At 40.6% G+C, this 72,089-nt stretch overlaps 1 protein-coding gene across 2 annotated transcripts; it reads left to right on the plus strand.

The window, feature by feature from the left end:
* Positions 1-11,063: 11,063 nt before the first annotated feature.
* THRB (thyroid hormone receptor beta) lies at positions 11,064-45,016 on the plus strand. Of its 2 annotated transcripts, none has more exons than XM_074150319.1 (7): positions 11,064-11,511; positions 28,954-29,054; positions 32,987-33,134; positions 34,915-35,120; positions 38,339-38,485; positions 43,026-43,284; positions 44,775-45,016. In XM_074150319.1, the coding sequence occupies exons 1-7, from the start codon at positions 11,064-11,066 to the stop codon at positions 45,014-45,016; spliced, it is 1,551 nt and encodes a 516-aa protein (XP_074006420.1). The 2 variants fall into 2 exon arrangements, with proteins under 2 accessions (XP_074006420.1, XP_074006422.1); XM_074150321.1 differs by lacking the exon at positions 11,064-11,511 and adding an exon at positions 18,370-18,697.
* Positions 45,017-72,089: the final 27,073 nt, after the last annotated feature.

Consider the following 72,089-nt stretch of genomic DNA (forward strand, 5'->3'; position numbering starts at 1 on the left):
TTGAAAGAAGTGGGCAGAACAAGTATGTGCAAAGAAAATAATCGCCAGGTGAAAAATAAGGTTCATTGCAGAAGATGACTGTTGGTACAGCTGTAGATGACCAGCATGTTTCATTATAAGCAGTTTCTATTTTCTGTTTCTCATTATAGGAATGAAATTCCCTACATGAGTGTGAATGTGAAAAGAAGCATGGATGAAATAAAAATCTTTCAAACTCTATAAAAACTGCATAATTACCACCATCCAGAGCCAGACAGGGCTCCTTTCCTAACGAATGAGAATGAAAGCTTAGATTCTGTTACTGAGTCACTGGAATATGAGAGCAGAGTCTAATCCAAAATCAAACTAGTTGCCTAAAATAATAGGCTGCATTATTCTGATTTTTTGATAGATAATTTCTCTGCCCATATGTTACGTTTTTACTGCAGCAAGAATTTTCCTTTTGTAGGCACTGCCCAAGAGCCTCCAGTTTCTAGTGCAATCCAGAGAAGTTCTTCTGACAGAAGATTGTAGAATTTGGCCTCTGGCAGTAAAGCAAGGCTTTACTACATTTTGCAGTTGCCATAGGAAAAAATATTTTTAATATTTTGACATCTCAGCTTTAAAAAAACGTATTGGTATGATTATTTTATGACACACGTCTGTAATTGTATGTGTATGTTATACATATATATATATAGCTTTTAATAAAGAGAGAGTTCAAGTTTTCCAAAATAATCTTGGGAACTTCAGAGGTATGGGTAGCATGGAAGGATTTCCAAAGTGTAGAAGCCCTTATTTAAAAGTGAATAAAGTGAAAAATAAAAAGCAAAATGCATGCAAAAAGATAAACTGAAAGGCAAATGTTGAGTTAATAAAGTCCAAACTACTCTTTGTTTTTCTTAGAATGCGGTCAAAATAGAGTTCACTCAGCAATACGGATGGAGTTAATGAACACCTAGCTCTGGGTACTTGATGACATTAGAAGCTGACAAGTGAAAAACTGGACCTACAGATGTTGTAAACACTGTGCTTGTCAGTATACTCTTCAACTGTGCCAGTTCTAAGTGTCAAAACTTGCCTAACCAGTTTTATGTACACATATCTTAGAGGATGACCAAACATTGAGATAAAGGGATGCTTCTGGAGAGGGGGAGCTGGACATAATACGTCTTGCAGTTGAGTACTAAGTCTGAGACAGACGTGTTCTGTTCTCATAAACTGAAGCTTGATACATCCCTAAAATGAATAGTTTTCAGATGAGTGATCACACACATAAATGTAACAAAGCAAATCTGGAAGTTTAACTTTCCTGTTTTGAAACCTGATTTTTTAAAATGTTCACTGTGTTTTATGATGAATGCTGCAGGAGATCTAATGCTTTTAAAGAACAACGTCAAAAATGCATTTAGGGAAAGTATGTTTGAGGTTTTTTAAAAATAGAAATAAGTGGAAAATGACTCACTGGACGCTCCTCCCATAGTTCATCATCACCTTTACAGTTGGCACCAGCAATTACTGTCCATGGAGTAATAACTGAAAAAAAAATTGGAAGCATTTTTAAAATTAGTGCTATTTTAGCAGTAGCTTTAAGTCTTTCTGCCATAGGTTTGCACAATAGACTAGAACAATTAACAGGTTAGAAAGTAGTATTTTTTTCATTGAGAAGATAGTACTTTCAAATAAATATGTATGTAACATAGTTCATTAAAAAAATTCTTGTTTTTTAAATACTCTAGTGAAGCTTCTGGCTTTAGCATCACTTTTCACTGGCAATAGTCATTATTCATTGGCAATAATTTATCACTGAAAGCTTCATTCTATACATTTTCTCCCAAAATGCAGGACAAGCCTCAGACAGATCTTCATCTTACTTCATTTACTGGAGTGAGAAATGAAGAAGGAATTCAAGAATTCAAAACCAAAAAATAGTATTTGTAGAATAAAGTAAATCTCATTAATTTCATCTTCTTGGGAGATGAAGATAGAACGTAAAGAGTGTAATAGTGGTGTCAGTGAAGTCTAGAGCAGCCCTTTCACTGACTTCAGTAAGGCCAGGATTTTACTCTGCTTTTACTTGGAGTTTCATAATTGACTCTGACATTGTGCTTCTAGTATCAAATATTCACGCTGTTCTATTTGGTAATGACTTTAAAGTTAGATCAAGATAGGAATTATAATAAAATTAAGTGCTTAGATTAGGGAATATAATTTAAATGTCATAAATGCATATTTTCAGTAAGTAGAATTTAATATGCAGGATTTCTTGTAACAGGTCACTCATTTGAAGAAGAAAATTAATCAGCTTTTGTGCAACAAATCCATTTGAAAACCAGTGTCTCCAAGTGTGTTGCATGTAGTTTCCAAGAACTGGGAAAAGTAATAGGGTAGGAAAGGTACCACCTTTTCTTCGTGAATCTTTTCACTGTAATGCTCATTAACCTGTACACTTGCCATTAATTCAGATGGAGAGTAGTTTATTGTGTAGTATGAGTTGAGAAATTATTTCTCCTGATTTACTATGATGATTTTCCTAGGATGATTTAATTAGATGTACATCATTGTCTGACACTTCTTGTCCTCCAGACCATGATAAAATCCGACTAACTCAAGTGTATTATTTAAGTAATGGACTTTTTAGTAGGACAGTAAATACTTTAGTATAAGGTTTTGTTATGCCAGGATTCAGCAGCTTTGTAATGAGCTTTTGGGGATTTTCAAAAGGTTAACAAGATTTATATTGTGGGATGTTTTTGCATGAAGCTATGAATCACTCCATGATGGCTCCTATTACTTAGAAGTGTATTTTTGAATATGCAGTTAAAAATATCACACTTGTTAACTTCTAGGTTACAGACATTCTGGTTTAATTTTAACTTTTTTGTTTTAAACTTTAATGTTTTTAAAAGTGCTTTCAAAAAGAGCTATATAAATACAAAAGTTTCAAAAAGCAAGTAGTCTGTATAAAATTTTGTGATGTTTCAATTTTTTATGCAATTCTTTAATAATGTGTTGAGGTTTTCTTTCCCATCACGGGGGTAAAAGAGGTGCTCTAAAAAGTGTTTTTCTTTAAAAGAAATATGAAGATCTTATGTCTTTGTGTTTCTAAAGGTGTTTAAGTTTGGTGTTTACAACTCATGGATTTTCCAGATAAGATACACAGATTTTTTTTTAAAAAATTGGATCTGGTTAGATTTCACAAAGAACAGAGAAAACAAACATATTTTTTTAGCTTTGCAACATCTGCTAGCCATTTTCTTAAGTATGTTTCTTAGTGCTGATATTTTTTTCCTTTTCTATTTTTTTTCAATAATCCATCAGTATACTTAGTTCCCTTCTGTAATCAATTTATTTAAACCAGAGGCGCTTCTTTTTGTTAACTTATCTTTCTGAAATTTATTTCTGATGGGAGCAGACTGCTGTTTTTGAGATTTTGAGTATCATTCTTAGCCTGTGTAACGCTGTGTTTCTGCTACCGTCAGTTAGAAGGAGTACATAGTGTTGTCAATATAAAAGATACTTGTTAATTTTGCAGGCAAAACCCTTTTAAAATAGTCCATTAAAATGACCCAAAACGTCCCTGTCATTTTTTCCAAGTCTTCTGCACTAGCCTATAAAATAAGACACTGTGCTTGCCACAGGAGCTGCAGCCTGCCATTTTATGGTCTTCATAAGCCTAACCAGAGACTGCTGCTTAGTTCTTCTGATGAGTGTGTGTCAGCGCAGTGAACTTACACCACTTGTCCTTGATACACAGTTCTATCTGTAGAGAGCACTGTAATTTTGTTTTGTGCCAAATGTAAAGCTGTTGACAAACTATAGGAAAGCTACTATCCAATCAGGCATTTTCCAGTTATTTCCATATAAACAAAGTATCTTTTACATTCCCTAAATGCGTTTCTGATGATGTTCTTTAAAAGCATCAGATTTGTTACAGTGTTTATCATAAAAGAAGACAAATATTTAAGGAAATGTTTAAAGCTTGCAGAACATAAAGGCCAGACTTTCAGATGTGCTTTGTTACTTATGTGACCACGTGTCTGAAAACTATTTAGACTCATACCAAGTTTCAGATTATTTCAAGTTTTGAAGCATTCTCTCTTCACATCCCAGTTTGTGTGTTTTTCTGAAGAAGCCTTTGACTGCATTATTTGGGCAAACCTTATTTTTTATTTGTTGGGTTTTGTTTTTCATAAATTATATATTTGTCAAGTCTGCTAGTTTAAGTACTCTTTTGTGTTTTTGTCTGGCCATTGCTCAAACCTTGGTCCTTGATCAGGAGGTGTTACTTGAAGATACAGGGCCCCTCTGTAAGCAATTTTAGAACTAAAATAGCTTGAACTGTTTCATCATCTTGAAAAAACTAAGAGCTTCAATTATGTGCATGTATCCCCAGGATTTGCTATTAGAGTAAACAGTGGCCAAAATATACTGTCCATTCCTCAGTGGGTAGGGGTCGAAGGTCCAATGTGGGATTAAGGAAAAAACATGTGAATTGATTTGAAAGCTCATGGCGAAAGCAATGCTCAGAATCAAGATTTTACAAAATAGTGGTAGTGATTTGAAGTGATTTGTGGAAGTGATTTTAAGTGGTTTCCCAAATAGTTTTGCTGTAACTTACACATTTTTAAAGATCTATTTTATGGTATTTTGAGCCATAATCTGGAAATGGTGTTTGGGCTTCTCACTTTTATTATAGTAGGTTCCCGGCATTAAAAGAATTACCTAACATAATATGAAGAGAGTAAAAATCCATTAACATTCCTATGTTCACCCAAGCAGTGGTCTGCAAAATGAGTGCTGGAGAGGTGACTTGCTGGCTGTTGGGCATTGAATTAACCTTGTTTTAAAACAGAGGGAGGTGGTTCTGCACATAAAAGAGAGACAAATACTGGAACTCCCTGCCAAAGGGTGTTGTGAATGCAAGAAGTGTGCAAAAGGAGGCTGGGCTGTGCTTCAAAGAGAGATCCCTTGGCTATTACTGCAGTTTAGCTAGGCTACAGGGGCTCAGGACATCCCTTTGGCTGACAGGAGTTGGGGACTGGAAGACTTGTTGGGAGCTTTCATGTCTCCTTGCTTACTCTTTCTTGGGTATCCGCTCATGGCTGCTGTTGGAGAACAGTAGCCAGGCAAGCCCTGTGCTTTGAACAGAGCCACCATGGTCAAGTACACCATGTTCTCAGAAAAACTCCCTCTCCATGTGTTGTACAGAACTCTGAGAGGGTCGAATGCCTTTAGCATCTATGTGACTGTATTGGTTAGCATCACCTTTCTAGTCCCTGTATCTTACTGCTTTTTCCCATATAGCTTTGGTCATTCCTTTCTTTCAGTATTTTTATTGTATCTGTCACAAGATTCCATATTGGGGTTCGTTTCTCTAAGGAGAGGGTTTGAGATAGCTCTTTACATACCAAAACCCTGAACCATTTGCTTCTCTGTGCTCAAAACCTGCCTCTGGTTAACTTACAGAGGAGTTGTCACATTCTGGATATTCTTTTCCTCTGACTAATTTTTTCTTATGTTTAGATATTTGAGCATAATGTCACGCCCAGGTTCTTGATGAGATAAGTATATGTTTAGTATTACTTTAATAATTGATAGAAATTCAGCATGGTTTTTAAAAGCGATTACACTAGTTCACACTGAAGAACTCATTAAGGTACCTGTCAGTAAGAACAAGGATAAAGCTATTACACTGTATATTGCAAGTTTCTTAATGTTACCTTTTCTTACACATTAAAAACTCTTTACACAGTTTATTGTAATATCTACACACTCTTCTTTCATGTTGATGTAATCTTTGTCTGAAAGATTGTTTGAAAATATTGAAATTTAATTTATACTGGAAGGCATATTCTAAAATGTAGTATTTAAATATTTTATAATATTGCCACTGTTAAAGCAAGTTACAGTACAACAGTCCTGGGTTAAATAATCCTGGCACTGTTTGCTTCCGTAAGCATACACATACGCAGACGTTTTGAAAATACTGGAAACCACCTCGTGGTTTCAGTAGACATCACTAGTTCCACCTGCTGATTGCGGTCCCTTTCTTTTGTTGTACACTTTTTTGTTACAGTCACTGTCATTTTTACATTTAGGAAAGAAATCACATGTTCTCAAAGATTTTATTTAGCACATTATAAGAAAGGATGGCTTTCATATTTATAAAGAATCTGGCTAGTCTGTATTAGCTGTGCTCCATCCTGCTTATTCAAGGATCACACAAACCTAGTTTAAAAGTTGAGAAGCTCCATTTTGAAGTGTTTCCATGTTTGATAAGGAAGAATAGGAAGAAAATGCTATGGCGTTATTTGGGAGAAAAGGGAAGGAAGGGAAAGATGAAAGGAGAGTAGAAGAGCAGAGGAGAAGGAAGATAAAGAAAATGAAATGCTGTGAACTGACTGCAACATTAATGAGGGGAAAAAATGAAACCTTAGCCTTGTCTGGCACAAATAGTTTTATCATTCAAAGCACAAACACACATGAAAGTTTTATATGGTTTTACTTATAGTTACTTTTTGTGTTTTAAAGTGCTTGTACAAAACATGAGTCGGGTTTTAATTTTTCTAGGGTGATGTCCTTTAATTGTAATTTGCTTGCTTTTTTTTTTCTTAAGCCATTCAGTAAAAATCATCTAGTGTTATTAGACTGGGTCCATACAAAGTTACGCTGCTTGATCAACCTACTGTGCACCCCTACGTTCTAATCCTGATTACATTTGCCTTAGTTGATCTCTCTGAAGCCAACCCACTTCAATGTCCTTACATGCTTGCATACTTCAGTGTTTAAAAAAAAACAGGAATTGCTGTTGCCTTTGCTGCTCTGTTTTCAGTAAACTTTAAATATGAGAAGGGGCAAAACTTTATAGAAGAATCAACTTTTGTCAATCTTTTCTTTTGCAATCAAGTAAGTTAATGACAATTCAGAGACTGCTAATATATTCACCTGCTGCTATAAGTTGAAATTCTTACAGGCTGTGAGCTGGTTTTGGAAAGTAAAATAACTTTTTGTTGTGAGAGGAAGTGTCTTTGTAAAAATAGCAATCCTCTGACATCCCAGAACTGTTGATTTACCTTTTGCCTTGAAACTGATAGCCTGTTGGTGCAGGTGAAAAAGAAATGTTTGTACTCCCTAAAAAAGTGTGAACAATGTAGTCTCTCAGGGGCAGGGACTGTGGTCACACAGCAGCTTTCATCACCAATGGATCTAGCTGTCAGCTGCAGCTACTGCGGTATAAAGCAGTGATGTTAATAACGGTAATACAAATGCCAGCCTTGGGTGTAACAGGGCAGATCCTGAGCTGGGAAAAATGAGTGTATCTCTCAGGGCACAGCAGGGAGGATTTAATGCCATGCCTCTAGGGTGGTTGTGGTGAGCACAGGGAACAGGCGCTCCACAGTGTGCTTTTTGGACCTGTGCTGTGCACCCTGAGTCTTTGTCAGGGTCAAAGTTCAGGATAGGTACGCAGCTCATTCCAGCGAGAAACACTGTCCTCCTGGCTGACAGGCTACCACATCCTGTCTTTCTGGAAGAAGCAAGTTATGACTCCCTTCCCTTGAAACGTAGTAAAGAAGGGAGATGCCTTTTTTATCTCTTCCTTTACCACTGTTGGCAGATACTAGTAGAGAAGTAGGAAAAAAGGCATATAACTATTTGAGGCAAAAACAAATTAATTGTTCCATTGTTTTTATAGTCCTTTATATACTCCATGCAGATAATACTTGCGTACCTGAGAGCAGTCCAACCTTTGCATTCACCCATTAGGAGTCTTTGTCTTGGCCTGTAATAAACAATTTCTGAGGGATTCTCCTTGCCTGTCCTTTTAGTTTAGCCTGATGGGCCCTCCATCTACTAAAACTTTAGTGCTTCTATAAGACAAATTCACCTTTAAAGACACTCTGATGGGAACTTGAGAAAGTCTTTTGAACTGTTGATGGCTCAGATGCCAGTGATTGCTACGATATGCTGCTTTTATATCCCTGAAATTACTTGATAATTCCTTTACTTATGTTGACAAGAAGAGCTGTAGGTCCCTCTTTACTCTGAATTAGGGCCTGTGGTTTTAGTCGTGATTCATCCCAGTGGGCTGTACTGCTTTCTGCCTTGATTATAGCCGTTTTAACAGTAGCTGGAGGGAGGGAGAGATGCTTCTCTTACAATTAGGGAGCTCAGGGAAAACTGCATTATCATCCTTTATCAAGGGCTTTGGTTTGACAAAACTAAGAGCAGATGCAGGAAATTTAAACTGCATTCTCCTTTGAAAAAAAAATAGAAAAAAAAAGAAAAAGGAAAAAGGGAAAATCTTTTGACAGATTCAAGTAAGATATGTTAAAACAAAAGTAATAGAATAAATAATGTAGTCCTGTAGTGAAATTGTAATTTAACATTTTTATAACCTGAATGGTAATTTAGCACATATGTATCTGCTGCACCACAGTCTAGGAAGTCTAGGAAGAGGAGACAAAATATGAGACCCCTCAGTGGTAGTTCCTTACTACTTAATCCTTGTTTGGCAAAATTTGAATTCAGAATGTCCCCGGTGACTGAAGAGAATTTGTGAAATAAAAAGGAAGCTTGTAAAATTAAATAAACTAGCTAGCGTAAGAGTCAAAATAGATACATTTCAGAGGGAACTACAGGAAAAGAAAGGATGAAGTTGCTTGATGTTAGGTTAGCCTTTGTAAACTGCCTGGGAAAACTCCAAATGATGGAAGCTGTAATGGAATCAGTTTATTCTTATAGTTCAAATGCATCTAGAATCATATTTAAAAATCCTAACTATGCTTTGCAAACACAGAAGTTGGAAAATATGTCTTAATTTTATCCTTTAAATTAAGGACGACTTTAGAGTTCCTTGCTCAACTTAAAAATCTGTGAGCCTTGTGTGACATTCTCTCTGAATCCTTGCAGAACAAAAGTTTTACCATTGCAGTGAACGTGTGTTTTTTAATTAAAATCAAAACTAAAGCAGATCCTTATAAGCTAAAGGACAGCAAAGATGGCATTTAATATCAAAGATAAAGTTGGGGAAAAGATGTGGACGTTTTTGCCTAACAAGAACAAAGAGCCTGGTTATGCTCACTGATCTCATTTCCAGGACTAATAGCAAGAACTGAGTAACTGAGTTTACAACTGACTTTTTTAAAGACAGTGGAGAATTATGTGGGGTCAGTGGTCTTCTTAAGAAATTGATAAAGCATAGAAATATCTACTTATGAGTTAATTATAGAAATGCCTTTGTTTTATTTCTTTATATATATATATACACACACATATATATATCTATCTCACATGTCTGACTCTCGCATACCTATAAAGATGCAATATTATCCATGCAGGGAGATAACTAGAACATGAAGGAAGACAAGGAAGAGGAGAGTAGCCTTGTACTGAAGGGCACGTTATCTGAGGTTACACAAAGCCTGGTGGAAGGGTGGGTTATAGTACACGGTTCCTCTCCGTACCGAAAAGAATTCAGAGCCAGGTTCTGTTCAGATCTTACAGGGAACTTCCATGCAGCTTCCACAGACTCTTACCAGAAGAATCCAGTCCCTCCCTCTGAACTTAAATTTATTATGAAGTCTAGAAGATAGAAAAGCATTCAAATTATGAAAAAAAGTTTTGTGTTCTGTTCTTTTATATTTTTTAAATTGCCTAATATCTTCTGGGTTACTTTCACTATTCTATTTTAAATCTGATTATCCTCCTACAAGTGATACTCTCTTGCCATATTACCTGCATTTAGAGTTAATTTTTAATTTTACTAAGAAAACCAAGTCTGAACTAAGAGCAGATCTATAAAGCCGGAGGTAAGTAAGTGAGTGCAAATTCTGTAGTTAACTCACCTGCCTTATGCATTGAAGTATGTGACGCCAGGGAATTTCTTATACAAATTCGTGTTACTGATGTCCAGCTGAGATACAGTGAGTAGAAAGAATGGACTTTTAACTTCAAATATCAGGTGAGCTAACACTCCCAGCAAAAAAAACCAGTATGCATTTACATTTAAAATTAGATAAGGTATTGAGGAAAGCTGTATATAATATGAGGATAACAGTATTTAATACTAACCATAATTAAGTCTCCTGATTATGTGTTATATTAGCAATGTTCCACTTAACAGAAGACTTAAGACAAAACTTTCAGAAACAGCAATAGTATGATAGATCTGGTAACTGAAATCCAAAGTTATCTTTAAACATTTTATCAGGAAATTACTGACTTAGTATGCACTTATTTACTAATATGCATCTGAATTATTTTCCTGAGTGAAATATGTGTAAAATTAACTCTTAGGTGCATTTAGATAGCAGAATCTGACTATGATTAAAACCACAATGGATATCAGCCATTGAATCTCTGGAATTTGCTGTTATCTATATACAAATTAGAAATCTATTTTGTTTTTGAATTTTGTTATATATAATATACAATAAATTTTTTTTTTTAATGTGGAATATCAACTCAGATGCGTTATTTCTATAGCATTTAGTTTTGCTACCCAGAAATAGAAAATGGGCTATATTTAGTTTTACAGATTTATCAACTAGCTGTATCTCAGTCTCTTCTATATCAAAGAATAAATAAATTTGCCTAATTATTATGACTAACTAGATCAAATCATGCAGCTTTAGTGTTGTTCATTATCTACACTGGACCCAAATGTCCGAACTCCTGTGATAAAATTTCTGTCTCTGATACTCCACTGTGACCACAGCTAGAGAAAGGCAGTAGGTAGCAACAGCGGAACTGCTAAGCATGCCCACATAAGAATGTCACACTTAGGTAACAGAGTGTCCCTCAGGTCAGCCTACGATAAGAGCAAAGTCAAACAAGGCTGAATCCTTGATGTTTTGTGTTTTAAGTATCTGAAAATTGTTCACGACCAGCCTCGACCTACAAGACCTCAAATGATCATATGAGCAAGGCAATAAATTGGTGGTAACTTGCCCCGAGGCCCATGTTGTAGTTGTGATGTTGTGAAAGTTACATCTAGTGTTAGCCTGTCCACGTAGATCTACCTACTTCTTCAGGCTTCACAGGCGGGAAAATTTTACATTTACTTGTACCGAAGGGGAACTATGGTGGCTGACTGGGCATGGCTGAAAGGCTCTGCATCGTATCAGTGCGGTCAGGTGGAGATGCACGGGAATACCACCGCATCAGGAGAGCTGGGGAACCACTTGCTTTCCAAAACTCCACACCTGAGCAAGATTTTGGCAATGCCAACAGTTTGTAGACCTGCAGTATTTGCCAAACATCCAGGACGTGGCCTCCTGTCATGGGACAGACTGATTCACCTTACTGACAGAAATCAGAAATGGAATGTAGTGGGCATAGCAGAAAACCGTTTGTGTAGGAAAAGACACTCCAAAAATCATGATTTCCAGAGGAATGGACAGCAGCTTTCGCAATATCGATGTGCTTCAACTTGGACTAGCACAGTTTTACAGCCAGGCCATACAAGAGCAAAATTTCAAGTACTGTCAAGTGCCCAGGAATACCAAAAAGAAGAAAAAAAGTTTAAAGGTAACTGACATTATTATGCAGAGTACAGCAGATGCTGTATTTAAAAAAAAAACCACCAAAACAAAACAAAACTAGGTTGTTGTATCTGTATTATGGTCAGGAATTTGGCCATTGGTAAAAGCATTACTATGAGGGGGTTGTTTTCTTGTTACCTTTTTTTTTAAATTTTTTTTTCAGCAGGCATAGTTGTGATTTTTAATATTCCTTTTTATTCAATTTAATAGCTTGGTGAAGAGCTCTGATGAAAACGCTATGAGTACTTACTGGGGTTTTCTGTGTGATACGTAATATAATATCTATTCCTTTAGCCCTTTAAAAATGTATTTGTCTCTCTCGTTATGGTCTTGATTAGCTGATCAAAAATATTTTCTGAACTTGGCCTTTTTAAATAAAGCATATCCTTGAGACATTAAAAATACAAAGGCAAACAAAAGCATTTTTTTACTACTTTCAGGGTGTTCATCTCTCACCTGTGACTGTGTTGTTTGCCATTTCTTCTTTCTTAACCATCCCCAAAGCTTCAGTAAGTGCACATACAGAGCTCAAATAAATAGAACTTCCATTTATGAATATTCTTTGCCTCAGTAGCCAGAAAAATTAAACAATTTCTTTCAGGTAGCTTTTTTTATTCACATCAGCGCAGCATTGAAGGAATTCCTTTTAAGAATCACAGTTGCTTAGGTATTAGCACAAATTTAGTGCTTAAGTTATTTTTGTTCCTTTTTAAACTGGGATAAATAGGTCTTCATTGTTCTTTGTCTAAAAAATAATTACTGGATATTGGGAGGGAGGGACCACAAGTTGTTTTCTTTTACTTAAGTCTTGCATCACTCCAGGAAGAAAGATTACAGTGTCAGGCAGGATATCACCTCATGAAAAAGTTAAACTGGTCTAAGTACCTGATTTCTTTAGATTTAGTTGCTCTTTACCTCAGAATGCCTCTTTGCTAACAGATGTCAGGTGTTGATCGCTTTAACGTCTTACTAAAGGCTGTCAGGAGGCTGCCAAACCCAGACAGTCCCACCGCAGAGTCTCTTAATTATGTTGTGTCAAGCTACATTAGCTGACTTTCTGCTCAGTTTTGTTTTTGAACTTTTTACCTTGAAGTTTTCATGCGGAGTTGGGGTAGGGAGTAACTCAGAAAAGGTACATGTTCTAAGTATTGGCAGTTACTTTCTCAAGAGATTAGGTGTGTAATTAACTGATGTCTGCTAACAGGGTCTTCAATTATGAGATACAGGGAGACTTAACAAATTGGGTTGTCTGGGTCACAGGTCTATAATTACTCTTAGCAATATTTGCTCGGAGACCATCTTAAAGTTTGTCAAACACTATTCAGTAATTTTGTTAGCCAGTTTGTTGGCAAACCACTCAAAGAGCAAATGCTTTCTGACAGTACTGTGGGCTACCCATGTGTGTTGCCGATCACGCAAGGAACTCGTGCAAGAAAACAAGCACAAACCCTGGAAGAGTCTTGATCGTGAGAGAGCAAACTCCATTCTCTTTTAACCAAATTTATTCAAGGTGTCAAATATTTTCAGGGAGAACTGGATTTGTAGTGAATCTGAACATTTAAATATAAACTATGACATTCTTTGTTATCCAAACAGACTAATGAGTCTGAAATGTTTCAATAAAAGGCACATCACACTGGCATTTTATGAGTCACGTACAAATCTAGTGACATGTCATAATCGAGGTACAGCAGGTTTTGTGAGAGAAGCAGTTTTAGAGAAAGAGCTAACTTAATACATGTTGAGAGAAAAGGTGTGCTATTGTGTAAGATTTTCCTCAGGTTGAAACCAGGGGCAGCTAGTTGGAAGCTGCTTGTGTCTGTTGCAAACCCCAAAACATGATTTTATGCCAGAAAGCTTTAGCTCTTTTTCCCTCAACTGTGTCACTTGCTGTAGTACATATAGTGTAGACAAAATGACAATTTTTAATGTCTTTGATTCCACTGAGACACACTTCAGCAACTGTCAAATGCTATTGTATCTTTACAGCACTAGAATTCTATAATTCTACATACTTTATGATTTATTCACAAGTAGTTTTCAAAATAAGATAAGTACTATGCAGAGTTAATTTTCTGTTCTTGTGAGTGCTCAGTGTTATTTTGGATTTTGATGTTTGAGGTTTTCTTATAATTTAATCTATAACACTAAGACCCATGGGGGTCAGAACTGATGTGATAAGCTGATACTAAGATTCCGCAGACAATAAGTTTGTACAGTCATATTTTTGAGGGCCCATTTTGAGTCTCTTATCATAGAACTTAATGTGAATGAGTAAGGTAGTGCAAATATATACATTAAGGAGAGGTGGTAACTCATCATGTGTGCACAGAGAAAGCTGTATTTGACAAATGATGTGTGTTGCAAAAGCCACATCAGTACTTCTGCTCGAAAACTTTTATAGTTTTCAGTGTATTTTCTTTATGGTACAAAAAGCTAGGGACTGGCTGGGATGTGTCCCATGTTACATGGTGCGAGTGCTAAAAGTGCAGATTTGTCTTCTCCTTGAAGAGCAGTGATCTAGGTTTTTTTTTCCCCATAACCTTCATCAGAGGTGGCTGAGAGAATGGAGTCAACAAGAAAATCTATAAATACGACACATAACAGTTATTTTGTAACATGTAAAAATAAGTAGGAGCTGATAATACAGGTGTACATTACTCTTACGAGTTTAGAAAGGTATGTTTAGTCCTTGCAACTACATGTTCAGCTGTGCAAACCTTTTTGAACAAATGCTGGATTTTTATTCATTTGTGTGCATAAAGTGTGAACACAACGAGCGTAAGATCCTTGTCTACTTTGAAGGCTCTGCAGTACTTCCCACGTACTGACACTGCTGAATCTTTTACAAGTGGCGGGCAGGGGCCCTGCCTGCAACACTGAGATAGCCAGGACTCTAGACCAAGGGTGCACAGTTTGGACACAGTTAGGAAAATATGAGTTTTGCAGGTAATTCACCTGCACATTCCCCCAGGTCGCAGAGGTAGGCAACAGGAGTGGATTGCGCTGAACAGCACTTCTTTTTAGCGTGTGAGGGATCTCGGTTGGTTGGGGTGTTCCGGAGGGAGGATCATCCACAGGAATACTGTCTTGCCTTAAAATTTCTGTGGGTTCATTTTGGTGATTTTTGTGACTGAGTTAAGTCACAAGAGAAGCGCAGCTTAGTGGGGCATTTGATTCTTCGTAATTGAAAGTTTTAATCAGAGTTTTTAAAACAGGAGTCGATATAGAGCTGCAGGGTCTAGTGTAGAGCAATCTTTCCTGCAGACACCTCCTTTCAGGCATTCTCGGCCTGACTTCTGCCCACCCAGTGTAACATCACTGACTGCACTACGCTTTCTTCTGCTTTACACCAGGGTGAGTATTTCAAAGCCTTTGGGGCATTCAAGACTCATGTTCTGCAAGTAATTTCTACCTTTTTTAATACAATGATCTGACGCCTCAGACTGTGAAGGGTTCAAAATTCAGCTCCTCTTCAGCCACAGTATCAAAGTTTCTGTTTTATTACTGGCCTCTTTGCTCGTACCAGAGGTTTTATTCTGCTAGTGATTAATTTCCATGCGTTCGCATAATCAGACCCGTGTGAACTAATAAAATTCCAAGTGTGGTACTACATTGCTGAAGGCAATGAAAGCTCAACATGATGTGATTTAAAGACTCTAATATTCAAGTCAGAATACAAGACAAAGTTGTTACTATTTTCTATTCTCAGATTTTTGATAAAGACCCCATCTGACTGTCTTTTATTTAACGGTGATTTAATTCAAAGTGATACATGAAAGAGACCTGCAGGAGTGGACCCTAAGAGATTAAAATGAAAATATTTTAGGAATATTTCATTTTTAATAGGGATGTTAAATCTTTGCGGTGTTTTTTGAACTGATTTGTTTCCAAGGGAACAACAATCTGCAGTGCTATAAACCTCTTTAATGTTAGCGCGTTACAGGTAAGGAGTCCCCATTCCCTGGCAGTGTTTATAATTTTATTTTTTTTTTTTCAGAAAAGGCTCTCATCCATTTTTCTTCTCATTCTTCACAGTTTCATGTAATTTAATTTCCTGGCATTATTACAGTAGTTCTGACAAAGTAGTATACGTGACACATTTCTAAGCATTACTGAATTATTGACATAGCGGTAGAAAATAAAAAATATTGGAGGGATTGGAAGAGAAAGTAAGTCACAGAACTGTGCCACGTCGAGATACCGTATCCTTGGGTGCCATCCTGGCTGGGACGGCTCTGCCTATACGCGGTCTCAATTCTGTTTACTTTTTCAGTAACAAACCTAAATCAAATCGGGGGGTGGGGCAGTGGGGGGGGAGAGAAGAACAACAGATGAGAAAATTTGTAAGAATTTTTTCCCATTTATCAAAACAAATCCACGTAGGGAGAAATTCCCACTAAAAATATAAAGCTTAGTTCTTCAAAGCTTTTCTGGGTAGTGTGAAAATATCTAGGTATTCTGCTCTGTTCACCAGTAAGATACAGCCTGCCCTCTGTGCAAGCTCTCGCATAAATTCCTGTTAGCTGTACAGGAGATCACTTTGTGGTAAATGATCAACCCACGTATTGCACTTGTGGAATGTTTTCTTTCTGGGGAGCGCGGGCAAGTAAGCTCAGCAGGTTGTGCATGTTACATTTGTATGTACTACGGTATTACCAACCGATCACATAAATGGGTATGGTTTGGGGTTTTCTGTGTAAACAGCTATTGTAGAGTTTCTCGGGAAACACGGGCATGTTTTTATGAAGTGCTGAACATCCATTCTTGAAAAATCAGATCTTGCCTAAGACATGCTTTTTGTCACGGACAAAATCACTGCTTGTAAAAACTAGATCATGGGCCTCAGCTAAAATGAAAATTAACTTTCATTGTGTGCTTTTTCACATTGTATTTCCCAATGCTAGTTGTTGAGTTAGATCTTTGGTAAAAACAACATGGAGAACGAGGGTTCATTTGTGTTTTACTTCTGGGATTTCAGTAACTATTTGTGCTCTAAATGAGGTAAGATGTTAAATTGCCAGAGTTTTATCAGACGAGGTTCGTTTCGGAAGCAACTCCATTGACTTCAGTAGAATTGATAGAGTTTATTTTGACTTACGAAATGTATTACTATTTTCTGAGCAGGTTAATAAGAAATGTGTTAAAGATGTTAAAGTGTTAAAGATGCTTCTTTTATAGTTGGAGGGAAAAAAATTAAAAATCCAAGCATGAATTTTAACTTCTCTGTTTCTCAGAAGCACTGATCCTAAATTCTGTTAGCCTGCACATTAGATAGCAATTGGTAATGCTTCATATTTAGATAGGTTAGTTACTGTTGTATGTTGGAAGGGAGAATGTTTCCTCCATCGGTTCTTAGACTGAAACATTAAACAATATCGGGTAGGGAGAAATATGTACATGTCATGCCCAGTTCTTTCCTATTTCACTGAACTTTTGGGGACTGTTTAGGTGTGTGTTCATCAAGGTTGTCAGATGTCTACTTAAGAGCCTAGATGAAAAAGGGCTAACCTACATGGTCGTTTGGGGATCCTGTAGATGGGTTAAAGTGAGTGAAATAAGAAAACTAAGACCTCATTATCAAATCAGTAGTAGTTCTGCTTCCTAATAAGAAGAACAGATGTTAAAGAGGGATACCATCTTGTTACTGACTTCACAAGTTTTCCCATATTTTAGCTGTGCTGTAAAGAAAAAATGTATTTTGCTTAGTGAAAAACAAATAGCAGCTAACATAAATAAAAAATAAAATAATTTATTTTAGATCAAAAAGAATGGCTGATTAAACAATATGTGTATTAACTATAGAGGTTTAGTGTGTGTGAAGCAATTATAAGATCATATAGTTTTTGTTGTAGTGGCATTGAGATGTTCACAGCTCATAGGTGAGCCAAAACGAGCAAAAAACCCCCCTTACACTACTCAGTCTGTTGTTGAAGAAGATACACTTCTAAAAGTACTTCATTACTGAAACATAAAAGACAACAAAGCAGAATAGCAAGGCAATTAGCTTATTGATAATATTTAAGCAGTGTTCTCTTCGCTGATTATATTATTTTGAAGTTTCCCACCTGTTGAACTCAATAGAAATTACCTCCCCAAATCACTGAAGTTAAGAAAAGCTGCTTTCCCGTAAATGCATTACCAGGCAGCGGGGAGGATTGTGTATGTGTGGAAGGCTGGGGAGATTCATGCATGTAATTCTGTAAAACAAAATCAATAAAGCTGATGACAGATTAAGTTGCTAAATTTTGTAAAACTAGACTACTGTTTGGGTCATCAACACAGCACTATTGGATTTTCTATGGTTTAATGCTGAAAAACAGGATTATTGATTTTAGGATTTTCAGTGTATCCCCTCTGGGAGTTCTTAAGCAGTCTTTATAATGCTTCACACTTAAGTTGACAACTACAGTGACATAACTGTGTCCTCGCCCTAGTAATCATTTTGTAATCATATTGGAAAAGGCTGGAAATGGTTTATAAAATGATTATTCCAGACAAATGGGGGAACAGGAGGGTTGTCGGGACGTGGCTTCTTTGTCTGGTGGTCATTGCTACCTGCCTGCCATCTTCCCTTGGAATTAACTTACAGTCACAGATTAAGACCTTTGACTGTCATAAATCTGCTTCCCAATATGTTTGACTGGCAGGGGAGTTCACAAGCCGTCCCAATATAAATAGGATTTTAGCACATCAGGTGCCGCTCCAAAGTAAAACGGGCTGTTTTGCAGTCGACTTTGGTGGTGTATATTCATTGCTCCTCTCCCGGTCCATGTGTATGCATGCCTGCGTGTGTATGCATGTGTGTGTGTGCGTAAAGTAGAAGCTGAGATAGGGTAACAAAATGAACTACTGTATGCAAGAAATATATGAAGTGCACCCAGCTGCTGGTAGCAATTGCTACATGCAGTCCACTGATTATTGCACATACATCGAAGATAATCAGGGTTACAGCAGTTGTGATGCTCAGGTCCTGCACAGTAACAACATATATATGGAACAGGCCTGGGCGGTGAATCAGCCTTATACCTGTAGTTACCCTGGAAACGTGTTTAAAAGCGAGTACTCTGACATGGACATGGCCCTGAATCAGTACAACCAACCTGAATATTTCACCGAAGAAAAACCTACTTTTTCTCAAGTGCAGTCGCCATCGTACTCTCAGAAGAAAGGTAGGGGCAATTTATTTAAATAACAACAAAAAATAATCTCTGTTTTTGTTTTTGTTTTGTGTTAAACTTACAGTTGCATCAGTTGGCTCAGATACATCTTTGAATGTGAAGGCTGCCTGTTCAAAATTGAAAGCAGCAGTAACATAGGTTGCTAGGTGATTGTAAGGTTTTTCTGTGAGCAGTGAGGATTTCCAAGCACTTTTTCTTAATTTATAAAAGACATTTGCAAATATATTGCTTGTTTTCTTCTTTCTGAGGCTATTAAGTTCATTTGCTGTTCACCAGTGAGCTAGATAAGAAAGTTTCTCTTCTGAAATGTCGTCATTATATATTCTGGATCTTAGAGCTGTGTTTCTGGTTACATACAAACAATTTGTGTGAGTCCTCGTTATCAGTAAATGTGAACTCTGTTTACTCAGCAACTCGGGCAAAATATTTTGAAAATAGAACTGTAAATATGTATGGTAAAATGATTACATTTAAGAGACTTACTGTCTTCTAAGTGAAAATCCTGTAGTTTCTGATTATGCAAAGCAAAAAAGACTGAAAATTCAAGGATATATCGATGCAAGAAAGACTATTCTGCATCTTCTGCATCCAAAAAGTTGATCTAATCAATATGTTTGTGGGACATAATCAGAGTGCAATATCTGCTCCCTCAGGGTTAAATCATTGTCTGTTTTTAGAATTTATTCTTTTCCTTTCAAGTAAGCAAAGCAGATTCAAAAAGAGCCCCAAATACCAACAAACACTTGGATATGTTTTTGGTGTTATTTGTTTTGAACTCAGACAAGCAAACTGACGCATACAGAGTATACGTTCTCTGTGTTTCTTTAAAATCACATTATTAAAGAATAAAAATACACAGTCTGTTGTACCAACATAATATCCTTTTTTTATTAAGACCAGATTTTCTGTATACAGTTATCCAAACCCCAGATGAATCCGATGTGACTAGGTAGATAGAGAAAACACAATTTACTACTTTCAAAGTGGCTTTGTAGTAAAAAGTAGATTGTTTCATCTTATTAACTACATGGAAAACTAGAATATTTTCCTTTGTGCAGGCAATATTCATTAGCACTTGGTGCAATAAATCTATATGGTAGAAAAATGTCTTAATTTTATACTTTGAACAGCATTGTATTTCATAATAAAGGAAATATTTCTTTAAATCCTGTTCTAGGAAGCTGTAAGAACATGATCAAATTGTAGACTAAATGTAGTTGTGGATAATGCATGTTTTTGTATTGTGCAGGATTTTAAATGCCTTTTAAGGCTATTTATCTTCTATTGGGTTTTAACTAATGAATTTACTACTCTTTTTAGACTTTTCTCATGTCTTATTTTTGGTTAAAGAAAAATAGTACTCTAGAGAAAATAAAGACTTGCTATTGCAAATTCAGTGAAGGAGTAAATTTTTCATAATTTTAAAGATTATAAATAATAATTTATATACCTTGGTCAGAGCTTTAAGTAAGTTATTTCAGTACTCAGACAACTGATATCTGTTCAGTTTAAAGTTTTTGTACTTGTTTGGTTGAGAAAATACAGAGTTGTTTTTAAAAACTGCATGTCTGCCCTTGTTTTCTACTACCTCAGTTTCACTAAGTAATGGCAATGAATTTTGGTGGAAGCCGGCTCTCAAGCAGGCTTTTTAATTGATCATTCACGGAGACTGAGCAACCTGCTTTGGGATTCTTTAGAGCCTTATTACTGTGATAATCAATAAGAAGTTGCCTCCCTTCTGTCAAACCTTTGCAAATGCTGAGTTTGTTAAGCAGAAGAGATCTAAACTGTGTGGGACATGTGCATCTTCTCTATTATTTTTTTTTTAATTTCCATCTTTTAACCAAGCTATCGTAAAACTAACGAATCTTTTAATCCTGTCCTAAGAACAGAAGGCTCTACATAGGGCATGTGTGTCTGTATTGATCCAGAATTGATTTGGGGGGGGACGAGGGAGTTTGTTAGAGAAGCCTTGATAATAACCCATTAAAGCAAAATTAAGTCCCTAAGCAGGTGTTCATGAGGAGTCTTGATTGTTGCAGTTGGTATTTCTGTTAGTCCTCTGAAATTTGTAGTAATCTCAATAATATGCTGTTCAAATCAGATTGTAGTTTACAGTAGCACGTGGAGTCTTTTCCTATCACAACTTTTGCTAGTTATTAAATGGTTAAAGTCTTCTTTTCCCTCTGGGAAGACAAAAGACATCAACATTTTATATGCTGAAAAAAATATCTTTTATGAAGGGAAATTTAATCAGTTCTTTCTCTTTATGTCACTTTAAAAGAATTCAGAAAATGCTTTAAAAAACAAGTACGAAAGACGCGAACAACATGTCACTAGAGGAAAAAAGCAAGTATTTAGAAAGTATAGCCAGTTATTCTAAAATATAAGAAAGCACTTAAGCTGCCTTAGTTATTACAGTACATTAAAAAGTATTATTTCCTGATTATGTCACAAAAATCCAGAAAATCTAGAGAGGGAGGTGTGTTTTTAGCTTTGCGTCTGCTTGTTGCTCCGTTATCTGTTGTGCTGTAGCGAACGCTCTTAAAAGGCAGCAGCGCGATCTTCGCGCAAGAGCTGGCTGTTTTGTTAGGGAAGTGCTTTTGGGCTTGACCCTCCCATAGGGGACAGGCAACCGGATACGCTTTGTTTTCTACACGCGGCTGTGAAATCGGATGAGCAGAACAGAGCTCATCATTGTGAATTCCTGGTTCTGTCCCAGAGAGCTTGAACTGGAATATTTTTCCCCTCTTAGGGTGCCGCCGGCCGCGGTGAGATCTTGCAGCATTGCACGCTGTAGGAGTGGTGCTCCGGGGGAGCCCGTGCCACCCTGCCCTTGCGCAGGGGCCCAGCAGATAGGCAAAAGTCCCCCTCGATCTCCTTACACCGCACATACGGTGAGGAGGAGTTCCCAGTGACAGGGCAGAGGTGGAGCAGTGAGGAAGGTAAAAAAGAAACACGTATAGAGGTGCGGAAACCTCAGGATCCCCACGTTTGGTCTGTGCACAGTGTTTTTTGGCCATTTGGACAAGGTGGGAAATGAGTCTGCAAAGTTAGAAGCGGCATGAGAGCCCTTTGCACAGGCATTTCACAGACAAAGTTAATGAAGGATGCCCACAGGGGTCTATGAAGTTAGACTTTAACTTTGTGCTCTGGGGGGGGAGGACCAGATGTAACCAGAGGCTGCCCCCCAAAACCAAGGGTTTGCGATGGAGAATTCTTGAGTTGTGCTTTAGCAGTGGAGGCTCCTCAGCCCTGCATCTCACCTTGCTTCCCAGATACAAGGTGAGGTTAATGCTATCTTTTTAAGTGCGCTTGGTATGGTGGGAGAACGGGGCTTTGGAAGTTATCATTATTGTTATTATAATTGTAATTATTATTATTTCCCTTTGTATTTTCTCAGGCAGTTGACATGCAGCTGAGAATACGAACTGTACGGCTGCCTAGAGCATGCAACTGAATTAGTCCAAACTGAGTTCTCAGAGGTGTGAAAACATTAGGGCACTTTCTGAATAGCTAAGAAAATACAACATGGAGGTTACATCAAAATGTCTTCTTATCAGTGCAGGGAGTATGTGTGCATATAGTCAATTTACACAAACACTGAGCACTTGCCATCTTGGCTTTTGCAGGAGAGGGTGTTGACAATTCTTTTGGGCTTTAAATTGATTAATTTTGCTCTTGACCACCCATCTAAGGAGGTAGCACTGATAAGAAAAATTGCATCTTATTCAGCAGCTCATTATGCATTTGGAATTATATCTGTTTCTTTTTTAATAAAAATGTCAGTGGAAAAAGTGTTTTCAGGTCCTTTACTTTAACCTTTCCACAACCAAATGAAGGATGGGAAAATGAACTAAGCCATACTTTGCTTTTGCATCAGTGGTAAAACTGATGTTCAGTGGGGCTTAGATTTTTTAATAAGTTACTTGTGATACTAAGCTGTGGTCTCTAAAAACATTTAAATAATTTGGGGGAAAAAATTTGCATGGTCTGACTTACAGTAATGCATTTTGTACCTGTAGTTAGTAATGGGTGCAAGTGCAGTCCGATCACAGCAGTTTAAGTGATAACACAGTTTGGGCTAAAATGTTTTCAGCACATGCATGCAAAATGCACTACTGTTGATAAGGTTTCTTCTGACTCAGCCCAAAGAAGAGGGTCAATACATAGAAGAGTAATTGAGGGAAAAGAGATTATAAAAAAATGTTCAAAATTCTATCTTTGCAGAGTCTCTTGCCAAATTTCAGTAATTCCATAAATCAAAGAGTGTTAACAAAGATCAAAATTGCAGATAAACAAACCAGTTAACTAACAAGAAATGTGTGAATCTGTTTAGCAACATTCTCGGTGCTTCCAGGCTCAATGGAGAAATAAGCATGTTTTCTCGGTGGGAGCAATTTAAAGAACACGGGAAACAAGGATCGGTGTTTCAGCCCAGCCTTTCAGATCAATACTGATAATAGCACAAACAAGAATGGAGTATGCTTTTTCTCACTCAGCTCTATGCTTTCTCCGATAAACACTCTATTTAAGCTTTTTCTACACAAGTGTATCAAGGATGATAACTGGATGGTTCTTGTAATTTTGTATAAATTGCAAAGAGTTACAGTGTGCCTATGGAATTGGTAGAACAGCAGTATGAATTTTCTTTTCAGTTCTAATGCAGTTGGGGATTCTCAAGGTAGTAATTAATTTCATCTTTTTCATTTTCATGCTGCAGTGTCTAGTAAGTGAATACGAGCTTACTGATAAGTCCTGAACTCCTCAATTTAGTGAGTGGTCTCTAGTTACGCAAACCATACCAGATGGGGGAAAGAAAGATTTCAGGGACTATATTTAATACATGACTCTGCCAGTGTACAGTGAAAATCAAAATACTGGATAATGGTCTTAAATCCCAAGTGTCGTTGTGCAATAGCAAAAAAAAATGGCTTTTTCTGCTTGCAGTGGCCTATGGTGGGCCAGGAACACGTTAATAAGGAACATCTGGTCTACAGTCATAACTTTTTTGTGCTGATGTCACTCATATCTCTGTTTGGTAGTCAAATATGGTTTGGGTCCTAGAATTTTTTTAAGTGTGGTTTAATCTCTAAGGCAATATTACATTATCTGTACAGACAGAGACCTGGAGATGTAAAGTCTGTGCAATGATACTTTAACAAAACTGAAGTAATTTCTTTACTTTTCTCGAAACATGTTTTTTGGGGTTTTTTTTTAATGTGTGCCAGGTACAGCAGGGAAAAAACAGTATCATTTTTCAGGGGTTTTTTCATTTGAATAGATTTTCTTTGCCTTGGAGGAGGGGAGGGGCAAGAATAGCCACAGAGTGTCTCATTTGTGTCTCTCCAATCTGTTACACCGTGCAGGGTCACATATATGCTTTAAGGTATCATTCCTGCAAATGGTAATTTGAGAGCGTAGGCATACAGTATTAATGAACCCGGGTACCTCAGATGACTGCATAGGTTAGCAGATCTCGGGCTGTCCTTACGGCTGCCGGGGCAAACTCGTTGCGCATTTTCCTGTCAAAGGGAGTTGTTTCTTGCCATACCTCTACAAAGCTACAGTTATGATTTAAAAGATACTGTAAATCACCATCAAGGTTGGTTGTAATGGATTATAAAACCTATTCTTCTAGACAGGGGCAACTGGTCCTGCTGAGTACTTTGCCTTGCCAAGACAGTAAGATTAGGCGGACTGGCAGGTGGGAGTCTGGGGGGCGAAGGAGTTCCTTCAGGCTGAAGGGGGACACCAGACATGGCAGGTCAAGGTCATTCCTTGGTGTTCTCCACTCAAAGCTAAGATCCAAGGTGGGCATTGGGATGAACAATGTCAAGTCATACCTGACAGCTAGTTAACTTTGAGGATCACCAAATGATAGTCCATGAGGATGCTAGAATACAGCAGACAGAGGCTTGAAAGACCAAGGAAAGATACTGGTTAGTACTGTGCCGTTCAATGAGATTGGTGTTCCTCCTAGCTATTTACTTAGTAGGTTTTGACCAAGAAGTAAAGGATGAAATATGAACACCAGAAATAGGAACCTACCCAATATTCCCATGAGATTTGTCATCAGACATTCTTCTTTCATAAGAGAGCACCTGGATTACTCTGTCCAGACAGCATCTGCTTCTTCCACATAGGAGTTTTTATTTTTGGTTCAGTGTTATTAAACACATAAGATGCTGAAGTACTTGATGTGAGAGACAAGTCCCTATTAGTCTGCCCTTCCTCTTTTTTCCCAAGTGCTGCAAGGACTGAGAGAAGTCTGTTGCTTTGCTTCTTCCTCAAACCAGCCAACACACAACTCTGCTGCCATCCGTGTCTTCCCCAAGAATCTCCATTGCGGTATTCCTAGTTTCCATACTGGTACCAAGTTTAGAAAGACACTGTTGAATTTCCTCCTGCTGATAGTGTTTCTAACTCTGAGTAGCAGCAAAAATGTACTGAGACCACTTATCTGCACGGCTTACAAATGAAATTGCATTGAATTTATAGAGAGGTCAGACTGGATATTTGCAACTAGAAGTTACAATGGACATTACGGTTTGTAAGAACTGAATATAAGTCCCCTTGTTCTTCTTGGCATGCTGTCTGTTTGTCTGAACTATATCTTTTTAAAATACTACTGAAGGTCAAATTTTCCTACTTTCTAACAGTTTCTGACCCCATTAGCTGCTGGAAGGAGGGTTAAAAATGTAAAAAAAGTGTGGATATCACTCTCAGATTTTTAATAGAAAGAAAAAATATGTTTATTGCACCCTTTTATTGCCAATGATTTCTTGGGATAAGATTTTTCTATCCATGTTTCCTGTTGAATCAGCAGAAGAGTTCAAAGTGTGTGCTTACCTTGTGACATGGGAACAGTCCTGCAAAAGTGATGAACTTAATATTTAACATTTAAGTAGCTTAAATAGCTGGTACTTAACCGTTCCAGTACAGCAAAATTGGGAATGTGGTTGCATGTAAGGATGCCATTTTTAATTTCTGACTAGGAGTGCCTGTAGGAGATTTGTCTTTTCTGCCAGTTGGAAGCTGTTTCCTGAGTTGGATAAAGCCATGAAACTCCAAGAGAGAGATGGACAGCAGTAGTCACATGCGCAAGCTACTGTATATATTTAAGGAAGTGGTTTAGACAAGTGGTCTCCTGCTCCTCCAATAGAGCAAAGCTGCCATTACATGAGCAGCGCTAACCAGATTATATACTTAATGAAACATCAAGGCATTTAGTTCAGAAGTAATTCTTGAGGAAGCAAACCAGGGATACTGAACATAGTCTATGCAACGCTAAGTCTGCGTTTTGTGAATACCAGTAGCAAGCAATGAAAAGCCCTTAATATTTGTAAGAAATTTAGTGGAAAATTCTGCATCCCTTTGCTGGCTCTGCTGCCTCCTGTGTCAGCTCTGTGTTGTGTGTGAGTTGCATGTGCAGAGGCAGGTGTGAGCAAAAGCGGGGCAGGATGGAGATAATAGCCTCACTAATCCCCCACTGGCATAATGTCCATTAGGAGTCAGTGATGTAAATTGGAGTCGAAACCCTGCTGTCTCTCTTCCCGCAAGGTCACAGAACCAGCTCCATGTGTCCGCCAGTCTCTATCCAAGCACAACTTGTTCATCATGGAGAAATGTAACCTGAATGTGAATCTTATCTTTTGCTGTATTATAGACTGGTGTGATACACCAGTAAGATCTCAGCTCGTTCCCCCACTCCCCTTTCAGATGCCAGTAGGAGTACTGGCAAACCTGAGATGCAGGTACCCAGCCACGGCTTCAGAGTGCTCCTAAAGCATTACAGAAGAGGGATATGTGTTCCTCTATAATTTGAGGTTCTCATAGTTATGGTCAAAGTAGACGTAGTGTGAAGTAGACAACACAAATACTTCCTGCCTTCTTCCTTCTTTACTTTTGCCTAATCCACTCACCAGTCCACAGAGAGTTCAAGTATTTTAAGCTCAGTTAATTTCAAGTATTTTCTCTCTGATTTGGGCTTTTCTTTCTGGAGAACCTCTGGCAAGTGTAGCCTTAGATAGGCACTTTCATTTGAGCTGTGTGTTACTGAGCTGGCCCTCTGACACATTAGTCACAGGAAGATGATGGGCACCCCTCTTGCAGCATCTTCCAACAGCCTTCTGCTGCCCTGAGTCTTGTTGCTGGTTGTCCTCCATGTCACGGTGGTGTGCTCAGTCCCCGAGCTGTACTGAGCCATACTGGTGTGAGGGCTGCACAAAGACAGAAAGCTTTGAGTCTTGTCTGACGTGTGGTGCTACAGGTGGGTTCAGCAAGCCAGTGGCAAGGGATAATGTGACAGGCAGCCACATCCAAAGGACTCTCCCTCATTGCACTGATAAATTGTGCTCAGACAGTTGGCAGATGATGCAAAACTGGGAGGAGCGGCTGGTACCCCAGATGGGTGTGCTGCCATTCAGAGCAACCTCAGCAGGCTGGAGAAATGGAATGAGAGGAATCTCTTGAAGTTCATCAAAGGGAAATGCCAAATGCTGCAGTGTGGGAGGAATAATAAATGCAGCGGTACAGACTGGGTCCCAACTGGCTGGAAGGTGCTTTGCTTTGAAGTACTTGAGGATTTTGGTGGGCAGCAAGTTGAACGTGAGCCAGCAGTGTGTCCTTGAGGCAAGGAAGGTCAATGGCATCTTGGTGTGCCTTAGGAAGATCATCACCAGCAGGTTCAAGGAGGTGATCCTTCCCCACTGCTTGACTCTGGTGAAACACATCTGCAGTGTTGGGTCCGGTTCTGGGCTCCTCAACACAAGAAGGACATGGACATACTGAACGAGTCCACAAAGATGATGAGAGGACTAGAGTTCTATGAGGAGAGGCTGGGAGAGCTGGGATTGTTCAGCTTGGAGCAGAGAAGGCTCAAGGCAGGGTTCTTATCGATGTGTGTGACTACCTGATCCCCCATCACATAGAAGACAGAGCCACACTCTTTTCAGTGGTGCCCAGTGACAGGACAAGAGGCAATGAGCACAAATAGAAAATCAAGGAATTCCTTCTGGAGACAATAAAATAATCTTATCTTTTCACTGTGAGGGTGACCGAGTGCTTGCACAGGTCACCCAGAAAGGTTGTGCAGTTTCCATCCTTGGACATAGTCAAAAACCTTCTGGACAGAGTCCTGGGCAACCAGCTCTAGGTGTCTCTGCTTGAGCAGGGAGGTTGGACCAGATGACCTCCAGAGGTGCCTTCCAACCTTGGCCGTTCTGGGATTCTGTGAAATATTTACTACACTTTAGTAATCTTATGCGATTACACAAATAGCTGGACTTTCCTCTCTTCCCCTCAAAGTGAATCTGAGATCTCTGTGTTGCATCTTTACAGAGAGATTTTTCAGAAGGAAAAGTGATGAACCATAACACTGTTAATTATGAGTCATGGGAACATATATTTTGAAAGGTTCATATTTTACCCTGTTTCAAAGTTCTCTTTAGTTTAGAATTACTTTTTGGTTGCCATCAGAATTGTTTTGTTTTTTTGCTCAAATTGGAAATATGTTTATGTTATCAAAACAAATGTCATTGTGGGAAAAGAACGAAGCATTGCCAATGTTTTTCATAGCAGTAATATTTTATTTCACTTGTTGGGTGTCTGGTAAACGACATCAGAAGAGAAAATGTCATTCTAACACATGCACATACACACATATTTGAATGCCTACATATTTTGCCCTAAATTCAGGCTATATTAAATACTCCTGCGGAACACGCCCAGGTAAGGTGTGATCAGTACAGCTTGGACTATCTGTTGTTGGTACTTCTCTAACCACACCTGCAGAGCTGTTTTGAAACAAACGATCTCTCAGTAAATATTTCTTTCGACCAGGTCCCTGAGTCACCTGCAACCTGGGACCTCATCTTCAGTATACAAGTATATCGGGCTTTTTGTGAAACAGATTAGAAGAATATACCGTATGTCTCACAGTTATTTTTTTATTCACATCAAAGCCTTTGAGGTAAAAATAAATATACTTATTTTTTCTGAGGTAGTATTTCACTCAGGAGAGAGCAATCATGTTCCAGCTTCTCCCTCTTGATCAGTAGGTGCTGAAACAATGTGAAAAGTAGAAGATACTACAGATGATGTTTAAATAATTCTCTAAATAATTGTTAGTCCAGAAATTCAGTGAATTCAGATAGACAAGTGGATTTCAATGTAAAATTTTTATATCAATTGTCTCATATCATTTTCTATCGAGTTTACATGCCACATCCTCTTTTTCTTTACAGGGTATATACCCAGTTACTTAGACAAGGATGAGCTATGTGTAGTATGTGGGGACAAAGCCACCGGATATCATTATCGCTGCATCACTTGCGAAGGTTGCAAGGTAAATGGCACAGTGGGAAAGTGGGAATCAGAAATAGCTCTCCAGCTCCTCCATTATACAGACTTCCTGAACTGTGCTGTCAAATAAAACAAAGACAGATTAGAAGCGAATAAGAACATCCAGTACTGATGATAAGCCGTATCTGGCTATGCTGCTGCTCTTCATATGCATAAGGAATATAGTTGATTTTTGCGGTGTTTGGTTCTGAAAAGGAAACAAGAAACTTAGATTTTTGTTATTGCTAGTTAACTGTTAGCTTTTACATTTCCATTTTTTAATGTTTCTTTGGCCATGTTCTCAGCCAGTGTACATCAGCATACTCCCAGCAACTCCATTGAAGCTGTTTATGCAATAGCTGAGATTCTGCCTATGGTCATGAAGAGTCTGTAGCGATTAACAGTGTTTCAGTGCCTCTCATCATCACTATGAAGAAGCAAAAATCAAAATCCCTTCCACATGCTCATAGATCCATCACTTTGGGAAGCATTGACACCCAGTTAAAACAGTTTAAAAAAAATTGTGCCTTCTTTAACTTAAGCATATTGAAATGTGCTTTCAGCCCTAAACTGCATCTCCAAAGCTACATGCAAAATTTAAAAGGAGATTGCTTTGGGCAAGTAAATAAAAAAAAAAAAATAAAATTGAGTAACACAATCAGGCACATCTTAAATGATTTCATTGCCATAAATTTGCCTGAATAGCTTGAGATCCTGTAAGAAAGCTATTCTTTCCTGCAGAAAATAAAAAATGATTATGTTTTTCTGAACAAATGGGACCACACATGTCATGGACTAGTGTCATGGGACTAAGCCACAAAAGCTGTATTCTGTTCATCCCCAAAGTCTGGAATATTTGGATCTGAGATTTTGTGTTTGGATTAGCTTTAGAGCCCCACATCACAGTAACTCTTGTGCTGAAGGAGCTCTTTCAGTTGTACATTTTTGCCCTAAGTTACATTTATGAAATGCACAAAGACCTAAATATCCTATGTATAGCAGGTTTGTGGTAATGTTCAGGATGGTTTTATAGACACATATACATAATATGTATGAAAAAATATTTATATCTGAAAAAAACTGTAACTGAACAAGTGATTCTTACACATTTACATCCCATATACCAGATGATAACAATACATAAAATGTATGAATATGACTTAATTCAGATATAATGAGAAGTAAGCGACACTGTGGCATTATGAAATATCTTTTGCTCCCAGCTGAACAGCTATATCTCTCAGCAGCTTTCCTAAGGTTTTTGTTACTCCAACTGAAGTATTTCTTTTTATGCCTACCAGCTATTTTAAAGATATAGCATAAAAAATCTGCTTTTATCTTCAGATACAGTTCTTTTTTCTGATGTACAATTTAAAATAATGATTATGTGCACAAGCTAACATTGAGCTAACAATTTACAAGAAGTAATTAATTTTGTTCTCCTACTTATAGTTGGCTTACAAACAGACCGTTTTGTTTTGGTTTATTGTTCTTCTTGCAAATGTATTCATTGTAAAAGATGGGGTTTTTTGTGTGGACAATTTCAATCCATGCCTTGGAGGGTCTGCATACACATTTCCAGTTGTATGATTTATCAGCAAAGTTATATGTAATCAATTCTCAATGAATTTGACATTTACTAGTTGCTTCCACTCAAAATCACTTTAATTTTGTAACAACATTCATCAGGGTTGACAGCCAAAAATTTGCTTTGGCAAGTGCTTTCATGAACAAAGCATCCTCACACATGATTTCTGAAGAGTAAATTGTAAGGAATTTAAACACAAATAAACCAGCATTGAGTTCTGACATCGCTGAAATGTTTCTCCAGACTGTAGCCATTGCACCTATTGCTAGATAGGTGCATAGTAAACAAATTTGGGAAAAGAGTAGTTGCCTTACAATAAAATATGCCTTCTTTTATTGATGAAAATAACACTTCTGTGATGAAGTGTTTGGATAAATGTAGAAGGCAGCTTCCTTATCATATTGTCTTTAGAGATGATCAAAGAGAATTTTTGCAAAAAGTTTCTGAGAAATGCAAAGAAATGGGAAGATTGAAATGTGCTGGTTCCAACACAGGTGGTGAAGAGCCTTACCATTGTAAAGGTAGACCTATGTTAAGTCCCATGCAAGGTTTGGAAAACAGAAGCTCAATACCTCTTCTGAGATTCATCAGAGATATTTCCATCTCTTTCTGTAACTAGAGGTTACCCCATGTCCCTGGTTGTCCAGAGCCATCTTTGATCTTCAGGGAGGAGAGAGGCAGGTGTTGCCTCTAGGAATTCATCACAGGGTTGAGAGTGGATCCAAATCCAGTTGCTGGGTAAATGAGAGTTTGAGACCCAATCCAAACCCCACATAAGGACATCTTGCCTGTGATTTCCTGCATTTTGGCTCAACCCAACAGGTTCCAGTCTTGCAAAGGCTCACACACATACTTTATGCAACTCAGTTTAATTGAGATTTCAGGTCTTACTGTTATCAAGGAAGAGAAAGTTTTACTCTTAGCTCGAGATGGATTTTGTTAGATAAACAGCCGTGTCCTCATTAGAGTTTTATTGTCTTCACTGGAGTTGGGAGCTCAAGCTGAAATACAGGCTTATCCATACTTTTTTATTCAACATTCTACGTTAAAAGAAATTACACACTGCTATAAGATTTTACCGGGTGTTATTTAACATGATTAAAACCAGACATTTCATCTAGTGAAGTGAAGAGACTATTCATTAGATAAAATCCCATCTGAAGAGAGTATTTGTTAGGTAAAATCTCACTTGAATTTTGCCATTGTTTTCACTGAAATCAAAGACATTCTCAGTGGCCTCAGTCAAACAGGACCAGGGTCCCAGTGTGTTCTCTCTGTCTAGGTTGTCCCAAGCTTCATTGCTGAATGTAGACAGTCTCAAACAATGGTGAAACTTGAAATTAAAGTGAAGTCTAAATTTCTTGCTTTACAGCCTATCTTGTCCATATCTTGCAGTCTTGGGAAGTTAATCCAGCTATTGCATAAGTTAATGATAAAAATCACGTTGAAATTAGTACCAGGATTAGGTCCATAATGTTCAGAGATAATTTGTATCTGATTTCTTTACCTAAGGCCAAGGTCTATGTTGTGTACAAATCAGTGAATTCAGTGGAGCTACATTGGCTCGCATGAGCTTAGGGTCTGACCTCATATCCATGTTGCAGTTGGCAATATATTATGATAGACAGACAAATAGATAGAATGGATTTATATATAGCGGGATTTTTATTGATGATGTTTGCTTTGAATACAGAAGTCTGTGGTAAATACGAATTAAATCCTCTTCTCAGAAATACAGATAATTTTAAAATCATGGACCCATTATTTAGAACCAAACTCAAAGATTGTGTAAATTGTGTTTGCAAAATTCTTGGTCTTGCCCAGATTTGGTTGGTTGGTTATTTGGCTTAGATGGAAAGAAAGGAGTAGAACTGTTTGTTCTTAATCCCTTAGTGGCTCATATGCACCACCATTCTTACTATTTGCAGAAGCTGCTCTTTAATTAAAAGTATATATATGCCTCTTAATATCCCTCAAAATGGTTATGTCATTTACAAAGGGGCTCAAAATAAACTCTCCAGTTCAAATACAAAAAAAAATTTAACACACAGAAACATAAGACTTCAAGGAGATATGTAGGCAGTATTCGCCCCTCAAGACAGCATTACTTATGGCTTTACTTCCTTCAGATGTCTTTATGTTTTCAGGTTTTAGGGACGAAATGTTTCATGAAACTCAGAAAAGAAACACCATACGCTATAAAACTAGTTTGTTCTTTTCCTCTTTGAGAGTTTCATGGCCTGTTATCTTGCACACTTAGGTACGTTTTTAACAAACCAAAGTGGCTCCCAATTTGAAGAAATTGCACAATGCTAATGTTTCCCAATGTATTTATGTATTGCACTTAGGGTTTTTTTAGAAGAACCATTCAGAAAAACCTCCATCCAACCTATTCCTGTAAATATGAAGGAAAATGTGTGATAGACAAAGTAACAAGAAATCAGTGCCAGGAATGTCGCTTCAAAAAATGTATCTTTGTTGGCATGGCAACAGATTGTAAGTATATTTTTCTGTTTTTCTTTCTTTTCTCTTTTTTCTTTTTTAATGTGTGTGTTTGCTTAAAGTATGTTGATTGGTGAAGATTGTTAAAGTAGAGCAGAATTGCCAGCACTTTTTTGTTTTTAATAACTTGTACTGGGGAATTATGCTCATTGCATCAAACCACTTTCATCGGGCTGTAATTCTTTGTTTATCCTTCACCAGACTGCACCTTCTCCTGGCTTTACCAGGCTGAGTAACAGTAGGAATGTTCACTCTTTGGAGGAGAGGAGGGAGAAATGCATCTGGATGGACACTTTGCTTTAGAAAAAAACATCTTGTTTAGAAAATTCTGGAGGATGTGAAATTGAATGTCGTTGTATGAGTCATCCTGCAGTTGTTTGTTTTATTTTTAGCCCTGAAGAAGTTATCTACTGCAAAGAATTCAACTCTCATTCTAAAGAACTAGAACATATGGCTGTAAGATTAACCCTTAGGGGTCTTCTTTTCCTGCCGTTGCACAGGGATTTACACCAATAACATCAATTAGTGCAAATGAGAGGAAGTCACGTAAATCCCACTGTGCGTTAACGTTAATGGTTGTTGCCAGCATAATCCTCTGCAGAAAAACTGACAGGAAATCAGACCCAATAAACAACAGAAAAAATACCCTCACTTGGTATTTTTCATTGGTAATGTAATGTATAACAACGTCTTCTGTCTAGAGGGAAGTAGGTGAAATGACACAATTTCGTTTAAGCCAGGAGAGGGGCTGGCTGCCTCTGGGTCACCAGTTGGCCCCCAGCCCAGCCTGGGGCAGCAGGCGGTGGTGAGCATCAACCAGGCAGCGGCTCTGCAGACTCTGGGTCTGGTTCTGACCAGCAGGTGCCAGTACCATGAAGCTGGTGTGGCCTTTGTGTGCTGGACCTATGTACGTGCCAAAGGGGCTGTCACTGAGCACGGCAGACAGGCCAGCTGTCCCCCAGTTTGAGAAGGCTTTCTCCCACCTTTGGGTGAAAATGTGCGAACAGAAGCGTGTGAGCAGGGCTTTCGGTGCTCCTACCTGCCTGCCACCAGCTGTGGATCAGAATGGTCCTCCTCCGCTAAAGCAGGCCAGGCTGTTTTAAATGGCCTATTCACGTTTGTATGGAAAATGGGATAAAAACTTCAGCGGTGGTGGGAGGTGTGTAGCCCTGGGCCCATGGGTCTGCCATCACTGGAAGTTGCGGGGCTCTAGGGGAATGCTACAGAACGGCACCATCTGTAGGGCTTACAGAAAGAGCCGAAGGTGGATTGTTTCTGAACGTGTCATGCAACAGGTAGCTGAGCCTCCTGTGAATAAGTACTCCCACTTTCTTAAATCCATGGTACCTTCTGCTGGCTTACAAGAACACATTCTGCGCAGTTCAGAGCAGTGAGTGTGCTGATATTACTTTAGAAAAAATAAAAGTGCACCTTTCCCAACATGGACTACTCCAAGTCCATTAGAGGAGTGCTTTGTCTGAGTCCTCACAAAGCTCTTATGTTCTATGTTGTATTGGTAGAATAAGCCACTGAAGGCAACAGTAGTATCCATCATGTTACCAGAAGCGTAAGTCGTTCTTTGCAATCCAGGCTTCTGAGAAAATGAAGTTTGGAGAGAGAAGTGAGAGAACTATGTTACCTGTGTACCAAAGTACTTCTTTACTGATTAGTTAAGGTGTTTGTAATGAATTAGTACCTCAGGCACAGAAAATACTGAAGTTTAGTGAACCTTAAAGAACTTCCTGCCATTTTTGTATGCTTTTTCCCCTGCTAGTGGTGTTGGATGACAGCAAGCGGTTGGCAAAGAGGAAGCTGATAGAAGAAAATCGAGAGAAGAGGCGTCGGGAGGAGCTGCAGAAAACAATTGGGCACAAACCAGAGCCAACAGATGAGGAATGGGAGCTCATCAAAATTGTTACTGAAGCACATGTGGCCACCAATGCACAAGGAAGCCACTGGAAACAGAAAAGGAAATTTCTGGTGAGGACTGTAGCCTTTTACACTGCTCTTGGAGCCAGGTTTTTTTCTTTCTTCTGAAGTCCCTTCCCAGCATTGCAAACCCAAAGAGGATCTCTCTGCCAGTGTATTGACATGCATGAAAAAATGGAGGATTTTTATAATTACTACTTGCTTATTCTTGCCTGAAGCTCAGTGTTTGATCAGATGATGTATTTCGAAAGATAAACAGCATGTTGCTGAGTTAAGGCTTACCCAGCTGGATACTTTTAATGTGCTATGATCAAAAAAAGTAGAAAAATCGTTTCACTCCTGATTAATAGCAGTAGCAGTCTATAATGCATACCATAACTTTTTTATATGTTATATCTAAGGATAGTTGTCTTTATTAGGGACTAGCATACAAAATATTGTAAGTGTTAAAGCAATGTAAAGTTTTAGGTGAAAGCTGATATTTTTTATTAATAACTCATATTTTTTGCTTTCTTGTTCCAAACTGAACACATTAATTAAAACAAATTTGGCAAAGAAAAATAAAATTCAGTGAAGGCAGGATGATACATACACTGGGATTGCAGAATACAGGACGACTTAAGTTTTCAGTCTATAACCAAGGATCAGAAAATAAATGGTGATTTATGATGCTCAGCGTTAGAAAATGATTTATTTGATTTTTCTAAATCGATTTGTAAAGGAAATAAGTGCAGAATACAAAATGCTTGTACAGCACAAAAGAGAGATTATAGACTGCGTGTCAGGAATGCACAGGAGTCCTTAACAGTTTGTGTATACCAAATCAAATAGAGAATGTTCATTTTTTTGCAAGTCTAGGCTCCTGCTGCCTAATTCACCATGGGAATCTCGACGCACTGTTAAATTGCTAAGAGAAATTATATATTCAAACCAGCTGATCCCTTTTATAGTGTTTTGTTAATTCCAGTGGCGCTGTCTAATTTTCTATATGAATGGCTGTGTGCTCATAGTAGCGTGCAGTTGGGAAACCACAGCCAGTGAGCGATCACTGGACAGAAGCAGCAGAGCACTTCCTGGTGGTGCTGCACAGTAAAGTCTGCGTCACAGGTTTTAGCAGACCAAGAAGCAGCTGCCATGGTGCATTTGTTACTTAGGCAGGAGTGCTGTTCTTGCGGTATCTCCCGGTTTGGGATAAAGCATGGGGAGCTTGAGGTCCAGTCTGGGAATGAGGCAGAGAGCTGGTAGGGACTGGGCTACATAAAATCTGGTTGTTGAGGGGCTTCAGGCTCTGGAGACAGTCACAGCGGAGGGGGAGCCTCCAGCAAAGGGTGCCCAGAGGCAGGGCATGAGGTGGTGTAATGACAGGGCTATTGGGAGAGGGGAGGGTTGGGGCAGAGGCAGGGGTGGCAGCTGTAGTGGACGGTTCAGAAACTAGCTGTGGCTTCCACAGCTGGTTCCTAGGCCAGACCAAACTGCTCTCAGTGCAGCCCTTGATGCAGGGCCGCCTGGTTCTTTGCAGTGCTCACATGCTGAAGCCCAGTGGTATCAAGGCAAGCATAGGGAGCTCACTGACGCCTTGCGGTGAGCACAGAAGGGAAAGTCCAGGATGGCCTGCCAACCCCAGGTGAAGGGCTTTGAAAGCCCCTGCCAGAAGCTGTTGAAGATCAAGAGGAGCTGACCGCATGCCCCAGGAGCTGTGGGTCAGTCCTTAGGCAGCTGAGGCTCGTTCTTCAACTCCTTTGAGGTCTGGGGCTCTTTTCCTATTGAGGTGAGTTAGGTGGCAAGGGCTCTCTAGTTGCATGCCCTTCTGGAGTGCGTTAGCTTTAGCTAGCAATCCTAGTTTCTTTTAGCTTTCCCAAGAAAATACTGTGTTCTCTCTTTTTCTCCCGAACAATGTTATGCGTGGGTTTAAACATTTGGTCTTCTTGCTTGGAAGTGATGAAGGTTGTTTATCATGAGCACACAGACAATGTGGTTTAGTTTCCCAAGATTCAGGGAGGGAGGGAGCCTAGAACTGGGATTATTTGAGTTTTTTAGTACGAACTGTCAGATAATTGAGCCCAGTCCTCTTCATTGTTCCTTTACAATTGGTGCTTGCTTCATTAACGCATTGCTGAGTTTTTTCTTGAAAGAAGTTAGATTTGGATTCAGTTTTGTGACAGAGCTGTGGAAGGATCTTTTATGATATGTTGTTTTAAAAAATGGGCTAGCACAAGTTTTTATTATAGACAGCACTTTCAGCGCCTCCCCTGTTAAAGTGCCCTTATATAAATGTCATTAAGTCCATCAGTCTTAAAGGCTTTTTTCTCTGGATTTTATCCAGTTTTTGACTCTAATGTGAAAAAAATGGAACCTCTGTGTGGTGGTTGGCAGGTCTTTCACAACTGCAAAACCACACTTAGCGAACAGAGCAGCTTTGATAGTCCTGTTTTTAAAATATCTGGTAGCATTGATGAACTGTCATAAAATCAGGTGAACAAATTGAAGTGCAGTTGGAATAAAGTATAAATAATAATAAGGGGGAATAAACCCCTTGCAGATTCTGCTTGAGTCTATTTCATTGTATATCCCTACTGAAATCCTCAAAATATGATTTTGTTTCTCTTTTGGAGAAGTGTTGGGCTGAAGTCATGCAGGTGGTGATTTTCAACCAAAATTTTACCCAGGCGAGTACAAATTCTAGTCATTTTATGCAGGCTAGCTCTGGGTTAGCCCATTCTTAGTCATCAGTTGTTTTAGCCTAGTTTTGGAAACAGGCCTTGGCAGTTGCCTGGAGCTCTGTGATGCCAGGCAATCTGTTCTTGGGAAGACTTCAGAACTTTGAGTAGGTGAAAGAGCCCAATTTTGCAATGCTCTGAGCATCTTCTCAAGTCACCTCAGCTCCCTTCACTTTTAGAGAAACTTGAGAGGCCTCAGCACCTGTAAGAAACAAGAACATGCCTGTAGTTTTAAGCAAAAAATGCATAAGCTACACCCACAAAATATTCAGATATGGGCACAAGGAAGAAACTGCATGTGCACAAAAGTGCGGCTGCCCACACAGGATGGGTAGCAACATGCCAGTCACCCATTTCTCTGTGGAGTCGCCTGTTTCACAAATGCTTTACAAGCAAATTCACATTTTCTGGTGTAATGGGCATTACTTATAAAGTGAATAGTGTTATTTTTAATTTTAGCATATCTTCTGTTGCCAAGCAGGACTTTTTAGAGTATAAAATACTTGCTCTAAGATAGATTGTTCCTTTAAATATCTTTCTTTATATCTTTAGCCAGAAGACATTGGACAGGCACCAATAGTTAACGCCCCAGAAGGTGGGAAAGTGGATTTAGAAGCCTTCAGCCAGTTTACAAAAATTATCACACCAGCGATTACAAGAGTTGTGGATTTTGCCAAAAAGTTGCCTATGTTTTGTGAGGTAAGAAAGCTTCCTTGCACTCCTCATTTATATGCCTGTTGTTAAAATCTATCCAAAATAGTCCTGGCATGGTACTAAAAAATTCACTGTGTTTAAAATCAGAAAAATTAAAGACACTTAAAATAGATGGGACTAGAATCATCTGGATTATTATGAGTTTTCTTTTTCCTGTGATTACTGAAATTCTGATTTTGTTCATCTAGAAGTCATCATGGTTCATTAGGGACTCGAATGTGTCTTTAGAGGTGGCCTTGAACTGCAAATGAGCAAAAAGAGACTGTCTAGAACCATCTTTGATACGTTTAATTATATCTTCCAGCACACAGTTCCCTCTGTGCTTTCTGGCTCCTTGGCAGGTACAGTATTGTGGAGTTGGGTCTATGCAGTAACAAATTCTTCCAGTTCAGGAAAGCATCCCTGTCCAGGAATGGCACCTGCCTCCTTGTGTTCCCTAGGCAAGGTTTTCCTAACAGGGAGGTTGTGCATAAAAGAGTCTGTAAAAGTAATGGACTATCATTCCAGGTAGATACTCACGTGTAAAATATACAGTAAATAGACTCAAATAGACTTGGTTGCACATAAGGAATACAGAGGCCCTAGGCTGATCTCATTTACACCAAGGTATCATTTTTATTGTAGGACCACTTGTAATGGCTGATGATATTTTCTTCCTAACTTAAAAAATGTTATCAAAACTACAGCCTGAAATAATACTTCTTAACGCAGTCTTAATAGTCTTACTAATTTTACATCTTGTAAGTCCCTTAGAATCCACAACAATGGGATTTTTAGTATGGAAATATCCCCAACCCAGCCGTGGAAGGATGCCTGCCTGCTCGCCCACGCTGCAGAGCAACACTTGACTCTGCTGGTGGGATGCCAAGAGAATGACATTTAAAATGGGAGTGACCACTGTCAATGAGTTCATCAGGCTCCCTAACAATGTTTCCTCCTAATAACTAAACATCACTCAGGAAGGAAGTTTAAGGCAGCCATAGCATTTTACTCTTCTGTGGCTGGCAGCTTTTCTTTAAGGTCAGTCAAGGAGAGCTGTTTATCTCCTCTGGCACCTACAGAACAAGAGGTAAATACCAATAGTTGGCACAGTGTAAACAGCTCTCCCTGGCTAACCTCAGCATTGGCTCCATCAGCCAAGAAAGCATGAAATAGTAGCCAAGCATGAAGATTATAAAATACAAGGAATGTGTCCGTAGATCAAGAGGCCCCTGCAGCATTCAGTGTCTGAGAGAATCTGTCTCCTCTGATTTGGTGCTTGTTGGTGGGAAGTCGCAGTGACATACCAAGGTAGTCCTTTTAATTTAGAAAGCTTTGCCAGTCACACAAAGACTGCAGTGCCCATCTGACATCTCCTACCCCTCCTGGCTACTGTGAGCCCACTTGTGTCAGAGCCAGGCAGGAAACATGGATGAGGAAGCCAGGGTGTCGTTGGGCATGACCTCTGTAGTGTATGCAGCTCAGCTAGGACAGGCTTTCTTTGCAGCTGAGCCACTGTGTGAGCCTGACACCTGTGTACAGCAAGGTCTGATGGCAGAGTGAGGGACAACTCTTTGGGAATACAAAGGTATAGGACAGCTGTCCTCTGAGCTGTCATATAGCTCCTTCTGCAGCATAAAGAAAATGACAGATGTTTCCTCCTTTTTGAAGGGCCGTTGTCCTGTTAACTTTATTTCATTTATGTTTTTTAACCCATATCTTTTCTTAGAAGCAACACTGTGTGGGCTGTGTTTTTGTTTATGGGGAAAACCCCTCCTTTTTCCCATAGGACCTGCAGAGCATTTAAACATCATCCCAGTTCTTAATTTCCACAGAGGCTGGGGTTTAGTAAATCACTATAAAGGGGGACCAGGGCTTTTTTTGTATCCACAGCCCCTTTTCCTTCTTTCTCTCTTCTTTGGACACATGCACAATCCAGCAAAACAGTTTGAGCGCCCAACTTGTTCATGTGCATCCATTGGCCTGTGCCTCTAAGCAAGAATCTAGTCCCAGAGTAATTGAAGTATAAGAACTCATTTCCTTCTCAGCATTTCTGCTGTTGGTTCCTTCTTGCATTTCCTTCTACTTAGAAAATGAAGATTGAGGAGCGCTTAATCAGTCTGATGTGAGTTTAGGTGTTACAGGCATCAGTGGTTCTGGGTAAGGCTGTGCAAACACCCTTCTAGGTAGCTCAGCTCAACTCAGCTGCATGGTGCTGTGTTGCACATGTGGTGGCTGCCAGCATCTCCTGCCAAGGTGAGCACCTCAGGTTCCTGCCTTTTGCTTTTTCTCCCTGCAGAGAGAGAAGGAAAGAACAACACGTAGCAGATAATCAGTCACATTTGTTGACCCCACTCCTGGAAGGTGCTCTGGTAGCAACGCTCAGGTGATGAATATCGTATTGAAACTTGTATAGTCAGGAGCAGAACTGATGTTCAAGCTGCCTGTCTTTGGTAACTGCTGCTGTCGGCAGATAAGACCTATGGCTTGGCATTCCTGAAGCAAGTGTCCCATGTGTCCTTCAGAATTAGGAAAGCAGGTAAAAGATGGGCATAGTCAGATCACCACTACCATAAAGAAGTTTTAAGGAGGTTCAAGTAGGAAGAGAGGTTCTCATCGGTTTTGGAAATTGGCTCATTAATAGAACAGCTGAAACATCATGAAATATCTTCCCTACTGTTATCTGCTTCTCTTTCCCAATTCTTCCTTCTCCTTAGCCTTTTTTTCTTAATTTCTCTTTTCTTCTCCCTTCTCCCGTCCTTTCTTTCATGTTCCTTTTTTTCTCTGCAGTTACCTATTCCAATATTTCTTTGTGGTTGCTGCTACACATCTTTTTCTTTTTCTTTTTAATTTTATTTTTCTTTCTTACTTTGTTTCTTTGCCTACTTCGGTCTCAGCAGCCAAGCAGTGGCGTTGTTGTTGGGTAGCAAGACTACCACTGTGCCTGCGCAGCCTTCCCCACACTGCTGCTGAGCTGAGTGTGAGCCACAGAGAAAGTGATTTGCCCTGAACAGGATGAGTCATTTTTCTTGTGTATCAAACACTTTACACCTGAAGTTAGCATTGCTGGAAAAATAGCTGCATGAGTCAAATCCCTTTTCTGACTGGGGCTGGCTTTGTGCTTAAAACTCTTCTCTAACAGGGAACTGCTTTTCACTTGCGTTAGGAAACTTGCTTCCACTCTCCATCATTTTACACCAAATCAATATACTGGCTTTGCGAGTACACAGTTGCCATGTAAATCTATAGTTGGTGGGTTTTCTGTTTTCATTTTGAATTGCAAATCAGGTAAATACAACTTTATATGAATCAGAAATTGATGTATTTTTGCCTTCTTTCAATCCAAGTAGAAATGAGTTGCTTTTTCATATACGTGACCACTTTGTTCATTTAGTGACAGTCTCAAAATAGTCTTGATGGTTTTTGCTATCATTGAATTACCTATGAAAACATAAAAGACATGCTTCACAGAACACATTCTCCTAATGTGTCAGCGTTCTGGTGACACTATAAATACAGAACCTACCTTCACCAATTCAGACAGCTTAGCTTTTTTAATGTTGTAGAAAAGACAGGTCTAGCCACGTGCCCTGAAGATCACGGCTTATGCACCAGCATAAAAGCTGGATCTATACCATAGATTTTCTGTTTGTCCAGCGATAATCTAGGGAGACTAGAGAGATCAGCCTTGCTAGGCTAGATACAGCTTAATAAGTTCTCTGTTGTTTAAATGGGCAGTGAGGATTAAGAGCACCTGCCCCACTGATTGAGGGTATTTCTTCTAGCTACAAAAATGTATTTAAATCCTTTTATTTAAAAAGCAGTCCACTCTTACGGACCTTCCCAAATGTCTCTCTTTTCGTCTGGTCAGGTAAGAAATAAGCATGGCTAGCAGTGAGTTTAACTGGGATGGCTGAGGTCTGTACCAGCCCCCATTATAGTTTATTCTTTTAGGCAAAGTTTTAAGCTGAGAGAGCTCAGGAGTACAAGAGAGAAGGGTAAACATCTGAGAACAGTGACTGCTTAAGCTGTCTCAGTTAGATCCACCCCTGAAGGGAGACAAAGCCAACAGTATATATTACCACCAACCTGCCACCTGACAGGTCTGCTTTACCCTTCATACTTTGTGTTCTTCAAAATGGAAAGCTACATTCTTAAGGTTTATTGGACTTAATTTTATAATGCTCCCATAAACTGAGCAGTCCCATGGAGAGCAGCACTTCTGCAAGTTGAATCACTTCACCTCAGCATCTGAGCCAACTTGGTTTCCTTTGAGTGTCTTGCCCAGGATCACTTGCCTACCCCTGTGTCATCACTAGATTCCCTAAGGGTGTGGGGGGATGTTAACCTGCCGGCAGTTTCTGGAAGCAGGAATGTGAGTCTTGGAGGTTTCTGCGGTGTGCTGGAACTAGTCGGTAGCAGCGTGTTTGGAGGGTAGTGTCCTGGGGTGTGAACTGCAACTTCGTGCTCATGGGTTTATTGTAGTTGTAAGACCTACTCAGTTTGAAAAGCACATCTTTTTCTTTACTGTTTATAATTTCTGCAGCTGCCATGTGAAGACCAGATCATCCTTCTGAAAGGCTGCTGTATGGAGATAATGTCCCTCCGAGCAGCAGTTCGCTATGACCCCGAGAGTGAGACTTTAACACTAAATGGGGAGATGGCGGTGACAAGGGGCCAACTGAAAAATGGGGGTCTTGGCGTAGTGTCTGATGCCATTTTTGACCTGGGCATGTCTCTTTCTTCATTTAACCTGGATGACACCGAGGTTGCCCTTCTTCAGGCTGTTCTGCTCATGTCATCAGGTGAGAACAGAAATATATTGGGACTCCAGCCATTTTGAAACTCTTTAGCCTTTTGTCACAAGCCTCTTTTTAAAAGACATAGGGTATGTTAGATCTTGTAGTGCTGACCAGAGTAATGTGGGAGAAATTCTTTGTCAAAATCCCCGTGCAGCTTAGAACTGGTTTGGTAAGCACTAGGAAAAAAAATCAGGGTATTCAGAAAGATGGGCATAAAAGTGGCTTTGGTACCACACCTTGCTTAGGTTAGAGCTTGGGGAGGAGGCAGGGGTGATCATCAGAAAGAAGTCAGATCTGGTTCTGAGCCAATTTACCTTGAATGAAAAACTGATAATTTAGCAACAGTTGTCCTTACAATAAGTTCCCTTTTCCCCTAGGTACTGTCGTGCACTGGGCGGGAAGAACAGTTCATACACATTTCCAGCAGTCTCATATGCTTAGTTTGACCTGCCTACTTGTGTCCCTACACCACCACCACCACTTGCTAATGGGCGTTTGAGAGCTGTGCTGTTTCCCCACACCGGGACCATTTGCAACTGGTCTCTTGGTGTCATGATACAGAAGCAGCGCAGACCATTTCATATGATTTCCAAAGAGTTTCTTGCCTTCTCAGATCAAGTGTGTTTTCAAGTGTGCTTCCACTGATGGTGCCAGCCCAAAGGGGAAATTCCATCCTCGGGAAGGGCAGATTTGGCAAGGTTTTGTTATAAGACCACTTTGAAGATTGGGCACTGAATAACAATACACGGACAGTGATTTACAAGCATGAACTGCATCTGAGACAGAAAGGTTTCCACATTAATCACAGCACAGCACTCGACCTTACCAATAAAAACATTTTGATTTCTTTTTAGTTCCCTACACAGTGATACACAAGTAGGGGTTTCAGAAGGCAGTTCAGAGGACCTGCTTTCCCAGAAGTGTCTCCTGAAGAGTGGCTTGTGAAAGGAGCTTTCCCAGTGCCCATCTGGGTGCCGATTGAGGCAATCGGCCAGACTTTCGGCCTTTGTTGTTCCTTGGTGCTCCATAACAATTTCCTTTGCAGCTCACCCGTGGATCAAAGCTTGATCAAAGCTTTTGTCAATCTGCAGAGAAACAGATAGGAAAGAACTAAAATGTAGATATCTGACAAGGAATTTTTTTTCATTCTTTATTAGTTGTTTTACAGAAAGGTATAGATAGAAGCCTTAGCTGAGATCAGGGATCTGTTGCTCTAGTTACTGTAAGGAAACACTTCCCAAACAGCTATCCTCTAAATGGCCAAAGCAGGCAACGGATGAAGAAAGGAAGTATTGTATCTTTGTTTTAACAGGGGTAGTACTGATAAGTGAGGTGTCCAGAGTCAAAGAAGTTGTTTGTGGCAGAGCCAGTTGTCCTTGGTCTCCATCCTTTCTTTCCTAACAATGGAATTGCCTTTTTTTTCCTGATTTATGATCAGGAATTCATTAAAGTAAATAAGTAACAACAGTAATTCCACTTCATTGTATCTACAGATCGTCCCGGCCTTGTTTGCGTCGAGAGGATAGAAAAGTGTCAAGAGGGTTTCCTCCTGGCATTCGAACACTACATTAATTACAGAAAACACCACGTTTCACACTTTTGGCCAAAACTGCTGATGAAAGTGACAGACCTGCGAATGATCGGCGCCTGCCATGCCAGCCGCTTCCTGCACATGAAGGTGGAGTGCCCCACAGAACTCTTTCCTCCGTTGTTCCTGGAAGTGTTTGAGGATTAGAGAGACTGGAGCGGTTCTCCGCGCAACCCCCCCCCCCCTCCCCCGTCACACTACTGGCTGTCATTTCATCCCGTTGCCCAGCTCTTCTCACCTCTGTTTGTTCTTCTTCTTCTTTCATTTTCTTGTTTCTTGAGGTGGGGTTGGGTTTTTGTTTGGGTTTTTGTTTGGGATTGCTGGGGGGCAGTTGTATACACATGGATGAAAACATCCCTTTAATGCGGGTACTTGTGACTATTGCAATTTGTTCTTCAGTCCTTTGATGTGAATGCTTTGACAGCTTAACAGTGAAAATACAAACAGACCAGTCTCATTCACCAGCACTTGCTTGGTCACCAGCTCACACACATCATTGCTTGGAAAATTGAAGTGGCAGAAGATAAATTGGCCTCTAAGTTAAAACAGCTATTGTTAATCTGACACTGGCAATTCTGTCTAGTATTACCTCATTTTGCAGGGCACAAATGAGCAATTCATGAGATGAAATTTCTGGTCTTCATGGTTGTTTCTATTGTAACTATCACCATTATGGTCTAGGATCTTCATCATCATCAAGATGCCATCATTATCTGAGGATTGTTCCAGGAGATACAGTTTAACTGTGCCCCATAAATCAAGTACTTAAAATAATGCAGAGTGTTAGAAGGGACTGACTCATTTTTTTTTTCCATGTGTATAAGAAAGTAAGATCCTTCAGTTCTTACTACATTCAAAGTCCAGGTAACTTCACTGGAAGGTCTGTTGCGGTAAGGGGGGGGAATTTGATCCTCTGAGGTGCTTTTCCTGAGAGTGGAGAGGTCTGTTTTTCCTGAGGTGCATGGAAAATTCGTCACTCTGAAGGAGAAGGCTCTCTGTCAGGGTAGCAGGCTTTCCTTGGAGTTATTCAGGGACGTGAATGATCACAGAATGAGGACAAGGAGAACGAAACATATGGGGTGACCTTCAGAGGGGACAGAAACCAACTGTGTTAGTAACAACACTCAAGACTGTACAGCTTTATCCCAGGAATACAAATAGTGTTGCTTGGCAGTAATCTTTTGTTTTATATATATATATAAAGTTGATATGCACGTATATATATAATTTTATATATATATAATTACAAATCTTCAACAGATGTCTTAAACACATTTCCATATTTTTATCTTCTTTCTCTCTCCTTCTCTCACCCTTTCCTGTGAGTGCGTGCATTTCTATGTGTTGATCAGCTACATTCTCTCTCTTTGGTGTCTGTATGTGTTCCATTTGGCTAGATTCTCTCGATTCCTTTAATTTACTTCCACTAACTGCACTAGCAGGAACTGAACTGAGCAATGACAGGATGTCCTGCTGCCGAAATCTGCAAGCCAGTACTCGCAATCCTGGAATGTTTGGAGGTCGGTGATGAGGGCATTATAGGAAGAGGTTCCTCTCTGTCATCCATCTTCATTCAGGGGTGTTGTCCCTGGGTTTTATAAAGTTGATATTAAACCATTCTCTGAATTTGTATGATACATCAAAAGCATCCTTCTGTTCTTCCTGGGAACCAGAGGCTTAGTTCACGTATTTCACACTTTCTCATACCCTACATTCTTTTGTGTTGTGCATTCATTTGTACCCATTTCTTTCTCTGCTATTTATTGATATATTTGCCTGGCAAGTCAGTGGGCATTGTTAGGGTGGATGTGTTGACTTTGAAAGCTCATGGCCCATCTCTAAACCCATACGTTATGTGTTTATCCCCTCATGAAAGCATGATACTCAGGAAAACTTATCTTGTAGGTCGAACACAGTATGTGTGTGTCAGGGGTTAAATTCTTTCCTCCCCTCTCTCCCTAAAACATAATTGATAAAAATTAAAAATTAAAAAATTAAAAATTGATAAAACAACATTGATAAAACATTTGGAGTGCTATTGGCTGTTTTCAGGGATGTGCAATCTTGTTCTCCCTGTTCCTTGATGCACCTGTGATCAGTTGTGAGCACCGATGTTATCACTTAAGGGTTTGTACCCATAATTTTGTGAGAATATAAAACACAGTGAGGTGTTCAGGGTTGGTTTTTTTTGCAGGTAGTAAGAAAGACAGACCATTGGAAATTTGTTCCTAAATGTTTGCTGAAGTTGGAGAACCTCTGTTGCAGGCTGTGTTTGCTCCATTTCAAAGCATATGTGTTAACAACATTGGTCTCTATCCGAAGTCCTTGTAGAGAACTGTTTCTTGGGGACAAGGAGTTAGAAACGTTTTAGCTCTTTGGAACAAGAGACCAGACAATGTGATGAACTTGCATGTACTCATGCAGAATCTCAGATGAGCAGCATCCATAGTCAGTAAAGAGTGCTAGATGTCTGATTCGGCGTTGGCTTGATAGGGAGCCAATAGCATATAGGGAAAGCAAAAAACCAGGTAATCCGTTACTTGCATCTACACCTACAGTGGCTTGCAAAGAGAAAAGAAATGTGCATGTCTTTTGGAGTTCGGTTCTGCTACAGATCTGAGGATGGAGTTCCTCCTAAAGCCAGTCCAAGTATCTCAGCTGGTTGCTAAAGGTGAGCTTGAGTTAGCGTACGAGTTTTGACTGTGCTGAGGATGAGAACCAGGAGAAAAACCATCACATTTCTCCTAGTGGTATTCACAGTGATCTCACTACTACGAGGTCCATGATGCTTCATGTGTTTTTCAGAGCTTTGATTCCTGGAGTTGTGCTGCTGCTTGGGAGGTTCAGTCTGTCATTAAGGTCAATAATTCTTACCCTTTGGGCAATAAAGAAAATCAGTAGCCTAAATGTTAATTATTTAGGTGGGAAGTCACTACCCAACAGGGACTTAGCTCATAACTACTGGGGCCCTTGTAACTGCCTTGTAACACTTGGGATTGTCAGGACTACATTTATCAAAAAATAAATAAAGATCAGAGGTTAGAAAAAAAAAGTGAGAGTTACTGGATTGACTTGGGGAAACAACAAGAGATGGAAGAATTTGAAATGCTCTGAACAGAACTGCAGTTTGAGACAGTGCTGAGAATTAACACTTTGCATGCTGGCTGCTGTAAAAATCATTGCTTACACAGCAATTTGTCCCCCAGGCTCTACCATGGCGAGTTACAAAGTTTTCAAACACAGCCTGCATAAATGGTTGTCTGCATTTAGGCACATAAGCTACATTTAGGCATCCGAACTAATGGCCTGACTTCCCAAGATGCTGATGCAGTCTGGAGTTGTGGTTAATCAGGGTTCAGAAAAATCAGGCCTCTTTCCTTAGGTGACTGCAGATGACTGAAGTGCCTAAAATCAGGCAACCAACTGTGACAGGTTTGGTAGTGCTTTAAGCAGAAAGGACACATGTCAACATATTTTTCTAGCTTTTTAGAGAAGTTGGAGTCTGGCCCTGATGAACAGAGGGAGGTTAGTAGTATTCCTCAACTGAAAACTAAGACCAAGTTCTTAGTTTTACGGATTTGATGTACTGACATGTAATGGCCTCTGATCTCCTACCAGTCTTACTTTTTGTGACTTCATTGACTCCCTCGGTATGACTCCTGGTTTATATGATCATGAGAGCAAAACCAGAACACCTGAGGATGGTCTTGCAGACTCTTACCAGTGGATACTGACCTCAGTCCTGCAAAGACATACTTGCTTTTAAATACCAGCGGTCTCGAGCCATTGTGGGATTGAGCCACTGGATCGACCATCGGAGTGGCAGACATCAGTACTGCAGTCAGCACCCTTTGTAGCACCTGGCCTTTTGAGTGAAATAACCAAGGTGCACTTCCCAGTGCAGTCCAGAGTCTCGTTTCTGATGGTGCCATGTAACTCTCATGTTTGCTTTGTGGTCTACTTGTGGGTCTTGCATAGAAGATTCTTCCTGTCAAACCTGATTGTCACCATTTGTGGTTTTGCCCTGAGTAACACGTGCATTTAGATATTCATTTCATGTGTAATCTCAGTTAAGTTATGATATTTATAATGACATATATAGTGCGTGATCATGATTTTTGTTTACATTTTGCCAAAATGTAGACGTTAGAGTTAGACCTCCAAGGTCCAAAATCATCCTTGAGCAGACTGCTTGCTTCTTTGGAGGCAGGCATTGGAAAGAGGAAAAAAACTGTCCAGAGAGACCATTTATATCAGAAATCTGCCAAGACAGGGCTGTTGATCACAAGCGGAGCATGTCATTGCTAGTGATGTATTTTTATGCTATGGAACTCTAACCTGTATGTGTCATATTGACTTTTTGCTGCATGAATCATAAATTATAAAAATCAGTCTTACGGTTTTGAGATGTAGCCAGCATTCCTAAGGCTAAACCTTTTTCATTGACAGAATCAAAATCCACAACCAAGGAACATATTCCTCTCACTGTGAGAGCAATTGAAAGTGTACAACATTTATCTTTTCACAAAGGAAGAGGCGACAGGACCTCTTAATGTGTCTTGTTATCGTGATCATCTGGAAATGATTGCCAGACGTTTCCTTTTGATATAGCAATGAAGTGATCCGTATTTAAATTTTATAGAGAGAATTTTATTCTAGTGTGATAGAGATTTATTTTCCACTTAAAGACTCAAAACGGTGTGAGCACATTTTTTTACTATGGTATATTTTTGCTTTAAAATTGAAAACAAAAAAAAAAAGGTTTGGCCTTATCACAAAGTTTTAGTGTGTCGTATAGATGTTAGCAAATGCAAAGAGTATGCATTATTTGTGTGTATCCACATTGACTGATGTCGCCTTCAAAAAGCAATATTGTGCAGGTAATAAGTTGTTTGTGACTGTCCATTGCACAGTTTACCTTCTTTCAAAGCTAACCTTGTTTATGCACAAGACAATCAAATGTAAATCTACATCAGCACCCGGGTGTAGATTAAATTTATGTAAATTACTGAGCACAATGTAAAACATTAAAAGACACTTTATTTAATTACACATTTAATGTTGGTAAAGATAGTATCAGGGCATGAACTAGCTGACATACTGTAATTTCTTTTTCTCTTTTCCTACTTCCTTAGCACTCTCCAGTTTTAGTTTGCTCATAAATACATCAAATCAGCTATTCATAATTTTTTTTGAAGAGAAGAGTGGTGTTTGGGTTGTTTATTTGTTTTTATGAAGTTGGTTGGGAGGACTTCTTACTTTGTCTATGAGGTTTGTGGGTTTTACTTATTTGGCTTATTTTTTTATATCAGTTTCATGCCCTGAGGGTAAGGCAAACATTACACCGTACAGTAAAAAACAAAGTACCTTGGATGATGTATTTTTTTGCAAACAGTGTTAAGAGTTATGCTAGATTGGTAATATTTTTTCAGCCTGAAATATATTAAAAAAAAAATCTGTGATCACAAATGTTTTAAACTATCTAAAGAGAAAATTTGTATATTTGGGGGAAGAAAATAATTTTTACATAGCTTTTGTATGCAGATATTAAAATGTAATTATGAATATAGTGGGCATAGATAACTGTGTAAGCTTGAATTCTAAAAAAGAAAAAGCTTATAACTGAAAAATGGTCCTGGTGTCTCCTCCTCTTTCTTGCAGTCTCTTTTTGTCAGTTCTGTCGCACACTTCCAGTCTGCTGGAATGGGAAAAGTAGGACCCATAGCTCGATGTGATATCAGCTCTAATCTGTTCACATTTCTAACCTCCTGCATCCCTTTCATCACCCACCTCATACCTTATCTCCTCTCCTCCCCTCCCTCGGGCACCCAGCCAAAGTTTTTCACTTCCCAAGTGTTCACATCAGCCAAACTTATTTCCCTCCGGTGAACTGGCTCTTGATTTATGTCTCACTCAATTACATTCTGTATGGAAATGGCCTTTCTTTCTTTCTCCGTTCCCAGTCTAGACAGGGATGGTGTGACAGGAGCAATAGGCTTCCCATCTCTTCACATTTCCCCTACCTCAGTCTCCTATCTGTTGGAGAAGGTCTATATTCTATTGTCTATATTCTCATATTCCTTTGCAGTTCTGATTTCTCCTCCAAGTTTTTCATATCCCTCAGGAAGAAAAGCAAGACCTAGAGCCTGGATCCAAAATTGCTTCTTGGCCTCTCCCAGACGGGAAACCTATTTAAGGCTGTTGCTTCACGGTGGTTTCCACAGGCATTTACTGGGTGACTGCCAGCCCCTGGTCCTGCTCCCCTTCCACCTGAGGCGCTGGGAGCCTTCAGATGGATGCCGAGCTTCCCGACCTCCCTCTGCCTGGCATCGGTGGGAGCTCCTTCCCCACGCCAGGCTTGGTGTCCCTGGGGAGTGCTGTGCCAGCACCTCCAGGGTTTGTTCCCACTGTTGCCCATGGGAATAGAGCCCAGCTTCAAAGGCAGAAGCTCCATCTGAAGAGCCTGAGGGTAAGCGTGACATCCGTGCTGTCCCTTAAATTAAATCCCTTTGAGCACTTCAGTTGAGGCACCCGAGTGAGGGAGTCTTGCCGAAGCCTCTGGTGGGTCTGCACTGAGTGAGCAGTGATGTGGGCTGCTCGGGCCCTCCAGGACCAGCTCTGGAGCGAGGAACTGACTTGCTGCCTAACAACTTGTTTGCTCGGTGTGAAGAAATAATCCTGCTCCCACAGACCCCAGTGCATTGGCTGTGGCATTTTCAGGCTTCCTTTGTAGTGGTGAAGTCTGTGCTTTTCAAAAAATAGCACGAGGTCTGTGGAGAAGAGCAGTATTGTGGCAGCAACGTGTGTTTGGTTCAGTGTATTTCTATCATTGCAGAGAAGGACATAAAAGTTGGTCAGTTCTGTCCCCTGAGTGCTGGCACTGCCAGCAGGAGCGTGATCTCAGTCTGTTGTGAGCTGCCTCCTGCATCCTGAGCCGACATGGCTGCAGGTTCCCCTTCTCTTAGTCACAGTGGATGAGGGTTTTTTCCCCTTGAAAACTGAGCCATATGTGAAGGATTTTCTCAGTGTGAACTCAGGAGTCTAACATTAAACAGCCATGTGCCTTATACGCATGGTCACATGTGCTGTGTGGTCTTCCCAATAGCATCAGTGGTTTCAAACTGAAGCATGTTTGTATTAAGAGTGACTGCAGATACACCACCTTTGGAATAAGTAAAGGATTAGTACATAAGTCCCTCTACTCTATTTGTCATATTACACTGCTCATTTACAGTTTACCAGGTTGGAAGATTCCTTTCCAGATTGGATCACAGAGTGTCCTTCTCTCCCGTAAGGGGGCCTACAGGAGAGATGGGGAGGAACTCTATCAGGGCGTGTAGTGATAGGACAAGGGGTAATGGTTTTAAAGTGAAAGAGGAGGGATTTAGATTAGATAGTAGGAAGAAATTCTTTACTCTGTGAGTGCTGAGACTCTGAAACAGGTTGCCCAGAGAAGCTGTGGATGCCCCATCCCTGGTAGTGTCCAAGGCCAGGCTGGATGGGGCTTTGACCCAACCTGGTCTAGTGGGAGGTGTCCCTGCCCATGGCAGGGGGGTTGGAACTCGATGATCCTTAAGGTCCCTTCCAACTCTAACCATTCTGTGATTCTATGATTCTATGACTGTCTGGGGGGAGCAGTGGCCCTTCAGGTACTAACTCAAGTGGCCTTGGTAGGCACAAAGAAAGATGTGCCAGAAAACAGATTGCCATTTGCCAGGGTCAAGGAGCAGAGTTCAAGAAGACTTCAAAAATAAAACCAAAAACCAAGGGAGCCCCTTTGAATCATTTATGAGAACTTTGAGACTTCTGAAGTCAAGGAATACTGACAGACTTGGGGAATTCTGGAGTCAGAGGTCCCGAAGGCTCCTAGGTCATCCTGACCTTGTGGTGCCTTGGAAAAGCACAAACTTGGAAAAGTAGTACAAGTTCAGTACCCTGCTGTGCAGAATCAGTGTGGCCTTCTGCAGGGAAAACAAGACAATCTATAGTGGATTGTGTTTGGAAAACACAGTGTAAAAAAGTAGAAAAGGACATGAGCAAATCAATAGCAAAACCACAAGTGAGTCATTCCACAAATGCCATTGGAATTTGAATTTGCAAGAGGCTGCCCGAGTGGGTATGGGGGGTAGCTTTAAGCAGTGTCCTCTGAACAGAAATGCTCTAGTTGCAAGAAATAAAAGCAGTTTTGCAAAATAAAAGAAAAAACCACCAGTATTTAAAGGGAAAAAAGTGTTATATGTAGCTGCAAGGTCTTTGATATCTCCCTGCTCAGAGGTAGGAGCAAAAAGAGGAAGAAATTATCTTTGCTGGAAAAACTATAGAGGCAGAAAGCTTCACTGCCTGATGTTATGTTTAAAATGGAAATGAAAGCTTGGGCATACCCGAATGTGTATATAAAGTTGCAGTAGGAGTAGGGCTGAAAGCACGTCCAAAGTGAAATCTGAAAGACATATTCTCCAGTTTAAGGAGTGGGGAGCCCAGGAAAATAAAAAGTTAAAAAGTCAAAGACCTGAAAAAAACCACAAATACAGCAATATCTGAGGATGAGACAATTCCTGGCAAGTGGATAAAGCACTAAAAAAGTGGAGACTGATGAAAGAAAGAAAGAAAGAGGAAACAGCACTATTAGAAGAACACAAAGATCATAATGAAATGCGTGCCCAGGGGTGAGCAATTCGACATGCACAGGGACTTCACATGGTCCAGACAATCCTAGATTTGTTTGCTCATGACAAAAACATGCATGCTGGCTTTAGGCTATTATTCCCTCTCTCCAGAACTAGCCTTCTTGGGAAATGGCAGTGTAAGCTAACCTTACACCTTGGGTCAGTGCCTACAAAGGGGCAAGAGAGCAGCTGTGACAGCTGCAGGTGATGGGCTTTGCAGCTTTGTCAGGCAGCAGCATGGCTCTGGCCATGTGTTGCACCAAGGCCTGCTCAGCCAATGTGCTCTGAGGACCTGTGGTGTTTAAAATGTAAGGAAGATACAGAAAAAGGCTGAAGGGCCAAATATCATCTCCTGCTTTCACACTACTAAATTACAGGCTAGCATCCTTCAGGTTGGGGCCCTTACTTGATGAGGAGTGAAGTATGTTGAGTTCCTGTGTAGTCAGATTTAAAAAATAAAGCTGGAAATAATTAATGGGTCTGAGAGGCAAAATCTTGTGCCCCCTGAAGTCAGAGCTACAGGTAATGGCAAAAGGTGAGAGCCAGGCTGTGGTCTTGGTGAAATTGTTCCTTGCTCCTGTGAAGTGTAGAAGTACTGTCGGTTGCTTTCACAAAAGGCACAAGAATGCGTTTGGTGACTATGACACGAAAACGTAACCCATGATTTGAAAACAGCATGTCTTGGCGAAGCTGGTCAGAATCAGTGGACATGAGCAGTGGAGAGCTTCTAAGATTCCAAGCTCCCCGAGGAACCTTTGCTCTTTTGCCTGTGCAGATGTAGCCTGCAGTACTCCAGCTTGACCCCAGAGAGCAGAACACAACCTGCATTTCTCTGTGCTGCGCCAATGGGTAAGAATTGGGCCATTTTCTCTGCAAGAGCCTCGAGGAGCTGGAGATGCGAGGTATGTAATAGACGGTGAGCCCCTCTGAGAGGTGTGCCAGTGAAGCTGCCTCAGTTGCTGCAGGTCCAAAAAGAAACCAGGGCAAGCCTTCCCATGGGAAGGAAATTCCAACCTCAAGCTGCTTGACCAAACAGAGAGCAGAGGGACACAGTGGGCAGCTAATGACTGTTGTGTATCTCCTTGCCAAGTAGCTGTGCCCGACAGCGGTTTAGCTAGCGGTAGCTGACAGTGACCGGCTGACTTATTCCCAGGCAGGCATGAAGGCCGAGATCCCAAACTGCAGCAGAAGGGGCTGAACAGAGGTGTCTAAGCTGCTGGTGCTGGAGGAGCAGGAAGAGGGAATGGGCCATCAACTCCAAGAGAGTGTCTAAGGATGACAAAATTTATAGACACCCTCTCGCTAGATATCTGAGGCAGAGAAGTACCCAGTGCCCCAAATGTTTCTGAAAAGACTGAGCACAAGGGGATGAGCAATGGGCTTTGCCAGGGTGCTGAGAGCTACAGTTCATGGTTAAGCACCCCAGGCTGTTCTCAGGGGGTCTGACTTAGGTCTTAGTACTGGAAAAAAGCGGTGGGGCAAGGAGGATAGTTTGGTCTCCTGAGTCCCAGAGCACACATCAAAGCTACTGGCCTCTCCTTCTTCCCAAAGGGAGCTCTTTGCTCTCTGTGTCCACGCTCCTGGGTGTATCCCTGACTCTCCCCTATGGGATGGAGTGGCTGAGCATGCTCTGCTCTGGCACAGCCAGGTCCCTCAGAGGGGAAGCCCATCTTTGTGTCTGTGTTTCCCATTTAGTCAGCAGCTTCTCTATATATCATGTGCAGATGTCCTAAATACTGTACTCTTACAGAGTTACAGTGTGTCAGGAGGGGAGGGTTTCTCTGCCACTGCCAGGTCACTACCTGTCTTGCAGCATGGTGAGTGAGCACCCAACAAAGAGGTGCCCAGGTAGAGTCTCTACCAGGCAGCACTGGAGAGCCCACCAACCTGGTGTGTCTGGCAGTGCCAGGCTCCATCTGATGCTTTGCAGGAGACATGGCAGCCTGCAACTCTCAGAGGGAGTGCTTTTCTCTGCCCAGTAAATCCTGCTCCTTTCATATCCCCAGCCTTTGTAGCACAGCAGGACAAACAGGCCCTCAGCTCCTGTACATACCCTGTGAAAGCAGGTCCTGACATCAGTCGTGCATTTCAATGCCACATGTGTGCAGAAGAAACGTACCCCAGAGGCATGAGCCTGCCCTGGAGGTCCCGCTGACGTCAGAGAGGCACCAGAACAGACTTCTACTCGGGTCAAGAGCTACAGAGAGATGGTCACAAAGGTCTGCATGGAGGAAATGGGTGGTGACAACGGGGACAGATCTACCGCCCCTGAAGCCTGTGTGCAAAGCTGAGGAGCCAGGTACTCTTTGTTACGGTCTGTAGTATTAAAATAGGCATCTGGTTGTTATAAAAACCTGGCATTCGTTTGTCTGCTCTTCTCAGAAGTATCCTGTCACCAGGCTTTGCAAGTTGTGAATATTGTTGCCCAGACCCAAGGGAGAAATGAGAGTCTGTGGGAGAAGCTGCCCTGGCCAGGAGGAGAAGGGTTTGGGCTCCCTGCAGATTGTGTGTTTGCACAACTTGGCACTCACCACAAGGCTAAATCCCCAAACTGGGCTGATCCATTTCCAGTCTATATCCCCAAAACACGATGCTGAAACAGAGGTGGTGATTGCCGTTTGAATCGAAGCTTTTCTGGGGTTGACTGTTCATTTTGGGAGCCAAGGACAGCTTCAAGCCCTGGGCTGCCCTGCACCGAGGGCAAGGGAACACATCGGGCTGGGAATATCCGTGGTGAAATCGCCACGTGCCTCCAGCATCCTGTGGGCACGCAGCCTGGTGAGCCTGGAGCCCTCAGAGGTGCACCCCGGCCCCGGCACCGGGGCTTGGCCGCTGGGCTGAGCTCGGGGTGAAAAGGGCACACAGAGACCACTCGGAGCGTAAGGCATGGGATTCTTCTTAATTTCATTTTTATTTAAAGTTTAAAAAATGAAATTAATTAATCATCTAATGTTAATTATACTTTGTCACATTTCTAGCCGTGCTGATCTGATTTGCCTCTGGCCTTGGCTTCAGACAGTTGAACGCACCTACACACTATTTTTCCCACACATGTTTTTTCCTGAACTCGAGATGATGACAGTTTTTCAACTTCAAAACAAAGCTCACAATCTCCATTTCTTTTTTATGGTGGGAAAGAAGGTGGTAATAAGGGTTTTAACCAGGAGATGTCAAGACAAGATTGGGGTCTAGGACAGGACAAGAGGCTGGACTAATAAGCCAGGTTTCAGGATCACTTCCATGAGCTGAGATGCTGTACTTTTATTCCTCCACAACTCAAGGAGGCTGATGCCAGTAATACTTTCATTTTCAGCAAGGAAGCAAATAAGATTTTTTTTTTCCCTTTTTATGAGCTTCAGAAGAGACTTAGCAGATGTGTGACTTCCTCAGAATCAAGAAGTTTGACTTCTACAAAGTCAAGTGAGCCCCTCTCAGCTGTTGACGTTTTGTGTCTGCTACAGGTGAAACTCTTCTGCTTGATGCATATTTTAAGCAGAGGTTGAGCAGTAAGAGGGACTACTTGTCTGCACTGACTATTTGGCCTTTGCTCCTACATGTCACACATACGCACACGCTGGGTCCTGGGCATTTTCTTTTTCAGCATGCAGTAGTAGCTCCTGCCCTTGGATCAGGGGTCAGGTGCCAAGGTCCTGGAAGAAGGAAGACTATTCTGGGTGCATGCCAGTGCTCTCCATAGAATGGAAACTGCTGCCGCTCTAAAAGTACTGCAAAAACTTGCATTCTTTGTGAAAGGGAGCAGATTTTTCCTATTGCGTGAGTTAAGGATCAGTTATGAAAACCTCGCTCTTCTCGGGCTGTTGTAAGCTGTGGGATGGCTCAGGACTGCATTATTCTTGGACCAGGTATGAAGTAGTCTAGCACTGAACATAAGTGCATGTTCTGAGCTTTAATTTGCTTGGCCCTAATTTTAGAAGTTGATGTAATATTACTGTATTAAGAAATCTGCTTTTTGCCTTCCCTCTGAGCTTCCTTCATGTTCCTGAAATGGGTACTGAGTGGTCTGTATTGAATTTTCCCTTTTTGTTTTTTCCTCTGTCACTTCAGGCCCACTGGATGTAGGGTGCCAGGAATAATTTTTGTATAATGCAAAATAACTGATGACTAAGAATAAGACCCACAACTTTAAACTGTTGTCTTAATTCCCCTTCTTGAAATGAGAGGTTGAAAAAAATAATCTCCATTTCCCTCCTCTGTGTATATCTGTGTATAAAATGCCTTATCTAATAGATAAATGCCTTATCTATTCCTTCTGCATTGGAATATCAGTATTTTAATGATTTTTAAGTGCAAATATGGTAACTAACAGGTGAAAACTATGCCTGCAACAAGTAAATAGAGAGATAAGTGATACCTTATCATTTACCTAGTTTAAAGAGATGACCTAACTGATGATGATGGGGTTGGGCTTAGGCCTGAAAGCTGTTCAGAAACCAGGTGACTGTAAAACAATATCTTACTTGCATATGAGAGTCAGCCGTCCCCAAAATTTATTTCAGTGGAGATCTTTCTGAGTGGAACATCTAATTTTTTTCCTAAAGTGGGCTTAACAACATTGAGAAGTGATATATTTGTTTAACAATCAGTGAGAGAACTTTGGCCCTTTTCACCAGTTTAACGAAGTGCAGCAAAGACAGGGAAAGGTTTAAAGGCCCAGTCTTGCTAAACCTTCACCCCTGGAGCCGGGCTTACCCAGGACAGTGAGAACTTGTCTTTGTCAAGGTTGAGCCTGTTGAATTTTGTGTATGGGTTAAACTTTGTTGAAGAGGTACAAACAGCTGTGTGGAGATTCTGCCTGTGGTTCAAGCCAGTTTACCCTCATGAGCTAAGTACCAGTTTAAGCTAAATTAGAACAAGAACATGTCTTACCCCCGGTCACCTCTGCTTGTCTGTTCGGACTGAATGAAACCGGTAAAAGCCTAAGGACCAAAGATACATGTCGTCCTGGCTGAGGTGACTATTTGCATCAACAAAATGGGTTTCTAAAGTGCTAGCAGGGAAGAACAGTGGTCCGACGTTGGCATCATTCACCTCAAAGCATATTAAATTATACAGCTCTGCAGTTGGGGATGAGAGTTGTGTCGAGTGTTGGTGAAGAAGTGATGCTTGTATGCCTGTGTGTAGTGAGGTCTGCGTTGCCGGGACAGCGGGTACCGGCCCTAAGGGTGCTGGTGTTCCACCTTGCTGCATGGCTCCTGCCTCCAATCCCCTCACCCTTGCCCCCACAGAGAGTCCCGTTGCCATCAGTAGAGCCACTGAGGCGGTCAGACGCTTGCAGGGCATGTGAAGACACGACTCTGGCCTTACCGTGGTATTTCAAAGACGATAGTTCCTACGGGGGGGGGGGGGGGGGGGGGGGGGGAAGGCGATGAAAAGAAACATCTCGGAATGTTTTATAAACATAAGTTTTATATACAAAGATGCTCAAATAGCATGAAAAGTCAAGCATATACAACAATACCTTTAAAAAGAGCTATAGAAAACTGAAAATGACACATGCTGGAAAAACAAAGGAAACAGCAGGAACTGGAGGCTGCCTGCGATCCCTGTTGGTGATTCGTGAGAGAAGAGTATTTCCCTGCTGTGACGTGAGCCTTGAGGAGCTCCACACTACCCAGCCCCTCTGCACAGAGCCTGCACAAGGAGGCAAAATCCAAAGGAACTGGGTTTTACAAAAGGTCTAATTTGGCTGGAAAGCCGACTTTCTAGCTAACCTGGTTTGAAATATCATGTTCCAACCAGTCCAATGCACAGTTACAAATGAAGATCCAAAAGAAACAGAATAAAGTGGGTTTTACAAGCCCTTATTTTGTGACAGCAACCTTATAATGCATAGTCAGGATGCTGGGTGCCGGGTCAGACCCTGCCGGCCATAAAGCAGGGCAGAGTGTTTGCACCTCAGCTGTTTAAGATGTTGGGACTCTTCCCACATGGAAGGGATGGTTCATGATGCTGTGAATGTTGATTTTGCACCTAAGTAGTTAAGTGGTAGCTTTTGTGACAGGTGCACCAATAAATAGATGCAGGGAGCCACCTATCACGTAAAATATCTGCTGAGAAATACAGCCTGGCTATGAGTCTTGATGCACCAGGATTGCTGTCAGAGCTTCCGTAAGGGCCAGGGTGGTTTTAGTCTGATTCCGCACAGACTTTTTTGAACCAGCCCATGGTTCTTGCAGCACACAGCTAGTGCGGGCATGGGTGAGGGAGGTAGGAATTTTTGCTGCCTGAAAATCATATCAAAGGTCAGTTTCTCGCTTTTGTAACTGGGCCCTGCAGACAGGCTGAGCTTGTCCCTGTGAGGAGTCCAGGCAGAGAAGTGCACTGAGAAGCTCAGGTAGTTGTTCCCTTTGGAACTTCATTTGTGACTGCACATTGGGCTGGTTGGAAAATTACATTTCAAACTGGGTTAGAGAGAAAGCTGGTTTTCCAACTAAATTAGATCTTTAGTAAAAACATTCTTCTTTCCAGCAACTTTCTTGATTCTGCAACTCAGACATTCTTCTTCAGCTAAAATGTTGCAGTTTATCCTGGGACTGTAGCGTGGGTGTGAAAACTGGGAAACAAACACGTTTAGCTGAAACAAAGCAAAACCTGGTTTTGGAAATACAACCATAGGACCTTATGAAGCATGTCAATAACTATCTCCCTAGCCAGCTTGCCTCTCTCGGTCCTTATCATCTGGCCTCTTTGCACAGTGCCAGAGCCTGTCAAAGGAGCTCCAAGCCCCCGTGACCCCAGCCTGTGCTGGAGAATGGGGACACATAGCACCCTCACCATGTGCTGCTAGAAAACATCTCTGACATTGCTGATAAAATACCTGTAGGAGAGAGAGCAATTGAAAGTTTTCTTTTGACTACTTTCTTTCCCAAAGTACTTTTTGCCAAAACTGCAGAAGTCACAGAAAGACAAAAAAAAAAATAAATCCAACTAATCTAAACTACAGCAAACCCCAGGACAAGGAGCTTGCCAGACTGTGTGATAAACAGGATTCAGAAATTGCCTACCTTGATTTACCCTTCTGCCTCCTCTCCACAGTTGTGTGATTTCACAAGTTTTGATAGGGAGGCTGTAGTTTAAATAGAGGAGCTTTGCCCAAACCAGTAGCAAAAAGTACTGGAGAGCTTAAAGTGAAAAACAGGAAACTTCTACACCACAGGAATCTTGAATGTTCAGTTTAGAGAGGATTTGCTGATTGGAAAATGCTAAATATTGACTTGAGGGCAATAAGAATGATAAATGTTTAGAAAAGAGGATACGAGATCAATTTAAAAAAAACAAAACAAAAAAAAACCCACCAAGAGGAGAGGCAGGCCAGCTAAAAAACATGTTTTACCCTTCAAGGGGGGAAATCTAAAATTCTGTGACTACGCAAAAACTCTGAGAAAAGTGTTTAAGATTTCACGGGCTGAGGATCTCCATTGAATAGTAGGCTTTGTATAGGCTTTAAATCTTGAAAAGGGATAGTGAAGCCATGCCATAAAGGCCAGAAAATGTCCATTTACTGTCTTCCAAGCCCCAGGCAGACCCTCCAGAGATGGGAACAGACCTCAAATACCTGTCACGGCCCCAGTCTTTGCTGCCTCCTATCTGCACATCCTTCAGAGCTAAGCTGAGGGTCAGTGTTTGTGGAGGGTAGCAGTGAGCTCTTCTCTTCGCCCCAGGCCAGTACCCACCTTGCTTCTCAGCAGGAAGCTGGGCACAGATCAGGGTGAGGGCTCTGGTTTCCATGAGCAGAGGCTCCTCCTCAATTCTTTCATAGCCTGGAGGCAAGGATCTGGCATTGCAGTAAGTGGGAGGAACACCTTCGTCCTCTTCCTGGGGCCAAAACCGTTTGCACTTGGCACACTTGGTCAAGATGACTAGTATGGGCAGGAGTAGCCTTCACAGGGTCTCTTTCCAGCTATTCCAGGTACGCAGAACCAATGGTCTGTTTTCATCCTGCCCCTGCTCCATCTTCCAGCATTAAGAGAGACCATGCTGTCCTTCTGTGCATGGGAAAGTCACTTCTTTGTCACATAGTCCTGCTTGTTCTGTTTGATCTTTGTTGATTTATATCACTAACTTCATTCTGCTTTTCTATAAAAATGTGGTGTATTCTTCACATTCAGGTATATCTTTCACTTCTTCTATTTGCTTTCCTTGACAGGGATAATACTGTAGTTTTCAATTATTCATTAAAGTCCTATTGCTACGCATAGTAATAAGTTAAATTGTTCATCACGTATGGTTTGCTTTTATGATGATGTGCTCATCCACCTTGAAAGAGTGGGATTTATGCAGAAATAATTGAGTAAATTAACTATCTAGGAAATCTTAGGTAGCACTTAATAATGTCCTTAATATGCTTTTGTACTTAAACTTTAAATCTTCAAAGCTGTAACACCAGCAGTTCCTGTTCTTTCTCACCTTTTTGTGTCATAGGATAGCACCTCTAACAGCCAGACTGTGCCAGGTTTGCCAATATCTTAAGAACACGAAAGTCACAACCATCATTTATCTGATGTTGTGTGTCATGGAAGGAGATGCCCTTCCCGGTGGGCACAGGCTCTTTAGTACTGCAGTCTCCCAGTACTCGGGCTTCTCTCCTATTCTCTTTCATCTCACTTGTAAAACATAACCATCGAGAGACTGCAGGCTAAGCCAACCAGCCTTTCTGGCATGTGGGGTCACTGAGCAAAAAGGAGTTATCTTCTCCTTCTTTTCAATATACTTTGGGAAAAAAAAAAAATAGTAGGCTGGAGCCAATTGGTAGTCTGTTCCCAATGTGTCAGGTCTGACAGGTCAAAAAAATATATGGAAAGAACTGGTAAGACTTTGTTTATATGTCAGTCAGGATATGTCCTCAAAAGTAGACCTGTGGTCTAGTCTTATCTCGCTAGACATAAAATGGCAGACACAAAAACGCCAGAGAGCACACATACTCTCAATAATAACTCCTGATCATTGAAGATTGAGATGGCAGAGAGTGATGCAGGTTCCCTGAGCTCTGTTACAGCAATTACAGTACATATAACACAGAAACAGAAGCCAGAGGAGCTTCTACTAATAACACTTCTTTAATTAAAATGTCCCATACATATGGACAGGAAAGGAAAGAAACATACTGTGGGGAAAGAGTTGCTAATCTCAGCACAGCATGGAGAAGGTGTTTGCAGTTTGGCACTCTCATTTTTTCCTCTTAGGATGGTCTGCGTTTTACGCTGCAAATACATTATTTCCTTTCTCACTTGTATTAAGAGAATTTAAGAGAAAAATGGGGAAAAATGGCAGATATTTTTAAAAACCGTATCATTAGTAAAAAGATTGCACAGTTTAGCATCGGCAGTTTGAACTTCTTTAACCTGTGCAAAACCAGAAAGTGACGGCTTTTGGTTACATCTCACACATTTGCACATTAATTACCAAATGCATCTCTACTGCACTTCTGTGCTATTCCAAAAGGTAATAGCTGCTCCCTCAGCTGGCAAGACCTTTACTTCTCCTATGCCAGAGTAACTAAAAGCAAAACTGTCAAAATTCTGATTTCTCAAAAGATTTAAGTCCCCTGATTCCCAACTTGCTTTCTCCAATGTGCTATTTAAAAATCCTGACTTTTTCACAAGCCACTCAGAATCACAGAATCACAGAATCTTAGTGGTTGGAAGGGACCTTTGAGATCATCGAGTCCAACCACATTAAAAAACAAAAACAAAAAAAAACAAAAAAAAAAACACACACAAACCCACACAAAAACAAAACGAAAAAAAACAACAACAACAACAACAACAACAAAAAAAACCCACACCAGAAAAAAAAAAAAAAAAAAGCACCCACCAACTAAACCCCACACCCATAATCTCACACACAACACCCCACCACAAACCAACAATCCCGGGCACTAGAGCATGCCCTGAAGAGCCATGTCTACACGTTTCTTAAATACCTCCAGGGATGGTGACTCCACCACCTCCCTGGGCAGGCCGTTTCCAGTGCTTGACCAAAGCACTCGTAAGGCATGCTCCATTTACAGAGTAATCTGGCTCCACCAAGTGACAATTGTTGTGATTGCTGGTCAACACCTGCAGATAATATAGTACAAACCTGGCACTAGGTACCACAACAAGCCAGTAACATCAGAATTTCATTGGGGAGCTGTCATGGTTTAACCCCATCCAGCAAGTAGGACCAGCCAGCCACTTGCTCACCTCTCCCTGTGCTCCCGGTGGAAATGACCATACTATGTGTTCTTTATCATGCAAAGGTCTGAAAGAGCGTGCATCAGAAGGTGCAAGTGAAGTGGAGAATCTTGCTGACACGCAGCCACGAGGCAGGATGCTCTCAGACCTATGCGGCATAACCGTTTTTAAAAAAAGGTAGACCAGCAGAGCTGTTTTTGTTTGGTTTTTTTTCATACAATGTCAGTGTGCACACAGAGCACTGCTACCAGTGTTCCTGCTCTTTATTGTGTTACACTCTGCTCCACCAGCATCTGTGTTTCTGCACGTGTTCATTGTATGGTCAATATTCAGCCCTCAGATTGTGAACGGTATTACAACAACAGCTCTACGCTAGGATACTCTGTTTTACCTACGGGTGAGTTGCTTTCTGTCATGCCAGGTATCACCGTTGTCAAGATTCACCAAGATCAGAGACATTTTTGTCTCATTATAGCACTGTCCTACTTTGATCTACTTAATCACCAGGAAAAAAATGGGGAATAATTCGTGGACAGTCACATACCTTTAATTCTTTTTAAATTTAAAAAAATTTTTAGAAAAGTATTTTTAAAAAAACAATAAAGAAAAAAAGCTTTTATAATTAATATCCTGTTCAACAGTTACTGGGGGGCAGGGGGAAGTAATAATACAAATATGTTGGCCATTTACTTACTGAAGTCTTATTTCAGTCACGCTGGGTAGTATGTGTGTAACTTTACGTGTGTATTTGTGCCGGGGGGGTGTGTGTGTGTGCGCGCGTGTGTGCTTGAGGCGTGCTTTGAGTTGAAGGTACTGGGAATTTTGTGTTTGCTTGCTTCTGGCTGCACGTTTTATTACTGCTCTGGAATGGAGCAAGTGAGAGGTCTAGTGAACTGATGGATGATTTAACGATACACACTCAGTGGAGGAATTCAGAAAAGTTAAGTGCTAATATGCATTTTATTGACTTCTGTTTCCCTCTTTGCTCACTATGTATACTAACGCTATACATATTACTATTCTATTATTAACAGTATCACTGTTACAAATTGGTGTGTGCATTTTTGTAACAGTGCCATGGGATTAGGATATCCCTTTTGGCGTTCTAGATTTTATCTCAACTTAGACCAGTATATGTTAAAGTATTAATAATAAATTATGTTTGGGGAAAAGACACAACTGTATCTGAGCTAAATAATAACCCCTGTATATATTTTCTTTTGAATTCTCCCATAAATAGATCAAGATGTTAATTCATCTTTTACTTAACTTATTTACACTAAACTGGTGAATAACTGAAACATTTTAGAATAAATCTGTACATCAAGAAGACAGTGATTCAATTAACGTGGCTACGATGATTTAGAGCATATGCATTTTACCTTAATGAGACATATGTTGTCTCATATTAAATTAACTCATGCTTGTTTGCTGTTGTTGTGTACGTACTGCTTCAGTTGTGAATATGCTAAAGTATATATTTGAAAGAAGAAACATAAAAAGTAAATTAAAAAAGTCCAGAAAAATTTCAGCCATAGGAACCACAGTCCTGCTTGCCATTTACTAACCAGTCTCTCCTTCCATCCAGAGGTAACTAAGGAGAGGAACAGAGAGAACACTTTGCAGTATAATTTGATAATACGCATAACAGTGGACTATGTTTACTTTTTTTCTCCATCCTCACACCTTGCACCTCGTTGTATCCATCACAGTTTTCAACCTGTCTCTTGCTTTGATGAAAGTAGTGACATGTGGGTCATACCTACAATCCTGTCCAAGCTGAGCTACCCTGATGGTTTTACACCATCATTTCTGTTGTCTGACGCAGAGCATGAGGTACCTGAAGTCATGGGTGGGGTATCTTTGCTGAGTTTCTGGAGGATACTCTTCTCCTGCATCAACAATATCTTGCTGTGAGTCACCCAGGCATGGTGGCCCTTCTGCCCTGGTCATTCCATAGATGATCAATGGCATCACCAAAGATGAGCTGATGAAACCAAATACAGTGCGTCTAATCATTAGACCTAACAAAGCAGTTGAAGTTGCTCCTATTACTGAAATCTCTATAAATCTTTAAATTATTTTCTTCCTAAGGACTGTATTACCAATTTTCTTACAAACATCCAATAGAAATGTTTTAATTCCACTTATTTGAAGACTTTGATCATGGAAGCAACCAAAACAACTGATGAACATTACATAGGACATTTCAGATCCAACTTCTTGCTTAGATGGGAAAAGCAGGTTTCTCACTTAAAAGCACTTTACTTAGACCAATGGCAGCATGCCTTGGATAGGGGCATGTAGCTTCAATTTCAAGCTCTGATCATAGAATCATAGAATAATAGAATGTTTAGAGTTGGAAGGGACCTTAAAGATCATCTAGTTCCAAACCCCCTGCCATGGGCAGGGACACCTTCTACTAAACCAGGTTGCTCAAAGCCCCATCCAGCCTGGCCTTGAACACTTCCAGAGAAGGAGATTCCACAACTTCTCTGGGTAACCTGTTCCAGTGTCTCACCACCCTCACAGTAAAGAACTTCTTCCTAATATCTAATCTAAATCTCCCCTCTTTCAATTTAAAACCGTTACCCCTTGTCCTATCAGTACATTCCCTGATAGACACCCTCCCCATCTCTCCTGTAGGCCCCCTTCGGGTACTGCAAGGTGGCTATAAGGTCTCCCTGGAGCCTTCTCTTCTCTGGGCTGAACAACCCCAGCTCTCTCAGCCTGTCTTCATAGGAGAGGTGCTCCATCCCTCTGATCATCTTCGTGGCCCTCCTCTGGACCAGTTTCAACAGGTGCATGTCATTCCTGTGTTGAGGGCTCCAGAGCTGGACACAGTACTTCAGGTGGGGTCTCACAAGAGCGGAGTAGAGGGGCAGAATCACCTTCCTCAATGAGAAGTGCCTGGAATGCTCCCAGAATCACAGCTTTGATTCCTTTAATTTAACATCTGTCAATGTGACTCAGTAAAGTGAGATCGAACCTGAGTTGTGGTTCTGTCTTTTAATCCTTCACCAACTCTGGTCACTGTAGCAACTCTTTTGCCATATGAATATATCTATCTGCAATAAACTAATCCAGACACAATATAGTATCATCTTCATAGAGAAAAACATTAATCTACTTGAGCTAAAACTATTCACTACTTGGGAAGATTCATTAAAAAAATACAAATAATACAGAGGAGGTAGCTTGAAGATTAGCTAATACAGTAACAAAAAATACAAATGTTTTAAACTATGAGTAATCTAGAAATGAGCACAATTTGGTAACAGTTTGTCAGTACCACTAATACTAGAAGTAAGAAAAAGGAAAAATTATTTTTTCTTGATAAGTACTGCAGAAAAAAAAAAGGAGTATGTAACTAGGACTGCCTTTGGATAGCCAAGAGGAAAGCAAAGTTCACTTAATTTCAGTCGGTGTATTCACGTCTAGCAAATGGATGACTAATGGCTAAAAGACCTTATCAGCATTGCTGGAAACCACTAATTGCCAGTTGGCCAAATGCAAAATGTGTTAGCCACAAATGAGGCAAAGTTTACAGGAAAATGTATTATTTTGGTTAGACCAGCTGCTGTTTGGCTGGAAAAACTGGAAAGCTTAGTCTAATTGAATAATTAATCAACTAGATAATTTTAGAGGCAGCTGTTTGCAAGGGGACACGTAAAGATGTTAGTGCCTGCTGTATGGAGGGACATACTGAACCCCTGGGGTAAAAAAGAGTGGAATGTTTGTGGGGTGTTAGAATGAAGATAATTGCGCAATACCATAAAACCATGTACAATACTGTGTTGAACGCTTGTTCCTTAATATCCCGTAAAGTCCTTTTTTCCCCCAAGCTCGTGGGGCCTTGGGGGGATTTTTGAGGTTTGTTTGGAAGGAGGTTGGTAGATGTTTGGAGGAGCTCAGAAAAATGATCAGGGAGACAGAAAGGGGGTGGGGGAAGTGAATAGAAGCTAAAATGCTGGTTTGGCTTTCTGTGACATTATGAACTAAACCAGAGGCTCTTATTGTCTAATTTGCTCATCATTTTTCATCTGAAGCCTAAGAGATCATGACTCTTTATGGTATCATCTCATATCTCAAAAAGGGTTCTTTACACTGGATAATGAAATGTGTTCCCACAGCAACTTATTTGACAGAAGGAGAGTGAATCCCAACTTTTTCAGTCCAAATCAAGAATAAGTTAAATAAATTAAATAAAAAGACGTACAGCACTGTAAAAGCTATGCAGACAAAGATGGAAATTTTGAGCTGAAGAAATGAAAAATACAGAATATTCCAAGGAGTGGCTATGCATAAATGGATACGTAGCATGACTGCAGTTTCCATTCTCAACCCATAAAAGGCTTTTTCAGTTTGAAAGATGTCCCTGCCCATGGCAGGAGGTTGGACCAGATGATCTTTAAAGGTCCCTTCCAACCTAAACTATTCTATGATTCCATGATCCTGTGTTCTAGGTGAGTACATTTTCTTTACCTGCATTTATATTTGGAAATTCTATACAGTACACTTCTTTTTCTGATCAGAAAAGGGATGGAACCCAATGCACTAGAAATTGTTTGCTGTCCTAAAAATGTTGTTATTCATTAAATTCTACCTTTTTTCCTTGAGGGACTTCCACAATGTGCTGCTGGAGACAGCGAAATACTTGGATGTGAAATGGCGGTTGATTGTAACAGAAATGAGCCTTCTCGTTTTATCTTGAAGGTCTGCCAGCAGTCTGCAACGTCATTTCGTTAATGAAAATGGCTCCAGACAAAGGTAAACAAATCTAAGTAGAAATTAGGCATTGTTTCGAAAACATAATTACTGCTTTTGAAGTAATTGTGAAGTAATTTTCACTTATTATCATAAAAAGAGTACATTAATGTCAGTAAAGGATAAACCTTTTGAATGGAGATGCCTAGCAGAATAGAAGAACTTGAAGATGGGCTTTCTTATATCTGCAGTCTATTTTCATTATCTACTGAGCAGTTCGATAGAGACAACTATTATTCAGTGGTGCAATTAGTATTTATGTAATCAACAGCTGTTACAAAGTAAAAGATTTAGAAAACCTATTTAGAAAACCAGATGTGGCCTGCAGCTAAAATGCCCAAACTGCAGTAATTTAGAGGAATTCTCAATCAGTAGTCCATTAACAAGTTGCTTTCTGGAGGATGTCTTAAACAAAGATTATTTTGGTTACTGCACACTGGTTCATACAAGTCTTTTTAGAAATTCTTATCAATCTAATTGTTTACAGGTTTCAAATATGAACAAAACTCAAATTGGTTTATCTTTGTTTTCAGTTATAAAGGCATACAACAGAGTTTTGTCTGGACAAAATAGTTTCAGAGCTAGAAGATACTTTTTTCAAGTGAAGAGAGGCTATTTTACAGTGTGTTACCAAAAGGCATGTCCACTGGGCGTTACTATTCAAAGATGAGAACTCAGGTTGTATTTTGTACGTGTGACTTGGACCACTCAGAGACACCTGATTCAACAGGAGAGTTTTCTAACAGAGGGGAAATTGGACTTGAAAGTCTAGAGAAGTGCAATGTAGGAAATACAACTCCAGTATTTTTCCAAGATATATCCAGGATGAAGCAATTGGAAGTAGAAATTGAGAGACCTTAAGAGGATCGGTGTAAATATTTATTTAATCTTACTTGAAAGTTGCCTCTATGACATACAGCTAGGAGTCCCTGTCTGGCACCTTCACAGACATTGTCTTTTAAGAGCCATGTTTGCCTGAATCATCCTAAGTGCATAATCATAGAATCATAGGATGGTTCGAGTTGGAAGGGACCTTAAAGATCGTTGGTATACCTTACATTTTGAACAGGACAAACCTCTGAGCCATTTTCCAGTGTTGTCAAAAGTCCTTCATCACTGCAGCACTGTGAATGCACAGAATTGTCTCAGACAGGGCAGACACAGCAGCTCCACGTGAATTGTGCTCTTACTAGCTCTCAAGAGGCAACTATTGAAAGGAAGATATCTTAGTGAAATTAGGCTGAAAAGTAAATGCATTAAACTACCTATAAATACAGGCTTGGAGGGAAAGATATTTAAATATGAAAAATACATTCTTAATTAAATATTTAGAGGAGGATTGGGAAATAGCAATACAAAAGAGTTCAAGCAGAAACAGACTTCCTGGATTGCCAAAAGTTGTATTTCACAGTCTACTACCTGTTGGAGAAGGTCTCATCATTCAGATGTTATCTCTGTTCTCATATTCCTTTGCAGTTTTGATTTCTCCTCCAAGTTTTTCATATCCCTCAGGAAGAAAAGCAAGACCTAGAGCCTGGATCCAAAATTGCTTCTTGGCCTCTCCCAGATGGGAAACCTATTTAAGGCTGTTACTTCATGGTGGTTTCCACAGGCATTTACTGGGTGACTGCCAGCCCCTGGTCCTGCTCCCCTTCCACCTGAGGCGCTGGGAGCCTTCAGATGGATGCCGAGCTTCCCGACCTCCCTCTGCCTGGCATCGGTGGGAGCTCCTTCCCCACGCCAGGCTTGGTGTCCCTGGGGAGTGCTGTGCCAGCACCTCCAGGGTTTGTTCCCACTGTTGCCCATGGGAATAGAGCCCAGCTTCAAAGGCAGAAGCTCCATCTGAAGAGCCTGAGGGTAAGCATGACATCCGTGCTGTCCCTTAAATTAAATCCCTTTGTGCTGGGTCTGCACTGAGTGAGCAGTGATGTGGGCTGCTCGGGCCCTCCAGGACCAGCTCTGGAGCAGGGAACTCCAGACTTGCTGCCTAACAACTTGTTTACTCGGTGTGAAGAAATAATCCTGCTCCCACAGACCCCAGTGCATTGGCTGTGGCATTTTCAGGCTTCCTTTGTAGTGGTGAAGTCTGTGCTTTTCAAAATATAGTGTGGGGATGTTTAGGGGCTTCCAGGAGGTGTCAGATCAGGGCTGCAAGACCAGTGTGCAGCAAAAAGGCACTGGAGATGGATGGCAAGAAGTGCAGGGAAAGGACTACAGGCAGCACTTGGGCTGTGCATGGGAGGTTTGTACAGCAGACTTAAACAGTCCTGTTCCAGCCCTGACTCTGCTGAAAAGAGCTGCAGGAGCCTGGTTTTCGCCTGGTTTCAGGCAAAGCAGTGGCTGATGGTGTGCTGGAGGCTCCTGCTACAACTGCCAAGTGTCGTTTTCTTGTCTGCGTGATGCCCAGGTTGTCCTTCAAATGGAAAAGTTGGTGCTGGTAGTGCAAGTCACTGCTCTGTGGTGGCACTTGAGGCCAGCGGGAAGCAACCCGTGCTTCCCAGACATCAGGTGCTTTGTGAGCCATCTCTGCATGGTCAGATCCAGAGGCACAGAGGGCTGATGCCATCACTTCAGTGCAAAGAGTGAAGTCCTTCACTGCCCTCTGGATGACTCTAGTAGTCCCATCTGAAGCCTGGTTGTGTTTTTTTCTGTACGTCTGGGCATTTCCTCCCTGTGACCCAAATTCCCCTCACCAAACGCACTTTGGACACGAGGCTGTCTAGGGCAAATGCATTGCTGAGCTCCCCAGGAGGCCAAATGTGCTTGGTACTAGATTTGATAGCTTTGATCTGGGACATCAGCAAATGCTTTGAAGCTTGGGACATTCCAAAGCCTAGGCTGGTCAGTGAAGCAGGGAACAGAGGGACACAGTGGCCAGCTAATGACCTACCAGTGGTTTGGCGAGTAGCTAACATACCACAGACTTTTCTGATTGCCCTTTGAATCAAAGCTCTTCTGGGGCTGGCTGTTCATTTTGGGAGCCAAGGACAGCTTCAAGTCCCAGGCTGCCCTGCACCGAGGGCAAGGGAACACATCAGGCTGGGAATATCCGTGGTGAAATCACCACGTGCCTCCAGCAGTCCGTGGGCACGCAGCCCGGTGAGCCTGGAGCCCTCAGAGGTGCACCCCAGCACTGGGGCTTGGCCGCTGGGCTGGGCTCAGGACAGAAAGGGCACACAGAGACCACTCAGGGCGTGAGGCGTGGGATTCTTCTTAATTTCATTTTTATTTAAAGTTCTATTAAAAAAACCAATAGTGAAATTAAGTAATCATCTAATGTTAATTACACCTTGTCACATTCCTAGCCATGCCAATCTGATCTGATCTGATTTGCCTCTAGCCTTGGCTTCAGACAGCTGAACGCACCTACACACTCCATTATTCCCACGCATGTGTTTTTTTCCTGAACTGGGCATGATGACAGTGTTTTCAGCTTCAGAACAAAGCTAACAATCTTCCCTATTTTTTCTTTTTTGGTGGGAAAGACGGTGGTAATAAGGACTTTAACCAGGAGATGTCAAGACAAGATAGGTATCTAGGACAGGACAAGAGGCTGGACTAATAAACCAGGATTCAGAACCGCTTTCAAGA

This window comes from Numenius arquata, chromosome 7, assembly GCF_964106895.1.
Source record: "Numenius arquata chromosome 7, bNumArq3.hap1.1, whole genome shotgun sequence".
Lineage (NCBI taxonomy): Eukaryota > Metazoa > Chordata > Aves > Charadriiformes > Scolopacidae > Numenius > Numenius arquata.

What these genes read in the sequence shown, in the direction of transcription:
- THRB (XM_074150319.1), top strand. Translation starts at nt 11,064, where the DNA reads ATGGTGGCTGACTGGGCATGGCTGAAAGGCTCTGCATCGTATCAGTGC. An exon ending in AACAGAAAAGGAAATTTCTG is followed by an intron (nt 35,121 to 38,338) that starts GTGAGGACTGTA and finishes TTATATCTTTAG; the next exon opens with CCAGAAGACATTGGACAGGC. An exon ending in TGTTCTGCTCATGTCATCAG is followed by an intron (nt 43,285 to 44,774) that starts GTGAGAACAGAA and finishes TTGTATCTACAG; the next exon opens with ATCGTCCCGGCCTTGTTTGC.